Raw genomic sequence first — 62,818 nt, 5'->3', positions numbered from 1 at the left:
GCACAGCATACCATCCTCAGACGGATGGGCAAAGTGAGCGAACTATTCAGACCCTGGAGGATATGTTGCGTGCCTGCGTATTGGATTTCGGAAAAAGTTGGGAACCTCACTTACCTTTGGTAGAATTTTCGTATAATAACAGCTACCACGCAAGTATTAAAGCAGCGCCGTTTGAAGCGCTGTACGGACGGAAGTGTCGATCACCACTCTGCTGGGCAGAGGTGGGTGACAGCCAAATCACTGGTCCGGAACTGGTACTCGAAACTTCGGAAAAGATTGTTCAAATCCGAAATCGCATGGCAGCAGCACGAGATCGCCAAAAGAGTTACGCCGACAAGCGCCGAAAACCTCTCGAATTTCAAGTGAACGATCGAGTGTTACTCAAAGTCTCACCTTGGAAAGGTGTGGTTCGCTTTGGGAAGCGAAACAAACTCAACCCACGGTATGTTGGTCCGTACCGGATAACTGAGCGCATTGGTCTGGTGGCGTACCGACTGGACCTACCAACAGAACTCAGTGGCGTACACGATGTATTCCACGTGTCCAATTTGAAGAAATGCCTATCTGATAAAACCCAAGTAGTCCCTTTGGAGGAACTGCAAGTTGATGAACAGTTACGTTTCATTGAGGAACCAGTCGAGGTTTTGGATTGGGAAACCAAAACGCTCAGACACAGCAAAATTCCAATTGTTAAAGTTCGTTGGAACTCGAGACGTGGACCGGAGTTCACGTGGGAACGCGAGGATCAAATGATGAAAAAGTATCCCACCTTTTTGAAGGGCTAACCAAACACAGAAAACCGCGAAACTCGGCAAACCGTCAGACATCACCGGAGGTATGAATTAAATTTCGGGACGAAATTTCTTTCTACTAGGGGATGATATGACAAACTGAAATTTTTTTCTTACTCTTTCAGACACTCATCACGACTTGACTCAAATTTTCGGGACGAAAATTCTTTAACATGGGAATGATGTGACAATCGTCAATTTCAGGTTAACTCCGTTAACTCAACTCCGTCAATTCAAACTTAAGATCACTAAATCTATAACGCACACTTCATTACATTTAAACTAGGGTTTAAATGACGCTTAACACTTACTACATGTGTAGTCTTTCGGGAATTGCACCGAAACGCAAACGAGTTGACGCAAACGATTGATAAATAAACGAAAAACGTCAAAACAGTAATTATGTGATAATTATGTGTTAGACTTATGTGTTATGTGATAACATGGTTATAAACGTTAACTCAAGATGTAAACTAGTTAGTTAAGTTAGAAAAACAACAATTGAAAGTGGAGGGACTTGAGTGTAACTTGTATGTCTATAAATATAACCTTAATCACTTAACCCTAACTTATTATTCTCTTTCTCTCCAAAACCGATCGGAAACCCCACCCTTTGCTCCCTTGGCTGCCGTCCATCAATACACACACATACAACATCAATTCAAACCCTTGATTGAAGAACTAGGTGCTAGGAAGGTATATTTGATTATCCTATACATTCTTGTTGTTTGATTTTGATGTTTGTTGGGTTAATAACAAACCCTAGCAGCCGATTTTGTGAGTGTGTATAACTAATATGATTGTGGTTGATTGAATGATGATTTGATAACTAGATTGAATCTTGTTGCATGTTGATTGTTGTGTCTTTGATTTGAGTTCAAACACAAACCCTAATCAAGTATGTAATATGTAATTGATGTGCATGGATGGTGTTTATGGAGTTTAGAGGATCATATGAATGCATGATAGTTCATAGGTTGTGAATATATTGAGTTTGGATGCAAACAGTTTCTGGACAGAATGTGTATTTGATGTTTAAGTGACTGTAACGAAGTGTAAACATGAAAATTGGTTGAGATTATTGGTACTACAGTAAACTAGGTTGAGTATAGTTTCTATAAAGTATAAATTTGTAATTTTTGGACAAGTAGAAGTTAACTCTTATGAATTTACAAAAACATTGTGCAAAGCTGAGCTGTTAGACCTGCTGTTAGGTTATGTTGTAAATGTTATATCTCATGAACTACGAGACCAATTGGGTTGGTTCCACTTCTGGAAGTTGACTCATTGAGTTAGGAACCTAACTCAAGTGGTCTTGCATTTATTGGATTTTTCGTTTAACGGGAATTTCAAATAACATTCTGTTGCGCATGAATTTGACTGTTATGAGTTTGCTGTAATGATTTGATGATTGTGAGAAAACTATGAGGAATAAAAATGTAATAAAATGTGTTCTCGAAACCTAAGACATATGTGCTTTTGTGATGATTTTTGGTAAATTAATTGAGATGCTATGATCGGTGAAATAGTACAATCTTTCTAGTAGGATTTCTGTCTCGGTGAAACTAGCTGCTGAGTTGTGTAAAAATGCATGAAACATGATACTTGTTATATAATTGTTATGTTTTTGACCAAAATACCCTTGCGGGGAATAATTGCTAATTGATTGCCATGATTTGACCAAATTGCCCTCATGGGGAATAATGGCTAGTTAATTGTTATTGTTGACCAAAATGCCCTTACGGGGAATAATTGCTAGTAACGTACGTTATGAATACATGACACGTATATGATTGCTTACACATGTAATGTGTCACAAAAACACTTGTTTAAGTCACCCACGATTCACAAACGAAACACGAAACATGTTATGTGCATAGGTATTATGTGCCGGGTCTAGAGACTCGATAATATTCCGACACTTAGAAAAATCTCTTTATTGTTTTAGAACGTTAGAGAGAGTTTTTCGGTGACGCGCATCTTGGTGATTTATTTGGGAAATTCTTCGCAAACAGTGAGTTTCACTTTCCCCTCTTTAAACTGTTTTCAAACGTTTTTCACTTGGGGGAGATAACATACTCTACAACGCACTTAAGATTTTGTTATAAATTATATATCACTTGTAAAGGCTAAGTGGCAAACGAAATATTTGAAGTCCTACACATCGAACCGGTTAATATTTAGAATAGCGAGTCACTGTTGAGTAGTACTACTGGGTTTGACAAACCCCACCCAATGCTAAACTCGACTGGAGGTCGAGCGGGTGTAATTTTGGCTAACACGTACCATGGTCTGGAGGACCTGGTGACAAGGCACTTATTAAACGAGTCAGCTTCGGTGTCGAACACTTAGTAATACTTGTTGTATAGACTAGCTACCTATCGATATATAATTTGACATAACAGTATCTGGTAACGCAAAACGCTGTAACGCTGTAACGCAAAACGCTGTAACGCTGTAACGCAAAACGCTTAACGCAAAACGCTGAACGCAAACGCTAAACGATTTATCTTTATATAACTTGTGAACTCACCAACCTTGTGTTGACACTTTTAGTATGTTATTCTCAGGTAGCCGAGGCGGGCGCGCGGTTTAGGAACATGCATTGATTGAAAACGCTTTTGTTATGCAAACTTATTTTAACGGTTACCATTGGTTTTAAGTCGTCCTGCGTGACGCAACTTTTGATTAAAGGTTTTTACGCTTCCGCATTTAATTACGCGTAAACGTTTTCATGGTTTTGAAACTTTATTTTATGGTTTGATTATAACTGATGATTCCGATCCTGTTAGTTCACACCCTTTGACGGTAAAACTCCGTTCGTGGATTTTGAGGGTGTGACATCTTATGTGTGCGCCGCACAGACCACGCGTAGACATGAACTTTTGCAAATGTTTCATTAAAAAAATATGTGCGAACTCTTCTTTGTCTAAATCTGACCCAACATATTTTTTTTACCTATTCTAACATCTTTCTAATCTCATAAACCATCGTTCTCTATCACAGACTCTCCCTAGCCACCACCGGTCATCGCCCCTCCACAGCCCCTACTCCACCGATCGAAATCCAATACTCGAGGCATAAACCTACTGTACCCTGCTACGCTATCTCTCGTCCCCGCTGCTCTCCGCCACCATTATCGCCACCACATGCCGTTACTTCTGAACTTCGACGGTGACTCAGTGAAATTAACAACGTTCAAATTTTTTATTTGCTAAAATTTTCTCGTGATGAGATTGAAATTAGTAATTAGGGTTTATTTCAACGGTCCGCAACAGTTATAAAAAATAAACAATCTTTTTATTAAAGACTGCATACCTTTGGTCCACATCTTCTTCTTCTACAAGGATCTGCAAATATAGTCCACACACTACAAACATTTACCTCTTAAAAAACAAACTCCAACTAACAAAATTTGGTCAATATTATGCAAACTTTTTGAGACTTTCTTGTTTAAATAAACTGTTGTATTGGATTAATAAATTGAATATTTTAGATTTCTTTGTCCAACCGTTACTTTGTTAGTTACAAACTATGACTTTGTTCATACATTACATAACAGTGACATGTATGTCTTATATATTATTTAACTTGGGGTGTTACATTATCTATTGTGACACGCATGACTACATTTTTTTCCGTCACGATGGAGCCAGAAAGATTAAAAATAGAGAATTTTTAAAGCAAAAATTAGTCTTCGTCGCCCTCTAACTTCCTAGTCATTAAGGTTAATATAAGTTTATAAACTTCCAACACTTTTACCAAAATGGTGACTTTCTTGGGTGTTTTGATAAGCCTACTATGTTATATACTCTTCTTATATCTATTCAAGTTCTTTCACAAGTTTTGGTGGGTTCCAATGCGCATAACACATGTAATGAGTTCACAAGGAATACAAGGACCTCCTTACAGTTTCATCTATGGGAACGCCAAGGAGATTTCCAACATGATGAAGAAATCAACAAGCTCTCCCATGGACATGTCTCACTACATATTCCCGCGAGTTCAACCTCACTTAGATTCATGGTTGCACGTATATGGTTAGTATTATTCATAGTTCATTCGATGTGCACTTGAGAATATGTGTCATAGGTGTTTTAAATGTTTATTTTGATGCAGGGAAAAATATTCTATATTGGCAAGGTCCTCAGGCTGAGCTAGTTGTTACAGAACCATGGCTCCTTAAAGAAATAATGAGTATCCGAGAGATTTCAATGGGGAGACAAGACATGGGTCCTATTTCCAACAAGGTATTCGGTGGCGGTCTAGTTTTTTCTCAAGGAGATAAATGGGCAAAACAACGGAAATTAGCAACTCACGCTTTCAATGGTGAACGGCTGAAAGTAAGTTCATAAAAATCATATATATATCATGGATCTATTATAGAGTTATTACCAAGTCAAGTCACCGGGTTGTAAATCAAAGGGAGTTGATGAGTCAAGAAAGGAAAAATCTCCAAAATAGCTAGTCAAATGGGTTAAAATATCTCCTATTCATTCAAAATCAATTTTTTTTTATTTTTGGAAAATACGCATATGAACATAGAAAGTGTGCGTCAATTAAGCCTAATACTTAATGCCATAAAAATGACTTGCCACCACCACAATTTGAAATATGTTGGCACAAACGGATCAAACAATCAGATCAAACAAACAAACATGAGATGTTGGGGTGACAAATCGCGACTCTTTTCATATAATCAAACGAACTTAACAAACGGACATACAAGGAGAAAATACTCTCTTGACCCTCTCTAATAAAATTAATAATCTAGACCCTATTTGTAGATCTACTTAAGTTTCTTTCCAAGACAATTGTTAAACTTCCTCTCCAATGCAAACATTTCCTAAACCTACTACAATTCAATTAAATAAAACATAACAAATAAAACTCTTAACTATATTACTAATTCAAGATTAATCCTTCATTCATCTCCTTAATCTTAACTTGTTCATCTCTTTTGTACCACCAAGGTCTTGAATTCCCAATAACGCTCTCAACTCTTCAATTTTATTCATTGGTTCATCTTTACCCTTTCTTTTCAGTTGTTTGTAACAAACATGTTTAACAGGTTCTTCACATTCATTGTTCAAACCTCTCGTTGATTTCACATACAACTTCATTCTTCACGTTCTTGTTTCTCACTTTTATATTCTTTCTTTGCTCATCAAAACTTGTAGATGAGTCATTCTTACTTCCTGTATCAATCCCTATTGTGTCTTTCATTCTAAAAATTCTTTTGAACCTTTCATACGGTTTTGACTTTTCATCAACAAATGCTTGATTGTTGACTTTCTCACACGCTTTAAAATTTGCAGACTTGTTAGTTGCATCATTTCTTTCATTCAATATTATATCTTTTCTCTCATCATCATGATCAGTAGCAAGATTTCTTACTTCGTTTCTGCTCACTTATCTTAATAGTTTTCTCATCTTCAAGGTTGTTTACATACGAAGAACATACCTGAAGATTCACCATCTTTTCTTCTTCTTTTGTAGAAGAAATTGTTTCCTTTTCTTCATTCAATCTTTCTTTTTCTTCACTCTCTAAAACAGCTTGCAAAGATTCTTCTTTCCCTGCAGCTTCTCGAACTTTTCTCTTATGTGATTGTTATTTTTGAACAATCACATCTAATCTTTCTTTCTCAGCGTCTTCTTGAGCTGCTTTTTTCCTCTTCTATCTTTCGTACATAATCAATTCCGAGAAACCTAATCTTCAAAGCACGCCATACTTCCTTAGCATTCATGAGTATGCCAACTCGTACCAAGATGTTTTCCGGTAGGGTTTGACATATCTATAGCTATGCCGACTGTAGGTTAAATAACATCCCAAAAGCCATAGCCTTTCAAGAATCCCTCCATCTTGATCGACCATACTTTGTAGTTTGATTTCGTTAATATTGGAAGTCCTCCAATCACCATCGTCTCCATCCTATCACTTTTTATATGCTATATTAGTTGGAATTCGATCATTCCCAATGCCGAAATCAATCTCCAATAAATTAGCAAACACCATAATTTTTCTTTATATTCTTAATTCCTATTTTCCTTTTTTCTTCTTCTGGTTGCAACGATGAATAAAATAAATATGTTAAGTTGCGATGACTTCCAAGGTTTCCAAGGAACAAACCAAATCGCTAAAACCAAAGAAACGCAAAATATATGGCGGCTATATGGATTATCCAAAGTCAAACCATCAAGGTTTAATCTCCATAGTCCATCAGCCCAAGTTCAAATGAAGAAGCCCACGTTATCTTTTAAGTTCAGTGTTATAAACCTCAAAACTGATGCTTTTGTTTTCTTTTTATTAAACAACACTTTACACATGGATCTGCCAGTTTAAAAATAAAATAACAAATCATAGTATCATACAATAATTAAATCATTTGAACTCAATTATCTTTAGCCAAGTTATCCTTTAATCATATTCACATTTAAGTCATACGAATTCCTCAGTTTTATAGCAGTTTAAACTTTAAAGCATTGTGTATGAAAATAAACGAAATATATAAATAACTTAACAAAATATATAATATACGTTATAACATTATTGATGCATTTACTCAAAATTTACTGATCAATGCACACGGTACGTGACATGCAACCTTATATATTAACCCTAACCGAATTGATGGATTAGGTTTAGGTCATGTAGGTTTCAAAGTAATTTTCTTAAATCTGAGAAAGAACACATGTTTGAGGACAATCAAAGTAGTTTTTCTTGTTTGTTTGGCTGTAGAATATTGTGCCAGCAATGGTAGAAAGCGTTGACATGATGCTAAAACGGTGGAAAGATGCTGGAACCAAAGAGAAAGATGTCTACGAAGAGTTTAGAATAATGACATCTGAAGTCATTTCAAGGATCGTATTTGGAAGTAGCTATGAGGAGGGAAAGCAAATTTTCCAAAAGCAGGGGATGTTAATTCCCTTAGCTGCCAAACAGATGTCCAAAACTCGGATTCCTGGCTTTAAGTAAATCTATCTTATCTTATATATGAAGATAACACAACTTAAGAACATGATCATTTATGTTTCAATCTTCACAGGATGATATTCAAAGATAAAGAGGATTTAGAAATCGATAAACTTCTAGCTGGCATTCGAGACACAATTACAGATATGATCAGAATAAGAGAAAATACGATAGTTTCAGGAAATGACGCCGACTCCACGACTGATTACCTTGGGATACTTTTGAACTCGTATCATGATGTTGATGAAAATTACAAGCTGTCCATACAGGATATTGTTGATGAATGCAGAACATTTTACATTGCGGGACATGGAACCATCTCTCTTTTGCTCTCGTGGGCTACTCTTCTTCTAGGAATCCACACCGAATGGCAAGAGATAGCTCGCGAAGAGGTTCTAGAAGTATTTGGTAATCAAAACCCATCATCAGAAGGAATAGCAAGACTCAAGAAAGTAATATTGTTTATAAAAAAAGATGTCATTTCTTAGCTATTGTTTTCTTATCATGTTTCGTAATTGTGTGTTTTTATCATATAGATGGGCATGATAATCAACGAGACACTACGTCTATACCCTCCTACATTATCTACAATCCGAAAAGTTTTGAAGGAAACACGCATTGGAGATCTGGTTCTTCCAGCAAACATAAATATACATATATCGAGATTAGCACTCCATCAAGACCAGGGTATATGGGGAGAAGATGCTCATCTTTTCAAGCCAGATAGATTCTCAGATGGGATTGCCAATGTAGTTAGCAAGAATCCAGGAGCATTCCTCCCTTTTGGTTATGGACCACGAATCTGTGTAGGCTCCAATTTCGCAATAGATGAAGCTAAAATAGCATTGTCGATGTTCTTACAACGTTATAGATTCACCCTCTCCCCAAACTATATCCATGCACCGATTCAACTTATTACGCTTTGCCCAAAGTATGGTGTTCAGTTAATGTTTCAGCCTCTATAAAGCTCCACTTCTTGTGGCCGGCGTGCACTTAATAAGTTGTTTACATTTTGATTATTGATCCCATGCCAGATTTTAATTTACCTTAAGACATATTTCTTTTTATACTTGTGATTGTCAGAAAGTTATACCATATGTAGTAATAATACCCCTGTCAATCGTTACACAATTATTGTTATATTTAATTTCTTTTATATTTTTTAATATAAACAAAAAAAAATAATCGTTTTCAACCAATCATATATATTGAAGAATCAAGTAGTTGGTGGTGATACTGATGATAATATTTGTGATATAGATTGAAGAATGTAAATAACATAGTTAGAAGATTGAATGTTTGAAAATGGCTAGATGACCACTTCATACATTTCGAAGAATATATATGGTGAGTTAAATGTTAAAACTAAAGCTTCAAACAAACCAACTGGTGGAGTTATACTTTGATATTATTTTATATATACTTCTTAATCTTAATAACCTGTCCATTATATTACAAGTGATGCACACACATTATTAGTCATAAGCAAATTACTAACATATGTAAAATCTTTGAAATAGGCACAGATATTTTTTTTTTAAAAAAAAAGCCAGTATAAAGGTATCAAATATAATTTCAACACATATAATAACAAGTGTCTTAACCGTGCTACACAAGTGCCTAAACGTCAATGAAAGGCTACAAAGGTGCCTTGATTGCCAGAACGCCGACCAAAGGTGTCTAGTAGGACCTGCCACCGTGCGACAGTTAGGCTAGGAAGGCAGTTAGCAGGCCTGTTGGGCAACTTTGAAGCCTTGACGGACAAGACACTATTTTAGCATGTTTATTAACGCTTGGGCACGTATGTAGCTCAAATGAGACACATATCATGATAAAGGAGGTGTGAAGTCATTTTGAATGGAAAGCATAGCCTCCTTGGTGCCTAGCCCAAAGAGGTTATGAGTTTAAATCCTATTTTTTTCGAACGGTGACTTTCACAGTTAAGCTATCTCACTGCGCGAACACGTCGCGCCCCGCCACCCCACTTAGGCCAACTATGTTGACATGATCGGGATCCACGCTGACATCCGAGTTTTGCTTGACGTTCCCGGTAAAACCCTGGCTCACCCCGCCCGAAGGCACGACATGTTTTAATGCTCTGGTAAAATCCGATCGGAATCAGGATTCGAACCCGGGACATCCGGGTCATCCATCATGTTCCTGGCCATTGGGGCAAGCCCCGCTGGTTTTAAATCCTATTAGTTACTCTCTCTTTTTTTGTTTTTTCTCTTTTGCCTATTTTTTAAAGTTTTGTGTCAACATTCCTACTTGATAGTTTGCTCATAAATTATACCAGAGGAATAGAAATTATGTATTTTTTTTATTAATTTTCTCATTTAATATCTGGAATATATAAATATGATTTCTTGTTTTTCATTTACTATTTTAGAACTAGTGTTTGTTTTCTTTTTTTACTTTAGAGCCTGATGAATGATTCGGAGAAGGATAAATCAAAAATGAAGCGTCGCTAGATTTACAAATCTATATTATATGTAACGGAGGAGTGATGGGCACAAAAGTAATTTCATAATTGCATGGCAAGGGTAAAACGGACATTTCATAATAGGGCAAGAAAAGTAATTTGTCAACGTATCCGTCAATTCTTAAAGCTTTTGGTACAACATCATAAAGCTTCACTTTTTATGAGATTACTCTTCAATCCTTTAGAAAACAAAAAGCTATGGTTTAAATATGTTATTATTATTATTATGGTGGCTATCCATATTATTAACTCTCATGTGTCATTATGTTTCTATTAACTTTGTTAGCCTATATATAGTGGCTTCTTGTGTATACATGCATACATACCAATGAATAACAAACTCCCTTTTCTCTACTTATTATGCTCTCTATACATTATTCAAAACGACAACGACAACTAACGTAAAGCAAGGCCCGACTTTGGATTCAAAAGGATGGACTGATTATTGCTGGTTCTCATTTGGGGAGCAAATGTTGTGTAAAATTAGAATGTTTTGATGTTTTTGTACAAAAAAATAATGTTTCTGTTTATGTAGTTAAATTTAAAAAGGTGTGTTTGTGAAAAGCATATTGATATTGGGCGTCAACAACTAAAAAATATAACTAATAAATTTTTGGTCGGTTCTCCTACGGTTTACAATGTGGCGTACATGATTTGCACCGTAAAAACCTGTGAAGAACATTAATGTTAGATGACTAAGATTGAAGGGTATAAATTAGTACATTACTATAAGCTTATAATTTGGTAATTAGAAAAAGAAGGAAGAAAAGGTTTTTACTGTAAGGTTATTTAATTTATCATTAACACATGGTATATTTTAATCAACTTTAAGAATGAGGTTAAATGAAAGCAACAATGAGAGTAAGGTATTGGTTCATAAGGTGAATAATGTAAGTTGAATTTAAGAAAATAAAAACGATGACGAAATTCGTATCTATTTTGAAAATGAAAAGACCTTTCATGAATTAATTCACGAGCTTGTTATTATCTTGGGGAACAAAAGGATATTGTTTAAATATGTTGTTGTTATTATTATTATAGTGACTATCCACATTCTTAACTCTTATTTTACATTATATTTCTATTAACTTTATGAGTCTATTTATAGTGGCTTCTTGTTCTTATATATATATTTTTTACCAAAGTTGGTTACCTATACATTATCCCAACAACCATATATACACGTGTAGGTTCCCCGAAAATGAAATGTGTACCGCCAATAATTCCAAGGTGTGCAAGGGCACAACCCTGTCATCGTGATCGGCTGTCAACACTAAGATAGGAGGATATTGACGAGAGCGATCGTTAGATTGCTCCCATGGTCTCCTAACATTATGCGGTGATGAGTACCTGATTACACAATAACAATTAAAAGGTTCCAAAATTTTAAGTTGTATTAAATATATATTAATCATAAGTTGCATGAGGATTAATGGTTTATATTGCTCACTTGATTAACCATTGAAAATCTTCTTCTATATTTGAACAACCATAGTCAGATGTCCATGCATGACCTGTGACAAAAGTGTAAATAACTAGGGCAGCGTTTAGATGTGAGTTTAGAAAGAAGCTACGTGAAAAGTATCCATCAATTCTTAAAGTTTTTTGTACAACATCATGAAGCTTCACTTTTTGTGAGATTACTCTTCAATCCTTTAAAAAACAAAAGGCTATGGCTTAAATATGTTATTATTATTATTATGGTGACTATTCACATTCTTAACTTTCATGTGTCATTATGTTTCTATTAACTTTGTTAGTCTATATGTAGTGGCTTATTGTGCTTGTATTAGATATACATGCATACATACAATGAATAACAACCACCATTTTCTCTACTTATTATGCTCTCTATACACTATTCAAAACGACAACGAGAAACTCTAGCAACTCTATAATTGTCCTTATTTGTTTTTAGTTCTTTTTGGTTTTATATGTTTTACTTGGTTTAATGAAGCATGCAATTGGATTGCCATTTCTTGATCCTATTGTTGACCCTTTTGGTCAAACTAACTATTTGGATAACCCATGGTCGTTGCCTTTGACTTTTGTTAGGTGTGTTAAAGATGGCGTTAAAGTCATTGATTATTATGATTTTGATGGAAAATATGTTGAGCAACATGTGAATGATAAAGGAGTTAACTTTAAAGAATTTTGCATGAACCCGCAACAACTACCTCATAGGGGTACAAAATATTCGTTGACTCTTCTATTTAAAAACTAAAACTACTTTAGATAATTATAAATATGCATGTGCTTTAGTTGGAAGGTAATCAACAAAAAACCAACCCGACAAATTTATTATAATATTAAAAATATGTATGTTTATAAGTTTATTATTGGATATCATACTCCACTATCCATTTATTATCATAAAAGCCTACAATTAATTTAATGTTATTAAAAACCCATTAAAGCTTATTAATTGCCATGACGAACACGATCTAACGCTATTTGATTGTACTTACAACATTTAAATGAATATACCCTCCTACATGTGAAACACGACCATGAGAAAATAAAATTATACAAGTACTTATCAAAACCATGGGTCTGGAAAATAGTTGGAACCGGAAACGAATATCAACAGGGAACAAAGGACCATCAATGCAAAAGTGAAATTTTCAATAACGGAGTTATGTACTTTGTTATGAAATCCACATGGGCAATCCAACATGAAATTGCCGAGAAAAAAGATGTCCGGCAAAGCTTCATTTTATAACATATCTAAATTTAGTTTGTTGAAATCGTTTTTAGACATCGAAGCGAAAGTCAAGATTCATTTCTTTGTTGCAAATTATTTGGTGTTATCGATATTAATTTTTTGGTGTGAATACTGCACGTTTGATCATCCAACCTCTTTTTATTTAGTATTTCTTTATTGCATGACCTTTCTTTACCCAATTTCATTCATATAACTTGTAGCAGACCACTCCAAAAATGATAAATTGGTTTCTTATCCTACTTAGATATGCTGGTTCAAGGCTCCATGAAAGCCTCCCACCTCGTGTTTACGATGTCTCTAAACGCAGTTGTTCTTGAGATACTCACAAGACTACCGGCAAAAGTTGTTGGCCGGTTTAAGGTTGTATGCAAGGAATGGCACGACTTACTATTAACCCGAAATTTTGAAAAGTTCCATTCGTATCGATCACTTATTCCGAGTACCCAAAAACACTTGTGATCCATTGCCTCATTGGAACTGTTCATCCAATTGACTTCACAACCAGTGAATACGGCCAGGTAAACCCATTACATGCCCATTCTACCCGGATATTACATGCATTTCCGTCCTCTCACACATGGATGACCTCTTATGTGCTTGGGTACATGATACACATGAATTGTTCTTGTGGAATCCAACCACTACTACTTACAAGACATTATCAAACTCTACTGGCAGAGGCATATTTGTAGACTTCACAGATACAGTTGCTTTGTTCAAGGACCATTTGAACGACTACAAAGTCATGCACGTGATCCGAAAATCAAATGCCTTCGAAGCCCATGTATACTCCTGTTTACTAGCATCTTGGACGGAAATACCATTCCCAGCAAAAGTATAGTACCTAGACCGCAAATTCTGTTGGTCCATCGGGACTCAATGTGGTACAACCATGTACTACACAATTACCCAACCCATGATACAAGGTAAAAATACCGTCATTGCATTCGATGTCTTTGTCTTCTCTGTATGACAGAGCTACAGTTTCCACCAGTCCAAACAATTGGTGTTCTCGAAACCAACGTGCTTACTATTCAAGATGATCTTTACATGATTGTTACAAATGGCCTACGGAATCGGACGTTCCAGCTATGGATCCTAAGACAAGACCATTAGATCAATCTCTTCACCCCTCCTCCCCTCCCTCCTATTCCAGAGCGTTTATGGTGCTCAATCACACACTACAAGACAAATAGGAAGTGGTTTGTCATGAGTAACTCACGGGCACTTTATGAAATCGATACTGATATGAGACCCTTCGTTATTTCCACAGCGTCAACTCACTTGATGGTGGTGTAGGTGCCATGTACTTGGAAACCGTTGTTGCACCGGCTATATGATGTCACTTTCTTCCCATGTTTAATGTACGCCGGGTGGTTTATGTTAAGATTGAAAATAAAACATGCATGAATTGTGAGGTTAGTTATGTTGCATTATTTGCACGTTATATATTATTTTTCTATCATTGGACTTCTCACATCATGTATATTGCTTTGGATGGATTTTTAACCTCATATTAGTTCTAACATTGTTAAACATGATTTGATTAATGGCACACCAACACTATATGAGATTGCGGCCATCACCAACCCGTTAGCACGCATTCAATCATGTATGTTGCTTAATAATCACTAAACCCATAAACCTACTTCTTTAACAAATATTTCACAAAACACGATACATCCAATATATATGCATAGGTCACTATTTTAGTGCGCACCCCCACATAAAAAAATCCAACAAACCATATACACAAGCGACAACACGTTCTCATTGATAACCTTTTACGCAACATACCAGACACTGCAAACCAATACGAGAGGATAATTTGCGCGAACCTGCAGCAACGCGTGGGCACTTTTACTAGTAAATTATTAATCCGTCACAAACACATCACTGAAAAATAAAAATAAAAAAGAATTCCGTTCATTCAACCATTTGGCAGAAATAAATGAAACAGTTAAATAAAAAAAATAATATCATTGCAAGTTTATCACAAAGTCAGAAACTTATGTGTACATTATGTTGTAATTGTGGTGTTGGTGTTTGGGCCGTTTGGGCGTTTTTAATAAATTAAGTTCTCCTTTGGAAAAAATACAATTATAAAAAAAATACAAAAATTAAGATACTATCGCAAAATGTCAATTTCTCAAGTATTGTAGCAAAGATTGAGGCATCATTCACAAAATGACATAAAGAGGAAGACATAGCATCCCTCCAAAATCCCTTTCGCTCTTCCCTCTTACTCATATTTAGTTATTCACACAAAAAAAAAAGAATAAAAAATTTTGATGCTTACAACAAAGGACATTCGGCTTATTGAGATTTGGGTGTCTTATAGGTACTCACTTCCTTGAAGGGTCAATTGTTTGATTACCAATCTTATCTTTCTTTCATAATAAAAAAAAATAATGATGTTTAGATGCCTTAATCACATTCAATCCTAGCCGATTTTTTTTTCTAATTTTCTAATCATTCATCTCATTCATTCTAGTTATCCATGGGTCTCGGGTCTAAACCATTATGAGAAAAATTAGGCTAGGAGTGTAAACATAAGGTAACGTTTGATATGCATGAATGATAGAGGGAATTGAATGATTCATTGCATGAGAATGAAAAAAGTAGTGTTTGGTTGCTCAATGGAATGAAATTATCCATTACAAATGAAATCTCATTCTATCAAAACTATTCATTCTCATCCTCTTTTTTTTCCATTACATTCCTCCTTCACCATATTTTCTCAACAACACCAGCACCTACCAACAACCACCAACACTACCATTGCCACCACCACCAACACTGTTGCTGCCTGACTACCACCACATGATCGCCACCACCGTCGTCGCCACCCAACCATCGCATCACTACCACTACTTGATCACTGTCACCCCCACCACAACCACCGCCTCTGTCGCCTGACCACTACCGTCGCCACCGCCCACCGCCTGACCACCACCGTCGCCACCGCCACCACCATTTTCGTCGCCAGAGCTACCACCACCGTCTTCATTGCAGTATTTTTTTTTTATTTTGCTAAAAATATATTTTGAAATAAAAATGTTTTTATTATTTCTATTTCATTCTTATAATTTGTTTGGACACCAAACAAAATAAAGTAATATCATTTTATTCTCATAGGTTAACCAAACAAAAAAAAGAATGATAATGATCAATTTCATTCCTTGTCTATTCAATTCCTTCTCTCATTCTATTTCTCTTTCATTCCATTACCTCCAACCATAATTTATTATTATAGCTCTAGAACCCGTATAATATTCGAGATTTGTTAATGTTTAATTATTTATATTAATAAAATGAATCATTTAAAACAAAAAAAAAAAGTTACAAAATCAAAATATAAAATAAAAAGTGCATTACAAAATTACTCAAATACCTACTACAAACAATGAGAAGTCTAGAATTTAAAATTTACTATTAAAAAAATATCTTTTTATTAAATTGAGATTCTAGATTCCTTATTGTTTAAAATTGATATTCTAGATTTCTAAATTGCAAATTTAAAATTTACACAACTTATAAAGTTGAGATTGTGGATTTCTTATTGTTTGTATAATATATTTTATTTTTTTTTACTTTTATTTTTGTGTCTTTATTTTAAATAATGGATTTTATTAATTTTTATCATTTGATAAATCTCATGTAATACACGGTTCAACTAATATGTTAATAAATTTACAAAGATGGTGATTTTATTAATAGATTCTACCCCTTGATTTCTCATATAATGGCAAATAAGTTTTCTAAGGGTTTCAATAAAACCAATCAAAGGTTTAATTTTTCCTTTTTTGAAGTCACTTAACTTTCACTATGTGTCTAGATTTTTTTCCTTTTTTAGAAACTAGTTCTGGTTTTAAACTGATTTGATTTGATCAACTTTGGTCAAAACCGGTTTGAGGAGAAGTTTATTGGTTCGGGTCTTACAACCGAACCAGTTTGGGGTCAAACCGGTGGATTGGGTTGGAACTGGGTTGGCTCAAATTAGGCTTGTAAACCGGTTTGCCGACGAGACGGGAACCGATATACAAAGTATAGGATTAGGTCAGTTGGTTCGGGTTTTTCTCAAGCGGTGACGGATGTAAACCAGTTTGGGTGACAAGATGGAGAACGAATATGCAAAGTATCGCACTACAAAAAATTTGGTTTAGCACAACCTTTATTTTACAAAAAGACAATTGCATCGGACGAAGTTGGATTAGACTTAATGGAACGTTTTTGTTACTTAATGTAACTATTTCCAAAGAGTTACATATTGGAAAGCATGCATTTAAAAGAAAACAGTGCATCATGTAACAAAAATGTTGCATAAGATCTAATGCAACTGTCTTTGTAAAATAAATGTTCCATTAGTTGACTTTTTAGTAGTGTTGGTTTGGGCCATGTTGGAATCGAGATGGCTTAAATCGATTTTACAAGTAGCATTGGGTCTGATTACGATCCACAACGGTTTTTTTACACAACTCTAAAGTAACCAGCTTTTATAATATAACTAGGTTGCTGCGTTGCGGCGGTGCAGTGACTCTGATTCGGTTTGTAACGGTTAGGTTCGTAACAGTAACAAGAAAAAAATAAATACATAAAATACTATTGACACTCACACAACTTATGATAAAAAAATCATACTCAAATCAACTTGTAGCCTGTTGGTAAAAACCACACAGTGCGGCTACGAGTTGACGCAAATTTGGTTGGTATCGGGGTGACAGGCGACAGCACCAGAACTAAGAAAGAAAAATAAAATTCATCAACACCTATATATAAGAAATTAACATATCTAAATAAACAAATGTGTTTCCGCAACTAACTGACGCGAATTCGGTCGGTTACGGATTATGGCACAGAAACTACATTCCAGAGTGTCACGAATTGAAGCGAATTTGATCAGTGTTGATGGTGTTGACACAAAATGGTAAATATAAATTATTAAGCACACAAAAATCAACATTAACATGAAAGAGTGTTTTTTTAAGAAAGAACAAAACTGACGTTGAAGCAACTCATAAGAGAAAATTCAATAATTTATTTAAAGAAAGTTCTTTTAAAAATTATTTTTAAAGAAAATTCAGCTAAAAGAATTTTCTTTTGCAAAGGTGAATCGATCATTTGTAAAGGACATGGATAAAGCTTCTAGCAAAACTATCCTTAACCATCTCATCACATGAGAACAGTGTTATTTAGATGAAATAGTTTACCTAAAAGCTCAAAAAATCTTTCATAAACAGAATTAGTGACACAAAACTTTGATATTTATCTATTAGTTATAATTGTTTCCTTGAAGAGTTCAAGTGATATTGCAAAAAAATAAATTCACTAAATACTAACCAAGCTCTTCTAGATTTCATTTATCTTAATTTGAAAAAAAGCAAAAAAAGTTAACATTTATAATTATACAATATTAAAAACATGTATACGCCTGCTGAAAGTTGATTGATTTAAAAAAAAATAGAGAGAAAATTATGATTTGTACTCCTATGCTGGATTGGCGAGCACACTTTACACGTCCCAATCTCATTTTGTGTGTTGTGTGCCATTATTGTTTACCAGTCGGATCGCTCTGTCTTCGGTCATCAGTTGACCGTCTTTGAGCAAGACCATCTTTTTGCTAACAAAACCCTCTTAAAACATATATCCTCCTCGATTTGGGACATAACATAGGTCAAATCTGAGTCGTCGTGTCCCATATCTCTTTGTCTCCCCGTAATTTCTTGAACCATATAAAAAAATTGACCTAAGGCAACCTTTATTTCACAAAAAAAAACTGCATTGTGTGAAGTTGCATTAGATATAGTGCAACCATTTTTTTAGATAACGCAATTGTTTCTTTCAAATGCAACATTTTTAAAGGGTTGCATTTGAAAGAAACAGTTGCATTATCTAACAAAATGGTTGCATTAGGTCTAATGCAACTTCACATAATGCAGCTTTTTTGTGAAATAAAGGTTGTCATAGGCCATTTTTTTGTAGTCGCTTCAATCAATAATCAATTATCGGTCGATTACGGGTGTGAAAGTAGAAATGGAGGCTGGTTCATAAAGTATTAGGCCTGAAAGTGAGTATTACGAGCCTGATGGCTTGTATGGTAAGTGATTAGTGGTTAATTTCTTTTGTCCAACGCCAACCTGATGACATGCATGTATAAATTGAACTTGGAGTGTTACATTATCTATCATTGTATTGTATAAATTATTGAAGGAGGACCGAGCCAGAAAGATTAAAAAAAATAATATTTAAAGCAGAAATCTTCGTAGACTATTTCAATTCGTAGTCATTAAAGCTAATATATATACATATATGTAAACAATTCATTATATGCACATAAATCTCCACACTGCACACCTTCTGTTACCAAAATGGTGACTTTCTTGGGTGTCTTGATAGGCCTACTATGTTTTATACTCTTCTTAGCTCTATTCAACTTCTTTCACAAGTTTTGGTGGGTTCCAATGCACATAATGCGTGTAATGAATTCACAAGGAATACGAGGACCTCCTTATCGTTTCATGTATGGGAACGCCAAGAAAATTTCAAACATGATAAAGAAGTCAACAAGCTCTCCCATGGACATGTCACATTACATATTCCCGCAAGTTCAACCTCACTTAGATTCATGGTTGCACATATACGGTTAGTATTATTCATAGTACTTTCAGTTTGCATTTGTGAATAAAGCCACGTGTGATGTAAATGTTTGTTTTGATGCAGGGAAAAATATTCTCTATTGGCAAGGTCCTCAACCCGAGTTAATTGTTACAGAACCAGAGCTCCTCAAAGAAATAATGAGTATTCGAGAAATTTCAATGGGGAGACAAGACATGGGTGCTATATCCAACAAGGTATTCGGAGGCGGTCTAGTTTTTTCTCAAGGTGACAAATGGGCAAAACAACGAAAATTAGCAACCCATGCTTTCAATGGTGAACGGTTGAAAGTAAGTTCATACAAAACATATATATATCTATACTATATATAAAGCAAGTATAAAGTGTAGGTCCCGAAACCGGATCAAACAACAAAACAAACTAAGTACTAGTCGTTCTTGGATCAACCTCACAACTAGTTGACGGAAACAACTAGTTGGACCGAGATCTCGGATCTTGTATGTGTTAAAGAGAGCCGAAAATATAAAAGAAGGTTAGAGAGTTGAAAGCGTTAGTTGGATAAAAATGAAAGATGCAAGTGTTGTATTCACCAAGGTTGATTAGTGGAGAAATGGGTTAAGTAACCCTTTATATAGGGTCCCATTTCTCCAACAATTACATTTTGTCCTTACAAAATAAACGTACTGAGGTACGTAATACACCGACTCTAAGCAAATATAAAGACATACGCAATCCTAAAACTAATATAGAATATTGGCCCTACACAAAGACCTCTTAATATATAAAAGATACAAAACACTTTGGTTTAGATATAATATATAATGCATAAAATTATTATTTGTTAGGAGCAGTTTGGTGTTTTGGTCACTAACGTCTACATATTCTCAAAACATAAATACAAAATTGGTCTCTCATCTTTAATAACTTTTCATTAATTTAAGAAATAGTTACACGTATATTCCCTAATTCAAAACAAACTACTTTCACGAGTTTTTAACGGTCATATCATTTTCGCACATTAATGTTTTTACATGAAAATTACACCATAAAAATAAACATTTAATTCTCTTTAATTTGAGTATGAGATTGATATACTTTTTTCGTTTTCAAAATTAACATGTTATGTGATTACAAGTTAGATACGACAACGGGTCGAGTAGGGTGAGCTCAGGTCATGTATAAAACCAAATTAAGGTCGAGACGAATTGATACAAAAAATGGGTTAAATTGGTTCTGTTCGGGTGGGTACGAGATCGAGTCAAAAGGGTCATGTCAAAATAAGTTTAAGATTAAAACAGTGTTGGGTCGGAATGGGAATCTAAAATTACTGTACAATTCAGCCTTGCTTTTTATTTTCGCCATCGGGTACACGAATGTCATTGTTTACATGGACCGGTGACGATAAATGCGTGTTCAGCACCACGTAATGCACGTAAACCCGTTCTTGGTTATCACTCAACAAAAATTAGGCTAGAAGCCCTTTGGTTTTGTAGTTTGGCTTTTCATCATCAATATTATAATATGATACATAGTTTTTATATTTGATTTAATAAACAGTGGAAAGAATACAATTTTGTAATACAGTTGTACGCGGACAAATGGCCATTTCTTTTCATTGTTATAGAATTATGTGTATTAGGAGATGCAGAAATGTGATATGTAACTTTAACTAATAATCCTAGCAAAATCGATGGGTTAGGTCACGTGGGATTCAAAGTCATTTTCTTCAATGAAGGAAACAACACGCATTTGGGGACAATCAAATTGATTTTTTCTTGTTTGTTTGGCTGTAGAACATCGTTCCAGCAATGGTGGAAAGCGTTGACATGATGCTAAAGTTGGAAAGATGTTGGAACAAAAGAGAGAGACGTCTACGAAGAGTTCAACACAATGGCATCTGAAGTTATTTCACGAATCGTATTTGGCAGTAACTATGAGGAGGGCAATCGAGTTTTCCAAAATCAGAGGGCGTTAATTCCCTTAGCGGCCAAACAGTTATCCAAAACTAGGATTCCTGTCTTTAAGTAACTCTACCTAATCTACCTTATCCTATATAAGAAAATAACACAACTTAAGAAAATGATCATTTTTATTTCGACCTTCACAGGATGATATTCAAAGATAAAGAGGATGTACAGATTGACAAATTGCTAGCATGCATTAGAGATACAATTACAAATATGATAAGAAGAAGAGAAAATATGATAGTTTCAGGAGATGAAGCCGACTCCATGACCGATTACCTTGGGATACTTCTGAACTCGTGTCATGAGATTGATGAAAATTAAAAGCTGTCCATACAGGATATTATTGATGAATGCAGAACATTTTACCTTGCGGGGCATGAAACAATCTATCTTTTACTCTCGTGGGCTACTCTTCTTCTAGGAATCCACACTGAATGGCAAGAGAAAGCACGCGAAGAGGTTCAAGAAGTATTTGGTAATCAAAATCCATCTCAAGAAGGATTAGCAAGACTTAAGAAAGTAATATTATTTATAAAAAAAATCATTTCTAGTTATAGTTTTCTTGTCATGTTTGGTAACTGTGTGTTTATATCATACAGTTGGGCATGATAATCAACGAGACACTACGTTTGTACCCTCCTACTGTATTTACAATCCGAAAAGTTTTGAAGGAAACACACGTTGGAGATCTGGTTCTTCCAGAAAACATAGATCTCCATATACCAACATTAGCACTCCATCACGACCCGAGAATATGGGGAGAAGATGCTCATCTTTTCAAGCCAGAAAGATTCTCAGAAGGGATTGCCAATGTGGTTAACAAGAATCCAGGAGCATTCCTCCCTTTTGGTTATGGACCACGAATCTGCGTAGGCTCCAATTTCACAATAAATGAAGCTAAAATAGCCCTCTCGATGATCTTGCAACGTTATAGATTCACCCTCTCCCCAAAATATGTCCATGAACCAGTTCAGCTTGTCTCGCTTCGCCCAAAGTATGGTGTTCAGATAATGTTTCAACCTCTCTAAAGCTCCGTTAACTTCTTGTGGCTAGTGTATGCTTAATGAATTGTTTACATTTCCATTATTGATCCCAAGTGACATTTTCATTTACCTTAAAACATGTATCTTTTCTATTTGTGTTGTCTGGGTACACTATCCAAAATAGGGTTGTAATTGTTGATGGCCAACAAGCCTTAAAATGACAACAATGTTTTTGTTGTGTTATAAAAAGTTTAGCCGTTCAAAAATGGTACTATGCATATGTCACATTTGCTTGGCAGAAATGACACACTTTTAGTGGCATTTAGCATTTGTGCCTTTTTATTTTAGGATTTAATGACAGTTTATGCATGTCATATTTGCTTGGCACATACTTTTAGTGGCATTTAGTATTTGTGTCACAAAACTTTAAGTATTTAATAGCACATTGTGAATGCTTCAACCACTCTTTAAATGATTCCATCTCTTTATTAATCACAATCATAAAAAAGTTTTTTAAAAAAAACATTAAAGCTGTTACATATGTTTTTGAGAGTATTAGGCTTAAATAGGTTAATTGATGGCTAAAACATGGATTAAAACTTCACAAAAACATGCCAAATAAATAAGAGCTCTTTTAGTTAAATTCAGCCATTCATTTGTGGACATGTGGACATCTGGTAGGTCAAATTAGTAATTCTATGGTATGCCAAACCAGAAAAGACTGAAGCATCAGTATTGATGCGGGCTGCTATCACATAATATCTATGTGTCTAACTAGATATCAAATTTTGATCCAAACTAAAACATAAAAGTCACTGGCCGCTCGCTAGCGTTAAGAGTCAAGAAACATCTAGTTACTCTTCAGAATTATTCAAACTTGATGTATTTGGCAAGACTGTAAATGATAGGTTAATCAAAGTATGAACTTTAAGATAAATGTATGCATGCGTGAGTGGGTTCATTCCTTCCTCTTACACATACATACATATACACGGCTCACATACACATACGCCAACATCCATAATTTCAAACTTTCAAGCTCAATCTTAAATCAAGAACATCTAATCTAACATATTTAACCCTAGAAATCAACTCATGAACAAAACTTACTTGTGTTCTTGAAGATTTTGGGATGAGGATGAGAATGTGGTGTGAGTGTGATGATCATTCCTCCTAATCTTCTTCATAGTTGTTTAATCTTCAATGTTCTTGATCAAAGCTTGATTGTGAGTACTGTGTGTTTGATCAAAGAAGAGAGGGATAGGTTGGGTGAGTGTGATTATAGGGATTATGTGTATAATCCATGTTACTTACAACACACACACTATATTAGGGGTGCAATCATTGGGGCTTTGATGTGGAAGGTGATCATTGGAGGAAGAAGGAGTTCGATGGTGAGGTGTAAGGTGGGCCGGCCAGGGGGGTTAGGAGATGAAGGGTTGGGTCAATATAACTAATCTTGGTTAGTCGGTTTAACGTATTGCGAGATTTAGGTAATCAATCGGATCCCGTTTTTAATAATTTTTGTTAGACTTTGAACAAAATCAAATTACTGACAATATGGACTATAAAAACTATTTTTCTGAAAATAGTTCGTGTCGGGTCCTTTCCGGGCCTTGTACTAACTTTCGCTTACTAATTTCTCAGTTTTTTATATTTGAGCCTTCTAAAATTATGTTTATACATTGCCCCAACGTTTTAACATATATTTTAAATTTTTGGGATCATTTAATCATATTAATGATTTATTTACTTTCTGGCCCGCTGCCCGAGGTTATTTCGCGTTATGCTCGTTACGTGTCAAAACTTGGATTTTTTGTTGATTTTGCAAGATATTGAATCTTAATAAAGGAATATTTTATTCATAAAATGATATAATGATGCTAATCATAATTACATTAGTGATAAATTTTGCCGAGTGTTACATTGTAAGCCGTAAAAATGAGTTTTGTTCGTGTTTTGATGTTTCAGAGCAGTAATCGAAGGAATCAGAGCTTCAATTCATATTTGAGAGTAGTAACAAATGGAATTAGGGCTTGTTTTGCGTGCTTTGAACTCGTAACTGAGGGGATTTGTAATTAATTGGATCTAGTGTTCTTTGTTGATCGCATCTCTAGGGTTTTCGCTTTGAACTTGTATGTTTGTACTGTATGTCATTTTTATTAATTAGTGGCGCAAAACAATTATAAAATAACCCCTGAATATGACACACAAAAGCGTCTTCTGTGTTTTTTTTAACTTGTTATGACGTTAAAATAATGACATACGAAAATAAGTGTTACTATTCCTTCACATCTTTTAACAGATAGACATTATTTGAAAACATATATTTTTTGCATGTCATTTATTCATGGAGTGTCATTAAAGGTTCATGGAGTGTCATTAAAGGTTAATTTTATTGTGGTGACGCGATTTATTTTGTGTCCATCTTAACAAAAATTTCTTGATCCGTCTCTCTTTAGTGACTCTTTTTTAATTAAACTGAATCAATAGATAATAAATTAGAAGAAACGAAATTCACGAAAAAAAATAACCAACTTTTATAATGCTTCACTTTTGAGTCAAATATAAGAAAATTAATTACTAAGTAATAAGTTAATCTATGTTTCATTTTTCTTACATAATTAAAAATAAATCAACAATTTTATATATATACGAATTACACGAAGTACCTAAAACTTAGTGATTTTTGAAGAACATATTGAGTGATTTAAACGAGATTCTTAGAAAATGGCTATATTATTTGACAGAAAGATAAGACCACAACGTAAATCGTATTTCTTTTGTCGAACTTATACTAAATACGATTTGTTTTGATTTCTATAACGGTGATTTTTTGTCAGATTTTCTAAATTAGTGGGCGCATTCTTAGTCATCAATATGGGACCACAAAGAAAGAAGTAAGCTTTGCAGTCTCTTTCACTTACTAGTCATCAAACCTATAAACTTTGAATACATTAAAGTTACAAAAACCGTCATATGCACATAAATTTCCAAACTGCACACCTTCTGTTACCAAAATGGTGACTTTCTTGGGTGTTATGATAGGCCTACTATGTTCTATAGCCTTCTTAGCTCTATTCAAGTTCTTTCACAAGTTTTGGTGGGTTCCGATGCGCATAACGCATGTAATGAGTTCACAAGGAATACGAGGACCTCCTTATCGTTTCATCTATGGGAACGCCAAGGAGATTTCCAACATGATACAGAAATCAACAAGCTCTCCCATAGACGTGTCACACTACATATTCCCGCGAATTCAACCTCACTTAGATTCATGGTTGCACATATATGGTTAGTAATATTCGTAGTTCATTTGATGCGCTCTTTCGAATATGTGTCACACGTGTTTTAAATGTATGTTTTGATGCAGGAAAGAATATTATATATTGGCAAGGTCCTCAAGCTGAGTTAGTAGTCACAGAACCAGAGCTCCTTAGAGAAATAATGAGTGTCCGAGAGATTTCGATGGGAAACAAGACACGGTTCCTCTTTTGATCAAGATATTTGGAGGCGGTCTAGTTTTTTCTCAAGGTGATAAATGGGCAAAACAACTAAAATTAGCAACTCATGCTTTCAATGGTCAACGGTTGAAAGTAAGTTCATACAAACCATATACATTAGAGATTTAATACTGAGTCAACTCATCGACTTCTGAGTTGAATGAGTTGTTGATAAGTCAAGAAATTTAATGGAGAAAAAATATTGAGTGTGTGAAATTCATAATGAAACATTGAAACCACATGATCATTTGTCTTGACTTAGTATTTAAAATCACATGTAAAGTTATCAAAAGTCAAAAACATATAATGGGAGTGTTATAACATCTATGCATGGACGATGTTGTGCCACGTATACATGATCTTATCCTTGTGCACACATATGTTTTGAAATACAAAAAGGTATGATCCTTGAGTTGGAATATTATTGTTACGTATCTATGCTTAACTTTAATCAAACAATAATTTTGTTTATTAAAAAAATAGGTTGAGAGATAATCCGGTTTCATGATAAAATTACATGTTAATGCATAGCCTATTTCCTTCTTATAGTTAAAGAATCAGGTATAAACAGACGAGTTAGGTCGATCAGGTAACAATATCGGATTCGGGTTAGAACCAGCCAACTAAAGAAGAAGAAAAAAAGTAAATGACAATCAAAGTTACTTTACTTGCTCGTTTGGTTGTAGAACATCGTTCCAGCAATGGTTGAAAGCGTTAACTTGATGCTAGAACGATGACAAGATGCCGGAAACAAAGAGAAAGATGTCCATCAAGAGTATAGAACAATGGCATCTGAAGTCATATCAAGGATCGTGTTTGGAAATAGCTATGAGGCGGGGAAGCAAATCTTCAGGAAGCAAGAGGCGGTAGTGCCGTTTGCCACCAAACTGTTGTCCAAAACACAGATTCCTGGGTTTAGGTAAATCAATCTGATCTACCTATCGTGTATAGGAAAATCACACAACTCATAAAATTGATCCTTTTTGTTTCAATCTTAACAGGATGATATTCAAAGATAAAGATGATTTAGAAATCGACAAACTGCTTGCTGACATTCGAGATACCATTACTAAGATGATAAAAAACAGAGAAAATATGATAGCTTCAGGAGATGAAGACAAGTCCACAAATGATTATCTAGGGATACTTTTGAATGCGTATCATGAAGTCGATGACAATTACAAGCTTTCCATACAAGATGTTATTGATGAATGCAGAACATTTTACGTTGCGGGACATGGAACAATCTCTCTTTTGCTCTCGTGGGCTACTCTTCTTCTGCGTGTCCACACTGAATGGCAAGAGAAAGTGCGCGAGGAGGTTCTAGAAGTATTTGGTAATCGAAACCCATCATCAGAAGGAATAGCAAGACTCAAGAAAGTAAGATTATTTATAAAAGGGAAACCTAAATTTCTAATTTTATTTAGTAATTTTTTTACGTATCATACAGATGAGCATGATAATCAATGAAACATTACGATTATACACTCCATCAATATCTGCAAACCGAAAAGTTATGAAGGAAACACGCGTTGGAGATCTAGTTCTCCCAGCAAACTTAAATTTACGAATACCAACATTAGCACTTCATCAAGACCCTGGAATATGGGGAGAAGATGCTCATCTCTTTAAACCAGAAAGATTTTCAGAAGGGATTGCCAATGTCGTTAACAACAATCCAGGAGCATTCTTCCTTTTGGTTATGGACCACGAATCTGTGTAGGCTCCAATTTCGCAATAAATGAAGCTAAAATAACCCTCTCGATGATCTTACAACGTTATGATTCACCGTCTCACCAAACTATGTCCATGCACCCGTTCAGCTTATAACGCTTCGCCCAAAGTATGGTGTTCAGATAATGTTTCAACATCTCTGAAGCTTCACTTCTTGTGGCAACGGGCAGACCCTAGGTGATCTGAGGACCTCACCCAAAACCCTTAAAATTTCATTTTTCATGTATAATATATAGAATAAGTCGAGCGAAGCCCATTGTTTTTTTAACAATGACCCCCATAAAAATAAAAGAACATATTTAATTTATCAAGAACCCTGGGTTTGTACCTAAGCAATGTGTGTGTTCTTTTTTTCTTTTGTCTGTGTGTTTGGTCTAAAAAGACAATATCGCTGACACATTATATCATTTCTTAATGTATTTTTTTTTTTGAAAGCAAACATCATTCAATTAACTTAAAAAGAGTACATGAACCAAACACTCTGCCAAGCTGAGACAACCACCAAAACAAACATAACATTTGTTTACGCCTAAACTCCAAAAATTCCAATAGCGAGCTACAGAACTTTTGAACCCCTATTCTACATACACCAAGAGCACTTGGACCCCACACCTCCACTCCTCCATTTATTTAACACTCTTTAGCAAACTGCACCTATCTCCTCTAACTCTAACTCAAGTCCCATGCTATTTAAAGACAAATAATTCATCCTAAACCATTTACATTCCTTTCTCCAACAATAATATCTCTTAACTGATTTTAAAATCCAGCCATTTGAACCCCATTAACTCTCCTAAGAAGCACGTTTCTTGAACCTCCAGATCTAAATCTTAATCTGAACTGTGTGAATCTCCTGTTTCCGATCCCAGATTTGAGTTGGAAACCCCGTCTTCGATTTCATCTCCGCTGCTAGGAAAGTCCTCTAAACTGTCCTCGGCTAACGATGGAGAATAGACCCCAAGTCCAATCTATTTCGGCGCTTTCTTCTAAGTTTTTGTTAGTTCTAAACATTAACCAACTAAGACAGAGTGAAGCCAAATCATGAACATCGACATTGAGAACGGGGACGCGCGTCGATGCCTTTTTCTGTTACGGGCATTAGCATCGGACCCCTTATTTCTTCTGCCATTTTTTTCTTGCGTTTGGATTTAGAATTTTTGGCTCCAAGTTTTTCAATTAAATCATTCAAGCCAAAAGGGCCAGAACTTAAAAAGGTCTTCATTCAAAGCCTCATTTCCTCACCCATTCTAATATCCGCCATGTCTTCCTTTAAAGGCCCAACGGTTGAACCACCAACATGGGCCTCGACAATCACCTGTTGTTCAGTTGGCATGCAAAGGTCACGATTTCCTCCCGCATATGTATTTGTGTCTCCATGCTCCACAGCCCTAGGTAATTGTAATTCAGGCGATTGATTAGGATTAGACGAAAGCGAGTAGTCCCCATCAACTTCCTGACATCTGAGCGGACACGAGATGGTTGCCGATATTCCCCCTTCCTTTTCCATGTTCACCGTAGGGTAATCCGGATTTACCGGAGAAAGAACGAAATGGCCGGAGACCCAATTGAGCACCTGGCCTGCTTCTCCTGATGACCCGTCGAGCCGAAAGAGTTACTATCCATTGAGATACAAATTGGATTAAGAAATTCAGGAGTCCAAAATTTATGTTCTTCTTGCAACCAAACATTAACTATTTGACCATTCCAATAAATCTCCATACATTCGTCAATTGATTTTCCGGATTCAACCAATATGGCAATCTTGTGACAGTCCATATTAGAATCCGTTGATATTGCTTCAGAAGCGTGAATAACTGAACCAATTCCTTCCTCGATTTTGTTAAAAACCCTCTCGTCCCACAAATGTGGAGGAACTCCACAAATGTTTACCCATGTGTTTATATCATAGTGCAATGAGTCACCTGTCCACATACGAAGATTCAAGAACTAGCTTGACCACATAATAATAAGCACTCTCAAACCGCCAACATACCTAACCCCAATTTCCTTTTCTAATCCCACCTTAGAAATGTTTAGCTTTAATGCCAGCAGATTTGTAATTTTGATAAGGTTCCTAATAATGATTTATATATCTTTCCACCGGAAGGAAAATATTGCCTCGTTTAACTGTAAAACAATTTTTTTCTTACTCGAAGACGGGAAATCAGAATACAAGAGAACATCTTTGTAGGATCTCTGAGCATGGACCCCTTTCGGAGCTACCGTTTAAAAGTTTCTGGAAAAATGAGGATTAGGTCGGTGAGATGCAGTGCAGGAGCGCAATGCCTTGTTAGATTTTGGTACCCGAGCATACTTCGCCACATTTCCCCAGACTTCACCTGGTTGAGCTCCCAAATCACCTTTTCTGCATCTGAAACAAGTTTTAGCTTAATGAAGCCAAAGAAGTTCCCAAGTGAGTCCTTTCTGCCCGGAACTAACACATCTGTAAGATCACTACCAAAGAAATCCACCGCTTTTCCGAGCTCTGCAGCCGTGCGTCTGTGTGGTAGATTTGACACGTAAAAGGATGTAAATTCATTCTTCAAACCACTCCTTTCTTCCACATCTTGAGTATTTCTCCTATATTTCCTGTACCCTACCTAATTTTGCCGACCATGATTGTCTCCGTCTACGGCATCATAGTCGTCGTCGCTAACTTGCTGACCACTTCTTCCTCTTGATCTATCTCCGACACGAGACCTTCCTCGTTCTCCCGATCTTCCTAGCTCTCTCCCATAAAGATGGGTTCACTGTGATTAAATGTTGAGTGATTTTCCAGTGAAACAGTTACCTGAGACAGCGGTTTAGAGGGTAACGTTACTAGCAACGGTCACATTTTCTCTCGGGTAGAGAGAGAAAATGTTGAATTCCCTACTTTATTACTAGTCAACCTACTTGATTAAATTCTAATTAAGTTTTTTAATTGTATTTTGAGTTTCATTACTTTATTTGGGGTGTTTGGGATGGCTTATTTTAGCTTCCTTATAATTTATTGACTTTTTTAAAAGCTAAAAATTGTTTAGGATTTGCTTATATAATTGTGAGGTAAAAATTTGATTAAGTCACAAAATTGTACCTTATAACTTTTCCCAAAAGTTATAAGGAGGTGAAATAAGAAATTTCAAACACCCCTTGATTTAGTTTTAAAAAAAATATAATTTTATTATTGTACGCTCTATTATCTTTTAATTTTTTTACGTCAATATTTGCTACTTTTTATTGTCTTTTTTAGTAATATATATACATATATACATATATATATAGATATTATATATATATATATATATATATATATATATATATATATATAAATGGTTCAAATAAGAATAAGAAGTTTCATAGGAATAGTAAGAACCAACAAATTTTTGATATTTGGCATTACAAACTATGGTGAAAGAATAAATCTAGGAAACTATGTCGGTTATAATGGTGAAAGAGTAATTCTAGGAAACTATGTCGGTTTTTGGTAGTTTTTAATCTCAACCATTGATCAACATAATCCAATGGCTATGATTTATTCCTAGTCTTCCTAGGAAACTATATATATATATATATATATATATATATATATATATATATATATATATATATATATATACCTGGAATGACATTTATATTTAGGGAAAATTCCAAAAATAGTCAATTTTTACCAACTTTTTTCAATTCTAGCCGGAGACCAAAACAAATTCCCAAACTAGCCATAATTTATGGTCGGATCCGACCAAAGCACAAAATGATCCGATGGAATTTTTAACCAGTCATGACGACGTAGCCTCATGCTCGGTCGGATTTAACCTTCCTGCTAAACGATTATCGTGAAGAACCGTCTGAGTAGATGATAGTCGGCTCCGACGGAAACAAACTCTGAACAATCGGATCAGTCGGATCCAACTGTTCATTAGTCCGTCAGAATTTTTAAAAATGTCGTAAGTTTCTTTATTTGTTCTATATATTCACATGTCGTCACACATAATCAATATCCACACCCCAACCTAATGCGTAAATGTCGGGGCACGAACTGATTGCTCACAGCTCAAAGGTACTATTATACAATTTAAATATGACATTATCTAATTTATTTATTTAGATTCAATCAAGTACACATCGTCTCAACTTGTTACAAATAAATCCAAAAACAAATAAATCAAACTAGTTGTCTTTTTATATGTAACCTAAAGACAATTTATGTGATTTTCAACCTTCACTTCAAACCAAAGAATAACCTACAATATGCGTATATATATATATATTGTCAACACGAGGTTTAGTGAGAAAATCACCAGCTTCGACATTAAATATAATATGAGATAAAAACTGCAAATCAATATCATGAGTGACAACAATAAAATGAAAGCAAATAATGGGTGTCAGTTGGCCATGCCTTATAAAAGGGCTATGGATAAAACTTGCTAGAATCAATGATGGACCCCTCTGAATTGCTAGAATCAAACAATTAAGCAAATAAGCAATTAGCAAATAAATATTTAATTGATCAACAAAACAATAATCTTGATTTGCTAGTATGGATAGTATGCAGTATGAAAAATAAAATTTGATACTCATAAAGTCCTCAAAATTATTTGAAAACGTAAATAGAGAAGCGATTACTCACCTTGATGATTAAGCGAGTAAACAAAGAGATAAAATAAACGAGCAAGGTTATCGCGACAAGTATTCTGATCCAAACATACCTGAGACTTATACAAAATCAAATAGAGTAAAAATGAGAACATAGCCGTTAAAATCAATCCAAACGGATGTATTGAACTCTTGTTATGATATTTTTAATAAATAAGCGAGTTGGTGCTGACCATAATCCGACCAACGAGTTGGGAGCCGAATTTTTGTCAGTACACTCAAAATCTCAAAATAAACATTAAATTCTTCTGGTCCAAAAGCTAGTTCCGACTAGAAGTGTTAGAAATCTATTAGTCAATCTTGTTGACTATTTTGCCCTTAAACAGGTCGGAGTCCAATTGACATGGTAAATCCCCCAATCTCATAAAATTGATTGAGGGCTTTTTTAAATGAGATAAAAAAATATAATATTGAAAAATACAACTTACCCAAACAAGGATTGGAACTAAGAGAATTTGTGGTCAACGAGGTCTTGAACACCAAAGTCAACTAGTCATGAATGAAATCGATTAAATCTTGAAGAATTTGGTGATGATGAATGGAAATTTCATGGGATATGGGGAGGATGGATGGAAGTAAGTAGTTTTTAGGGTGTAGAGAAAGTTGGTTTAAATATTAAAGACTTAAATTCGTTTATTAGGCAATCAACTCGTTTAGGCAATAGAATATCCGCTTAATGACGAAATCAAGTTATTTAAAACATAAAATTCAATTGTATAAAACAAGGAATGAATATGGACATATTATAATATCATATGACATATCTTGGGGCTTAATTTTCGTTAATTAAGTCGGTTTCGCAACATTAATCCATGTACTTCCAAAGATGCATTTTAAAGTCATTTTAAGCAATTTTAAAGGATTCTAAGAATTGTTTATAAAGTTTAAAGTTATTAAAATATAAAATTATTTAAACCATTAAAATACTAATAAATACAAGTTTTTATTAATATGAAAGATTCGAAATATACTCCAGAATTCGTGTAAATGAATACTAATATAATTACAAAAAATCTGAGATGTTACAATCGACGAACATTGAAAATTCCGACGACATTTTAAAAAGTAGAGAAATAATGAAACCGGCTGACTAAACTTCCGACGACATTTTCAGAGTTTGTTTATATATAAAACAAATAAAGAAACCGACGACATTTTCCAAAATTCCGACGGACTAAAAAACAGTTGGATCCGACTGTTTAGAGTTTGTTTCCGCCGGAGCCGGCTGTCTTTTACACCGATGATTCTTCACTCTAATCGGTAGGCCGAAAGGTTAAAGCATCGGATCCGGCTAAACATTAGGCTATCATGTGGCGTGTCGTGATTAGTTAAAAATTTCGTTGGATCAGCTTGTGCTTTGGTCGTATCCGACCGGAAAATATGGCTAGTTTGGAAATTTGTTTTGGTCTTCTGCTAGAATTGAAAAAAGTAGGTCAAAATTGGCTATTTTTGGAACTTTCCCTTATATTTATCATGTTTTGAATAGTAGTCAAGTCATACTCTGGATGTGTGTGTGGGTATATAGGTGTGGAGTCTACACTATAACGAGAGTATATTTTTAAAAGTGTATAAAGGCTTTTATTAACAGAATGGTTACATGAAGATCTCATTTGCACACACATACACATAAGCTTGACAACTCTTTAAGAGCTCTTTCTAGGGAGGAGACTATCATGCCATACACAAACAATTATAAATGAACAAAGACATTCATTTTAATAATAGGAGCCTATAGTCTTCCATGCTAGCTTGCTAGCCAGCTCAAGTGAAGACTTCATTTAAGTGGGGTAGAATGACTTTTTCACCCTCAAGGATAGATTATTATTAATTAAACCTTTGCTTATATATATACGACCTTCATTCGTAGTTGCGCAACATTAGTAGTTGCTCGCATCATATGTACAAGACCATCATTCGAACATAGATAAGTACACATGTCACATGTACTAATTAATGACTATCTGCAACTACGAGTAGTCAAATACCTAATCAAATTCATCTACGATTGAGTATTTCCAGATGTAGTAAGTACGTACGAGTAAATTCGATTGCTTATATCTTTGACAATCCCAAAACACATATATAACCCTCAACTTTTGTTTTCACGTACACACACACACATGTTGGCTCCTAAACTTTATTTTCACATATTTACCTTTTAGCCACTCAACTCCGATAATGAACATTTTGTCATCATTTAACTTACATATTTATTTTTAGGCTCCTCAACTTTCGTAATAAAACTTTTGTGTACACACTTTTACCATAATAATTAAACCAGCTGACTTCGTGCTACAACACACGCAAGTTACCTTTGAACTAGTAATGAATTTAGCCTGATCCGTCGTAACGCACTGGTATATATACTTGTTATTATGAATAGAAAACATGATAAAGGTAGATGTGACTTGATCCTGAATGGTACGCATAATGGAAAGTAATAAGGTTTGTCGAACTCAAGAAATGATGTGTAAAACCTACATATTAAAGCTTAATAACTACTATTCGTAGTCTACTAATATCCCGAAACACAAGTTGTGGTAAACAATAATTCTAAGAAGCAATAAAATTGAAGGGGACAAAATATATTAATGTTGAATCCGTCCGTCCGGACTAGTGGCCGGCTCGGGCTACCTTTAGCCAATGAGGGCCGCGTACGGAGTACCTGGAGTTACTTAGTTGGCCGTTCAAAAAAAAAGATCGTACAAACTCGTAAGTTACTAATTAAAATGACCACCCGTGACGGGTATATTTTTTTATCTAATGAACCTTATCCGACCCGAACCATCAAAATGACCCTAAAATTTTTGTCTCTAAACGTATAAAATTAGAGCTTCTAAAATCAGTGAACCCACTCTGCAAAATTTCTAGATCTGTCACTACCTCATTTACTGGTCTCTTAACCAAACATATTAAGTAGATTGTGTGGAGATAATTAAATAACACCTAGATTTCTCTCACATGCAATTATTCATGTGTAGAGGATTAATTCCAAGCAAAAGTTCTTTTTTTCAAGGCACAACTATTATTAATATATTAGACAACTGATTGCAAGATACTATTAAACAGATCGTACGTCTATTCACCAACAATATAACAATTAACAACCAATTATTCTACAAAACAACATAGACATAAATATACAGTAATATATTTATACATATAGACAAACACGTGCAAAAACAAAGAACGCTACTTTGGATGCAATTTCGGTGATAAAGAACCTTCACTATAATTAAATAGGCTATCATTGCTATAAGGATAGCTGTGGTCTTTACCCGTTCCTTCGTAACTTACTGAAGTTGATGTTGATGATTCAGTTCCATGGTTAAGTCCCACCAAATCCGTAATGCTCTCCAGCTCTTTCACGACTTCACTCATCGTTGGTCTTTGTTGTCCCGTAACTTCGACACACATAAGAGCCAAATCAACGAATCTCTCCAAACCTTTGAGTTGGCTACTTAAACCAATAGTTGGATCAAGAACCTCTTGTAAGTCATACAGTTCTTTATTCTTGTCCATTGTAAGTTTCAGTTCCCTCACAATGTACCTGCCTTTTTCAATTGGATTTCTTGCGGTTATTAGTTCCAGCATCACAACTCCAAAGCTATATACGTCACTCTTTTCAGTCAGTTGTTGTGTCATGTAATACTCAGGATCCATGTAACCCTACATCGATCAATACAGTCACAAATCATTAGAGAATACAATTTGTACTAGTTTACATACATCTCTAACTTGTGCTAAAAGTCAACCACAACACATATTTAATTCCGAAATCTCATAGCCACATCCCACCTCCAAATTTCACGTGTATTGACTAGTAATCCAATATATTCATTCGTTCATATCCATTATCATAGTCTTTTGTTAACATATATGTTTAAACCATACATGTATTAGGTTTGGGGATACTATACTAGAAGGAGCATTCAGTGTACGAAAGAGTTACTAACCATGGTCCCTTTGACTTGAGTGGTTACGTAAGTCCGATCAGCATCACTCAATGGCTTAGATAGTCCAAAATCGGCAACTTTTGCAACTAGTCGTTCGTCTAGTAAGATATTATTTGTTTTAACGTCTCTATGTATGATCGGAGGATCAGCATGATCATGTAAATATTGCAAACCTCTTGCCGCTCCTAGGGCTATTTTAATCCTCCGCGTCCAATCCAACCTAATGCCTGATCTCCCTACACATATACAAGTTCTGAACCTATAAGACCAGAAAAATTATGTGGTCCTGTAGCCAATACAACTGTTGAATAGATAGAGTTTCTTTAACCATAAAAAAAATTACAAAAAGTAAAAGCTCAAAATACATTACTTATACCTAAATATTTTGCTTTTATAGTGACATATAAAGTCATCTGATTTTGAATTTCCAATTACACACACATGAGTAGATACTAGATAGAAGGACTTCAAATATGAGTACCTGAAAGACTATCCTTGAGTGTACCATTCACGATATATTCATAAACCAACATTCGTTCGCCTTGATCAAAACAGAACCCGATAAGACCCACCACATTCTTGTGATGAACTCTTGAAAGAAGCTCGATCTCAGTTTTAAACTCGAGCCCACCCTGTGAAGATCCTTCTTTAGCTCTTTTGATGGCAATCGGCTGCCCATTCGGAAGACTTCCTTTATATACCTACACAATATTGTTTGATCATTAATACGTCTAAATCATTTTATAAAGTGTACTAACACTAACCATCCCGTATCCGCCTCTTCCTATGTTGTTAGTCTCTGAAAAGTTGTTTGTGTATTTCTGAAGTTCTTCATAGGTAAAAGACCGTACTCCTTTTATCTGAGGAACAGATCCACTCCCACTGGTAGGATCCCAGAGTGCTGCAAGAGTTTTACAAATAATTGGTCATATGCCAAGAAAACCTTTGGAGTTAAATTATAAAAAAAAAAGATATTCGATTCATACAATTATAAGTGCAAAAGTTAATTTTTATGACTACGAATGTGGGCGAATTTTATTAAACATGAAATTATGTTTATGTTTAAAGTGTTAACAAGTTAACTACCATTTCTATGTGGCTAAGAGATATTAATTTGTAGTTTTGTTGAGTGTGTTTATGACAATATTTACCAAAGGGTTGGCTCTGTTGTGTCACTCTTTCAACTCCTTCTTTCCTACGAAAAGCATACATTCCTGCAAGAACTAATAATACCAAAAGCACACAACCACCAACGACCGAGCCAATGATAATTCCAGTGTTAGATGACTTGTGTTTGGTGTCTCCAGTTCCTAATATTATCCCTGCTAAATGGCATACAAGTACAAATTTAAACGCACTAAACGCACTTCAATTATATTGTGCAAGTTTAAAGTGATAACGTGAAGAAAGACATTGCCTGAACAGAAGTTACTATATTTTTCAAATATGAAAACGTAGGTATTGAAATCTTTTTTTGGCTTGAATGTTTGATTGCTAAATGCAAACCCGATCTCAAGAATCCCAGTCCTGTTGAAGCAACCTTGTGGGCCCGACGGGAAAACATCAAGACGGACCATAAGATAATCTTTCGAATTTCGGCTAATATTATTTAATGATATTGAATCTACGGGAAGACTAGCGTTTTTAAAGAACCCCATCAATGAATCATGAAGGGAGATGTAAATGGTGTAATTTACTGTTGAAGAAAAAGAAGGAGCTTTGAAGGTAAAGAAGCCCGTGTATGGAAATGCACATTGACAGTTTGGGCTCAAAACACGACCATCGATACACGAAGGACGGTCACAGTTGTTGTTCAATGGTGTCGAATACCATGAGGTAGTGTCAGTTATATTCGAACAAAAGCTCTCATTCACACCAGATTCCGTACATACTGGATTCGCCACCAATCTGTAGTCACATTTATATGTTTTAGTCAAATAAATTTTTTTTTCACTAAACGATTTCTTTCATTAAATAGAAACATATATATTACATCAACATAGCAGGTATGCGGGCAACAAGCTGCGCCGCCACCCCTTTTTGAATTGTGAGAAAAAATGGATTGGAAATCCATAGACACTAAATCACTTTCAAACCCCTCCTTGAAACAATATCATATTGCTATACTACCTCGAATTAAAAAAAGAATCAGAACGTAGTATGTAGTTACAATACTTACATTAAATCAATACTATTTGAATAATTGCGTCGTTGGGTAAAGTCCGTAATGTCATTTGTTCGAAGATCAACAAGTTCAAGTTGTGTGCTAGGATTGGAACTAATGTCCAAGGTTCCATTTATTTGGTTGTTACTTAAAACACTGTCAAATGAACGTTTTCGAGTTATTAAACATTAGCAAGTAGAAACAATTTTTACCAGTCTAATAGATGATGTACTAACACATGTTGTAACTGAGGAAGGCGGAACAAGGAAACAGGAATTCCCCCTCCAAGGTTAGTGTTGTGCATCTTACTGCGACAAAAACATATTGGGATTAGTCAGTTATATTCAATATATATATATATATATAGGTATTGGATCATTTCAGAAGTTTTATTACATCGAGAAGTGCGAGAAGTGAAGGTGTAACTCCATTAATCCCTAATTTCACTCCATTTCTTATTGTGTAGGTGCGTATGTACGTGTGTAGGTACGTATTTTTGTAACGTGTATGTATGTTTGTATGTGTGTAGGTATGTAGGTTTGAATATGGCTCGGTACGTTTGTATGTGTGTAGGTAGGTTTGAATGTATGTAGGTACGCATGTATATGTGTGTAGGTAGGTTTGAATGTGTGTAGCTAAGACATAAATACAACCAACCTACATACATGTAGGTAACATCATAAGAAAAGGAGTGAAATTAGGGATTAATGGAGTTACACCTTCTCTTCTCGCACTTCTCGCTGTAATATCACTTCTCGCAAGATCCATCATATATATATATATATATATATATATATATATAACTGTTCCAAGAACTATGCTTACATGGTTGTCAAAGCATGTAGAGTTGAAAACCATGGAGGAACACTAGATGGAGCAAAATTGTTAATGCTTAAATCACTGCAGATGGTTTTTAGAAGATGATTCTATTAAGAATTTTCTATTGAAAAACAGATGCTAAAATATCCTGAGACTTACATATAGTTCAGGACACTCATGCCTGTGAGATCGGGTATAGGGCCGGTCAATTGATTGTTTGACAAGTACCTATGAAACATAATTTATCAAACCCCATATTTGAGAGAACCAAATTAAACTTAGTGTTTGAGGTTCCTGAAAGTTACATCTCGGTTGTATTGGTAAGATTGTTGATGTTTGAGGGGACACTGCCTCTCAAAAAGTTCTTATCAAGTCGTCTGATTACAAACAAGACATTCAGTTAGCAGTTATATTCCAAATCTAATATCGAATACGATGTTCAAATCTAGTTAAAAGTGATACTCACACAACTGTAAGAGACGTGACAAGTCCGAGGGTAGAAGGGATAATGCCTGTAAGCTTGTTGTTTTCTAGTAACCTGATAGATCAAGCTAAAGTTCATTTCCTAGTAATCACTACATGTTATTTTCTTGTACTAATTATATCAACTTTCTTTTTTGATAATTCTATCTTTTATTCTTTTCATGTTTCCGCGCTCTACGCCAATTAATTATTTAAAGGATAAAGAAACGTACAGATGAACTAGTTTCATGTTGGAGTTGAAGAGCCTAAGTGGAATATCACCTGAAAGCTGGTTGTCTCCCAAGTGACTGAAAAGGGTAAAACATTAGTGGCCATTTGTTTTACGACCTGCGGAAAGAAGAAGCTTAAACATACAAGTGTTTCGCGAGAGTTAGGTTATCAAGACCAGGCGTTGTCTGGCTTGAAACTGGTAAGCTCCCAATGAGATTGTTCGTTGATAGATCTAACCAAACAAGATTCTGTAGATTGCCAACTGAAGATGGAATGCGTCCAGTAAAGCTGTTTGAATTCAGAGATCTATGCAACACGTACCGATCCTCGAGTCAAGACTTATATATGAGCAGATAGTACTTACATAATTAACAGGTTGGATCAACTAGTTTCATTTTATACAAGTTTGTTTGAAATTTCAAATTTTGAATTCATCCAAAATATTATTTGTCTAGTTCGTGTATTAATTAATTCGTACATATTATTAGTATGCATATGTGGTGACTGACCTTTGGCAATGCCCGCTGGTTGAAGTAACTACTTTTGATTTTTCTTTAACATATTACTTAAAATTATTGTACTTTTTAAATAAAATCTGAATTCATAAATTATTTTAATTTTTTTTTGTCAATATTCTTATATAATTTTTATTCAAAATCCAAATTCATATATTATGACGCGAAAATTATTTTATTTTGAAATAAATTGGTTTTAATATGTTCTAAGACCATGAGTAGTCATAAAGCCTCACCCCTGGGCGTTATGTGTCACGTGGCGCCCAGTCAGAGTTATGACTTTTTACAAAAAACAAGTGTAGTCATAAAGCCTTCATAACTTTGTTTATTTATTTTCTTTTTAATTCTTAAAGGTAAAATTAACAGCTCTTTTTTGATTTTGGTGCCATTATCGGGCGTTTTGTGTATAACTTGCAAAAAAACCCATAACTTGGAGGGGGGCGGTGTTTTCCCAGGATTATGGGCCATAAAGTCGCCCCATAACTCTCCACTACGGATGTTCTAACAAACTATATATTCAGATTTTAATTTAGAAAGAAGTTCAATGCTGTAAGTTAATTATTTTGTTAAATAAATTATTGAATGAAAAAATAAATATTGAATTTTCAAATATTCTTACTTCAATCTAAATTTATTTCCCCTAAAACAACAAAATTCATTTATTTTGTGTATTTTATCCATTTTCTTTTTCTTTCCTTCTTTTTTTTTTTTTTGTTTTGCTGTTTGAAATAAAACTCAGCCCCACCCCTCAATTCAATTAATTGATTTATTTTAACGGTTAGTAATGCATAGAGGAAATTTCTTACAAATAGACAAGACTTTCAAGGTTACCAATGGTTTCTGGAATTGGACCAGTGAAGCTGCAACCAACTAGGATTCTGAAAGAAGATTAAATGTTAAACTTTATTATTAACAAACACTGTTTATTTATTTTTTAAAAAATTACTTACAAGTTTTTTAACTTCTTCAGATTTCCAATTTTGGAAGTGAGCAATCCACCCAAATCTTTATTGTAAGATAGATCTCTATATACCAAAACAATAAAAAAAATTGCTGACATAAGGACAATCGAAGAAGTACCCGATCGAAACTACCATAAAGATTTAGACTCACAGAATCTCTAACTCGGTAAACTGGTCGATGTCTCCTGGAAGCTCGCCGCTCAATTGCATGCTTGACAAGGTACTGCAAAGTTATATGAAACAACGAATGAATTAACATAATCACACTTTTGTCACTAAATTAATTATAGGTGAATGTTAAATTTGGCATCTTTGAACTATTTTGAAGATAGTTCAAATGTCTAAAATAAAAAATTTGGGCTATAAGTTCTACTAAAATTATTACAGTTTTGATATTTACACGTTAACTATAATATTTGCCAACTCTAGTAAAAAAAAAGGCTTCACATTTTAGTCACACGACTGTTTGTGCAAGTGATGCCATCCCAACTGCCAGCAGTACACGGATCCGAACCATCATCCCAGGTGGGTGGTGTGTTCTGCCAAGCATTCTTCAGAGTCTGAAGATTGCCAACTAAACAATACGAGTATAACAATATTGTCATTCATCTAACTGATACTTGATAAACACAAAATCAGTAAAAGAAATGAACTTACGGTCGCTATCCTGAGCTGATAGTATTGGAATGATTATGCATATGATTAGAAGTAACTGCCCAACTTTTGTACCCATCTTTTGAAGTAAATGCATATTTTAGTTGCAAGAAAACCTGAACCAAATAGAGCAAATAATGCGGATTCCAAATGACAAGTTTCTGTTACTAGCACTGGCTTAGTCCACAGAAGATACAAAATGTGAAAGACTTGGGTAGTCAGCTGTGTTGGCTTGTTGTAGGAATTTGGAACAGCCATTTGTGTGTTGACATGTGGTGAAAACTTCTAAACTTATCCCATGTGCTCTGGAATGTGTGGAACTTTGCTGTTTAGGAGTCATTTATCAATTAGGAATAATAAATTTCGGATTTGTAATAAGTGGTCATATTGATTTTTGAAATTTTATATATCCCTTTGAAGGATATAAATGAGTTAAATGGGAGGTTTAGGAATTAGGATACAAGTCTAAAATAAAAAGGGTATAATTCCATATTATATAACGCGATATAACCAAAGCTACTTGAAGAGGTATGTACCCGCCTCAACACCGAGTGAGGCGGGTCAACCCACAAGATATAGACAACAGGCTTGGAATCAAGACATTACGAAGTCACAAAGCCAAAACCTATGCGCATGGCGCATACCACACATGCTCAGGCATCATATGCCCAGGCACCACACATGCTCAGGCATCATATGCCCACGCACACATATGCTCGCGCATCACATATGCTCACGCATATCACATATGCGCGTGGCGCATCAGCGCGCGGCGCATATCACATGCTCGTGCATATCACATCTGCGCATGAAACATCTGCGCGTGAGAATAAAGAGAAGACCTCGCGCATCCTCAGGATTGGCGCATATCACACATGCACATAATCAACCTCGTCCTTATCCAAATCAGGATTAGGGCAACCTTGATTGTGCACGTCAGACAACCTTCCAGAAGGTATCTTTTTAAGGAATAAGAATATGCTGATGTTGACAGCTGCCAAATGAAAGGTGGACAACTCAGCATAACTCATGTGCTACCACGTGATTATAACCAATGAGAAAGCACCAGGTGTCCCAGAGGACACGTGGCGCAGAGCAATTGGAGGAGGCCAACAAGGCTGAGCCCAATCAGTGGAAACCCTAGCACTATAAATACAGCATCAACTCCACAAGGAGAGACACTGAATCATCCAACAACACACAGTTACAGCCAGTAACATTCACAATCACATCCAATCACAGAGTATTCAGCTATTAAGCAATACTCTCCAGATTTACTTACTCTGATATTATTATCTTCTCCACAAATACTTATTCTCACACCGGAGGGTTACCCCAAAGAGGACCCCTCTGTCCCTTTCTGAGGGGTAAGTTAACGGTGCTGTTCATTTTGTAGGTGGAAGAACCCAGATCCAAGAAAACCATCGGTGAAATAGTATAATCACACCCGAGGAAAGTAGATCGTCTTCCAGTGAGTCGATCCACGCTTCTTCATTGGCGCCATCCACTGTTACAACGGCAATCAGATCTCATCAGATCTATATATAAAAAAAAATCACCATGGTTTCTGGCGTTCATAACGTTGATCAAGTTCTGGAGGATATTGAACGTGAGGATGTTAATGAGGGACAACAGTTTCTGAGGGGGCCGCGTGATTCTACGCGCACCACCAGTAACCGTCCCTTCATCACAGCTCCTCACGGCCAGACTGAAACTCCTCCAGACGATCTCACGTTACAAAATCTTGCCGGCGCGAAACAAAAAAGACCAATGGGTCCAGAAGATGAAACAAATGATACTAAACAATGGCTCATAAACGAGCAGCGGCGTCTAATGGACAAGTATAATGAGATGGTCAAACAGAAAAAGCTAGCCGACTTAACACAAAGGCAAGCGCTTGATAAGCAAACTGTTCATGGAACAAAAAGGCCGCGCGCGCCGGAAGAAGGACATTCTGTTCACACTGCACATACTGAGTTCAGTGATGAAGAAGTGCACAGCATGAGGAAGACGCGAGATACTCATGCAGGAGGCTTACAGCTCCGCGCGCCTGTGAACATGGCGCCTGGAGCCAGAGCCGATCTGGATCTGCACATGCCGTACAGCCCACCAGTTAGAGGGCAAGTGGACGTAACCACACCGTATAGACCGGCCATCTTGGTGAAACATTCAAAGTTCACTGAGCGCATCGCTAAGGCTCCCATCCAACACAAAACCAAGATGCCAAGTGGTTTGGGCAAATATGACGGCACAACAGATCCAGACGATTTCTTGCAAGGTTTTTACAACACGGGAAACCTAGAGAGCTGGACGATGCCAACATGGTGTCACATGTTTGCTCGCTGCCTCACGGGCGCGGCGCGTGTCTGGTTCGAGAGCTTGCCAACTGGGCAAATTGATGGGTTCGAGGAACTATTGGAAAAGTTCCAAGCCCACTTCGTACAGCAGCGCAGACACACGCGCGATCCTGATGACATCATGCACTGCGTGCGCAGGAATGATGAAACGATTGAAGACTACATCACTCGTTTCAATCAGGAGTCTCTGGCAATCGGAGGTATAACTGAGCAACTCCTGCGCGTGGCCTTTATACAAGGCGCGCGCAGTGATCAACTCCGCCGAGCTCTCGTAAGCAGAGATGGCATGCCCACCACGTGGGCCAAGTTAATGGAAGCATCGCGAGTTTTCGAGAGGAATGAAAAACAAATTGCCCAAGATAGGGCAAGAGAAAGAGCGCATCAAGCTGAATCACCGCGCAGCAAAGAAAAGAGGGGCAAGCAGAACTCTGTATGGTCCAGGTTGCAACCAACCAGTTTTTCTTCCGCAGAAAAGCAGGCGCAACCAAGCTCACCCCAGCCCCAAAAAGATGTTCGTAATCGCGGGGAGGGTGACAAGAGGGAGGGGGCAGAGATCCTAACAGACCTCTGCCAAGAATATGGACTCCCCTCACTAAAACGCCTTCACAGGTGTTAAACACTGAGAATGTCCAATTCAAAAGCCCCAAGCCACTACACTACAAGGGACCATCAGACAGTGGCAAGTACTGTGAGTTTCACAAATCCACGGGACACAACACTGATGCATGCCACCACTTGAAGGATGCAATTGAGAAGGATGTGAAATCAGGCAAGCTGGCTCACCTGGTAAAAAACTCAGGACCAGAAGATGAACAATCAGGAGCCTCAGCCAGCAAAAAGTACAAAAGAATCTGTGTAGCCGAGGGAGGAAGGCAAGGGCAAATGTCAAGAAAGAGAAGCGCGCAAATCCAAGGAGATTGGCGCGAGCAACAAGTCATCTTCCCAAGAATCAGGGGAGGCCCTTTCATCAGCAGTCCTCTTGTTATCACTACACATATTGCTCATTACGAAGTGTCAAAAGTCCTGGTGGACACTGGCAGTGAATCAGACATCATGTATGAGCAATGTTTCAGAAAACTGGATCCGGCAGACCAAGCAAGGCTTGAAATTGTGAATGCGCCGATCTCTTGTGTTTCCAATGAAATCATTCATCCCCTAGGTCAAATACAATTTGAGCTAACTATGGGGGATGAGAAACACAAGCGAGCCGAAGTTGTTAACTTCTTGGTCTTGCCCACCACTTCTTGCCACAATATGATCTTGGGTAGGGGAACGATTGCCCAATTCAACGCCATACCGTCGCCAGCGCACGGCGCGTTGGGGTTCCCAACACCAACAGGTGTAACTTTTGTATACCGAGATCATTTGTGCGCAGTGACAAGTACTCCGCGGGAGGGGAGAATGAAAATTCCAATGGCAGAAAAAGCGCCAGAGGAATGGATTCTCAACCCGAAATTCCCGGAGCAAAAAATCACAATTGGCGCTACGATATCAGACGACACGAGGGTAAGAATGAAAAGATTGCTCACAGCATATATGTCGGTTTTCGCGTGGCAACACTCTGATATGACTGGGGTTCCGCGAGACCTGGCACAACATTCTCTCAACACCTTCAAGTCTGTAGAGCCAATTGCTCAAAAGAAGAGAGTCATGAAGGATGAAAAGGCGAGGGCCATGAATGAGCAGGTTGAGGATTTACTGCGCGCAAATATCATCCGCCCGATACGATACCAGACGTAGGTAGCCAATCCTGTGATGGTAAAGAAAAGTAACGGGTCGTGGAGGATGTGCATTGACTTCAAGGATCTCAACAAAGCGTGCCCAAAGGATTGTTACCCCCTCCCAAACATCGACGCAAAGGTGGACTCCGTGGCGCCATTCAACCTAAAATGTTTCCTGGATGCCTACAAAGGCTATCACCAGATTCAAATGGCACCACAAGATGAGGACAAGACCGCATTTAGAACCGACAAGGGTGTTTTTTGCTACACAAAAATGCCCTTTGGTTTGAAGAATGCGGGCGCCACCTACCAAAGACTTATGGATGCCGTTTTCAGCGAGCAAATCGGAAGAAACCTAGAAGTCTATGTGGATGATTTGGTGATCAAGAGCAGGGAGGAAAAGCAAATGCTCAAAGACATCGAAGAAACCCTTGGGCGCCTAAAGGAAGTTAACATGAAGCTCAATCCGAGCAAATGTACTTTCGGCGTACTAGAGGGAAAATTTCTAGGTGTAATGGTCACCAAGGATGGTTTCAAGGTGAACCCTGAGAAGGTGGAGGCCATCCTTGACATGCCCTCGCCATCCACCATGAAAGAAGTTCAGAAGCTGAATGGTAGATTGGTATCAATCAACAGGTTCCTAGCGAACCATGCAACCAAATCTACCCCATTTGTCAATACATTGAGAAACTGCTTAAAGAAAAGTTAGTTCAAATGGACTCCTGAGGCCGAGCAGGCTTTCAGTGAGATTAAAGAATGTTTGATAAATCTGCCCGCGCTCACAGCTCCTCTTCCTGGTGAAACTTTGACATTATACCTATCAGCAGGAGAGCGCGCCATCAGCGCAGTATTATTGGTGGATCGCAAGGGAATCCAAACGCCAATATACTATGTGAGTCGGGTGCTGACAGATCCTGAGACACGCTACTCCATCATGGAAAAGTTAGTTTTATCACTAACACACGCGTCGCGCAAGCTTCATAGATATTTCAATGGTCATCCCATTGAAGTTCTGACTGGTTACAACATCCAGCAAGTCTTGCGGTGCCCCGCGCTCTCAGGAAGGCTGACAAAGTGGGCGCTGGAATTAGGAGAGCACACGATCTCCTATAAGCCCCGTCCAGCAATAATGGGACAAGTCTTGGCTGATTTCATTGCAGAAGTCCCAGAAGCAAGAATTGAAGAGGCTCAGCGCGAGGTAGACCCTCCGCGAGCCAATGATGAAGAAAATGTTTGGAGATTGTTCACTGACGGAGCTTCAAACAATGAAGGTTCCGGCGCAGGTCTCAAACTGGTGGATCCAGAGAATCATGAATATACTTACGCCATCAGGTTGGACTTCAAGAGCACCAACAATGAGGCTGAGTATGAAGCCCTGCTGGCTGGCCTGCGCATCGCGCACAAATTCGGGGTTAAAAAGCTAGAGGCCCATGTTGATTCATACTTGGTAGCAGCACAGGTCAATGGCCTTTATGATGCCAAGGAGAACACCATGCCTCTATATCTAGAGCAGGCGAAAAAGCTCATCGAGCAATTTGACTGCTTCAGAATCATTCATATTCCGCGCAGTGAAAACAAATCTGCAGACGCGCTGAGTAAGATGGCATCAACCAGTTTTGATCACTTTGGCAAAGATGTCAGGGTAGAAGTAATGAGCAACCCGTCGGTGGTAGCGAAGTCTGTCCTGGTAACTCATACAACCCCTTCATCATGGATAACTCCAATAATGGAATTCTTGAAGGAGGGAAAGGTACCAGATGATCGCGCGCAAGCGAGGAAGATAAGACACAAGGCGCAGAACTATGAACTGCTTGACGGTACATTATATCGACATTCTTATCTTGGGCCGCTCATGAAATGCCTAGATGCTGAGGAAGCAAGCTATGTGATCAGAGAGATACACGAAGGAATCTGTGGAATTCATGCTGGCCCGCGCATGGTGGTTGCCAAGGCAATGAGCGCAGGCTACTATTGGCCAGGCATGTACTTGGACGCTTTAAAAGAGATCCAAAAATGCAAAGCATGTCAGAGCTATGCGCCAAACACCATGCGGCCAAAGAACAATTTATTTCCAGTGACCTCCGCATGGCCTTTCCACAAATGGGCAATCGACATTGTGGGTCCCCTACCGCAAGCGCCTGGGCGAGTAAAATTTTTGGTAGTGGCAGTAGACTATTTCACAAAATAGGTTGAAGCCAAGCCACTAGCAAAAATCACAGCCGAAGTGATGAATCAGTTTATCTGGAGCCACATCATATGCCGTTTTGGCTTGCCCATGGAAATTGTGAGCGATAATGGCAAGCAATTCACTGACAAGAAGATATCCAGCTGGCTCAAGGAATTGCGCATCAACCAAATTTTCACTTCAGTTTATCACCCTCAGGGGAATGGACAAGTGGAACGCGCGAACCAAAGCTTGTTAAATGGGCTGAAGAAAAGGTTGGAGGGAGAATCCCATTCTTGGGTCGAAGAGCTACCTAATGTCCTGTGGGCACACAGGACATTAAGCAAAACAAGCAATGGCGAATCCCCGTTCAGCCTAACCTATGGAACAGAGGCAATGATTCCAGCAGAAGTTGGATGCCCATCCCATAGAGTGCTCATGATGAGCAAGATTGATAACGAGCGCGAAAGAAGGTTGGATCTCAACTTACTTGAAGGGCGCAGAGAGGCGGCTATCATCAGTGAAGCCAAGTACAAGAAAAAGCTGGAAAAATATTACAACCAGCGCGTGAAAGAATGCCACTTCAAGAAAAATGATTTTGTCCTTCGAAACAATGAAGCTAGTCGCGCGATACCCCCGGGAAAAATGTCCCCCAATTGGGAGGGACCTTATCAAGTCTTGGAAGAATTGGGAAAAGGCGCATACACCTTAAAAGATTTGAATGGAAAGAAGATCCCGCGCGCATGGAACGCAGCACAGCTTAGAAAATGTTTCATGTAAAAATATCAAGTTTGTAATCAAGGCTTTTTTAGCCATTATGAATAATGATACGCGCTATCTTCTCTTAATGTGGATTCTATTTTGCATACATGTTTCACACTTTCCTTTATTAGTTTTGAGCAATATGACAACATTGTATTGACATCAAAACGAAATAAAAACGAAGTAAAACATACATGCGCGAGCTTCAAGCTCAAACGCGTTAACGAGTCTTAACTCTAAAACGTCAGGGCCTTAGCCCAATTCTATCACCTTTTGCATACATGTTTCACACTTCCCTTTATTGATTTTGAGCAATATGATAACATTGTATTGACATCAAAACGAAATAAAACGAAGTAAAACATACATGCGCGAGCTTCAAGCTCAAACGCGTTAAAGAGTCTTAACTCTAAAACGTCAGGGCCTTAGCCCAATAATATGAGCCTTAGCTCAGGGCCTTAGCCCAATAATGTGAGCCTTAGCTCAAATCACTCACAACATCCATCCTACATGCTGCGCAGACTGACCATAAATACCTAAGCACAACTAAGGCAAAGCGAATGCCAAAACATTGTTGTTAAGGTCTCAGGTCGAGGTCGCGCATAAAATTGTAATGGATATCTGAGTAACACATTGACGCGTAAGGCTAAAAAACTCATAATTCCATACACGCGCGATATCGTCGCGCAAAAGAGGAATAATGAAAACGCCAACACACGTGTCAACATAATCAAGATATGGCAAAATCACTTACAATATGACAAGGGTTAAGTATAATAAATTCCTTACAACCTTGTTCTTATTCCAACGTGCAAGCATATCTTATATTCAACAAGCAAACATGCGATATAAAGAGATCAATGGGGAATGCGCAAGATGCGAAGAAGGGAAAAACAAAATTTCATTCCAAAGCGTTGAAATTTACAAGTTTACAAGATGAGATACAAACTACAAATAAAAAAAAAAAAAAAAAAAAAAAAAACATGAAGGGCTTCTCAAGTCTCCACGTTGACGTCAGCCTCTTCGTCATCCTCATCATCGCCCTCAGCATCTGGCGCAGCCTGCTCCTCATCATCTCCAAACTGACCATAGTCAAGTTGTTCATCTTGAATGGAGTCTTCGAGCACGACAGTGTCAGGAGCGGATCCTTTGGCCACACCAGAGCCGCTAGCAACGCCAGCATTCGCCGCGCCATCATCGCCGCCGCCAGCCCCTTCGCACTCGTCAAGTAATTTCTTTAGCGCGAGGAGATCGGGCTGGTCAGCAAGCGCGGATATCTGCAAATCATAAGCAAAAATATGAGTACAAAAAGACTTAGAAAATAAGTCAAGGTAATCTCATTAAGGATAAAATACCTGCGCAAGGATGGGAATGGGAGTATTCATATATTTCTCCCCCATCGCGGCCATTTCCGCGCAGGCCGCGTCGTCTGATAAGGGTACTCGGATGGGTTCTTCTTCAACATGCCATATTCGTAACCATCCGTAAACCCTTCAGCTCGGCCCACCAAGCGCGCGGCAGCGTTGCAATCCATCACCAGGGCCTGAAACTCGCCTGAGTATTTCATCGCGTAAGCGCAACGAGTCATGCCCTGTGAGATCAGCCATTGGCGATCCTGCGCGAGGCCAGCAACAGACGTCTCGAGGGCAGGAACCTGAGAGTTTAATAACTCAACAGTTTCTTTACTCTTTTTTAGCTCCTCTTTGTCGGACGCTGCTGCCGCCAAGATTTCTTCTTTTTCCGCCCGCGCAGCATCAAGTGCTTTCTGGCTAGACGCTGCCGTCGCCAGGGCTTCATCTTTATCGGCCAGCGCGGCCGCCAACTCCCTCTTCAGGCGCGCAACCTCACTCTCCAGTGATGATTTTTCAGTGATAGACTGGACAAGAGCTTGGTCACGCGCCTCCGCCTCCAGCTCCAAGTCACGCGCTCTGCGCGCGTACTTGGCCGCGTCCGCCTTCGCCGCCTGCAGCTTCTCCCGCGCCGCCTGAAGCTCATGCCCGCGCTTCATGAAGGCGCTGTTGGCACTGGCTCGGTTCTCACTGAGCTCTGCTTGGAGCTTCTCAGCTCTTTCGCGAGCATCAGAAAGATGCCAAGCAGACACCTTAGCCTCTTGCTTGGCTTCCGCAAGAGCATCACGTACTTTAACGTAATCAGAGCGAAGCTCTTGGGAGGCAGCAATGAAGGCCGACCCAGCAAACATATGATCGTTGAGCAGGTCGTCGCGAGCGCGGTCCTCCTGGAACCTCCTTTCAGATGGAGGCACAGCATGAGCCCAGAATTCCGCACACACACCCATGGACTGAAAGGTACTGTCTTCAGTAATATTCCATCTCGGGCGGTAAGTGTGATCGGATTCCTGCAAAAAACAAAGAAATTATCTAAGTCATCAAAACATTAAGATGGAAGTCCGCGCAGCGGAGCAAAAAAGAACCTATACCTGCGGGGATGAAGCAGAAAAGTCAGCGCCAGCCCCACGAGAAGGCTCCGCCGTGAAACCTCGTGGCGCTGCAGGGCTGGCGCGGGCGCCTGCAGAGTCTTCAACTTCAAACTCCTCACCCTCCTCTGAAATAGGCCTCTTCTCCTGAGACCTAGAATCAAAATCGGTCTCGCAGGGAGGGCTGTGCGCAGGAGGAGGTGAGGGAGGTCTCGACGCCGCCAAGTCGGCGCGCAAAACGGCCTCCTGCTCCTTAGTAATCCCAATAAGGGGAGAATCATCGCTTGCAGGAGCAGGAGCAGAGCCAGCGGCGCTGGCGCCGGCGCCAGGAGTGCCGCCAGAAGCTTGTACGCCAGCTACGGCTTCTATGAAAAAATCAACAATAAGAAATGGTTAATGACTTGATCTAAAAGAAAGTCAGAAAATAAGAGCGCAATACGTACCTTGGCGCAACTCCGTTCGCGCAGCAAACATCGCCATGAAGTCCATTCTACCCTTCTTTGAGGGTAAAACGGGGGACTTCGAAGCGACCTCCGGCGCAGCCTCGGCATCTTGTTGCGCTGTCGCCGGCTCTACAAACATTTGAGTGAGCAAAGATTCATTAGTAATTCTATCAGAATCGCGCACACAGAATCATAAAAGATAAGCAAAGGATAAGCAAAATATACCTGTTGAAGGCGCAACACCACTTCCCTTTTCCGCCGCGAGAAGGGAGGAGGTAGCGCCACCATATCTCAAGTGGACAGGAGGTCTGCCCACTTTGTGAGGCAGGGAAGCCAAGGAAACCCTGGTGGTAAACTCCTGGGTTTTCCCAAATCTCCCCGCCTTAGTAGGAGGATCCTGAACAACAGGGGCATCATCCTTCTTCTGCTTCTTACCGGCCCCTGCGCCAGTTTTCCCTTTAGCTTTACGCTTTAGTTGGGGCGGCTCCTCCTCCTCCTCCTCTTCCGCGAGCTCCAGCTCGTAGTTTTCGAGCGCATCTACAATACATGCAACAAAAGTGTTAGCAAAATTTGGTATTATAAAGGAAAAAGCATACGTACAAAGGCTTACCAGGCGCATCGCTATCGAAGACAAATCCCAGATCAACAGGGATGAACATGTCATCAAAGCGATCAGGGAAACCAACCTCCCCAGCGCCAAGCGCGACGGATCCACGCTCCATGTGCTCATCATAGGCGGCATGGATATACTCCTTGGTGACTGCACAAAACAAGTCAAATGATATCAGCAAAAAGAATTATATTCGCGCAGAAGTAAAGCGATGAGAATAACTTACACAACCCGTCGACTTGGATAACGGGCTCGAGCGCGCTGTCCGCCCACCTCTTGCTCATACCAACCCCTACCAGCGCCTCCTCACAAATGTTCTTGGCGGGGGATGGTTCGGCGGTCAGCTTATTAACCCAGGCGCCAGTTGGGTTCTTGAGGACACCCACATCCGCAGGCGCAGAAGAAATCGAGCGCATGGTCATACGGATGGGGATCACACCAGCCCTTATATAGAAAAACCTCTCAGACCAGTCATGAAGGCTCTTGAATTAAACAGTGGAGCACTTCACCTTCTGACTGCGAGGAATAAAAGAGAACCAAGAGTCTTGGATCTTGGGCTTGTAAAAAAACTGAAAGCGCCGAGGGGTGGGCTCCTCGCGCTGGGATTTGCACATGAACTCAAAGTGAGTCATGCGCACAAGTCCAAATGGATGGACTTGGGATATATGAATCCCATAAAACTGAAGCAGTGCACCCACAAACCTTGTCATCGGGAGACGAAGGTTGCAGTGGGTGAAAAAATGGCTATACAAGGATATATAGCCGGCAGGCGGGTCCGCCGCCGTTTGCCCGGCCACAGGCAACATGCAGCCAAACAGGGGGAAAACCCTGAGAGGCAATAAGGCTGTCAAGATCAGCCTGCCTCAATTTGCAGGGGATTTCATTCCACCTCTTCACGGCCTTGGCCCTCCCTACCTCCTCCGATGAGACCTCAGCAGCCTTCTTCCCCTTGCCGGTCTTCTTCAATGTAGACATTACTAACTATTTTCTACGGCAATGTATGGGGGAGATTGTGTTGTCTGAGCTATCAGACATACAACGGTGACAAAGAACAAACGATGCTTCTAAACAACAGATATTTGGGAAGCAGAACAAAGATAATCAGAAGACAAAGAAAGAAAAGCTCAGAAGAATAAACAAGAAGATGAAGGATAAAAAAAAAACTCTAAGGGCTGGCTTTTATAGGCCCAGGAGAGAGAAATTTTGGTGCTGAACGGACATCACGCGCCCCCACTCGCAGGTCTAAGCCAATGCGAGCGCGACACGTGTCCCTGACACTGTGTGAGGGGACATGAAAGGAAACTATACGGCTGCTGCAGAGTTCACGCGCCACCACTCGCAGGAACGGACCAACGCGAGCGCGACACGTGTCCCTGACAGCATGTGAGGGGACACGAAAGGCAACTGTAACACCTCGAGCACACGAAAGGCCTGACACGTCCCCATCACTGGCCCACGTCAGCAACAACCAACCACGTACATAGACGATTCGTTTGCAGCCAAAAGGATAGAATTTCGCGCAACGATGAATAATAAGAAGAAAAAGACAAACCCCTACCAAAAGAGCAAACTATAGTCTAATATCTATCTTACCTCACTCGCGCGAGACAAGACACACATTAGACTGGGGGCTTGAAGAGGTATGTACCCGCCTCAACACCGAGTGAGGCGGGTCAACCCACAAGATATAGACAACAGGCTTGGAATCAAGACATTACGAAGTCACAAAGCCAAAACCTATGCGCATGGCGCATACCACACATGCTCAGGCATCATATGCCCAGGCACCACACATGCTCAGGCATCATATGCCCAGGCACACATATGCTCGCGCATCACATATGCTCACGCATATCACATATGCGCGTGGCGCATCAGCGCGCGGCGCATATCACATGCTCGGCATATCACATCTGCGCATGAAACATCTGCGCGTGAGAATAAAGAGAAGACCTCGCGCATCCTCAGGATTGGCGCATATCACACATGCACATAATCAACCTCGTCCTTATCCAAATCAGGATTAGGGCAACCTTGATTGTGCACGTCAGACAACCTTCCAGAAGGTATCTTTTTAAGGAATAAGAATATGCTGATGTTGACAGCTGCCAAATGAAAGGTGGACAACTCAGCATAACTCATGTGCTACCACGTGATTATAACCAATGAGAAAGCACCAGGTGTCCCAGAGGACACGTGGCGCAGAGCAATTGGAGGAGGCCAACAAGGCTGAGCCCAATCAGTGGAAACCCTAGCACTATAAATACAACATCAACTCCACAAGGAGAGACACTGAATCATCCAACAACACACAGTTACAGCCAGTAACATTCACAATCACATCCAATCACAGAGTATTCAGCTATTAAGCAATACTCTCCAGATTTACTTACTCTGATATTATTATCTTCTCCACAAATACTTATTCTCACACCGGAGGGTTACCCCAAAGAGGACCCCTCTGTCCCTTTCTGAGGGGTAAGTTAACGGTGCTGTTCATTTTGTAGGTGGAAGAACCCAGATCCAAGAAAACCATCGGTGAAATAGTATAATCACACCCGAGGAAAGTAGATCGTTCACCAGTGAGTCGATCCACGCTTCTTCACTACTCGTACACCCCACACTTCCTAAATACTTAAAGTATTGGATTACTTAACTAATTTCTAAAAATTGTTCAGAGTGTCACAAAATATCATATTACTTAGCAGATTTCTAAATACTTGCGCAAGTTTGTTATGAGTTTTTTTTATCAAAATGGGGATTGTCGGTAACGTATTTATCAAAATGGGTTATTTCAAAACTATTTACCAAAATGGGTTGATTCTTAGTTATTTATTAAAAAAAACTTAATATTCCTACTCTTCTACCATCGTGACCACCGCCGATCCTCCCATCCTCCGCCCTGAACTCCGCCGAGTTTTCCGACCGCCACGGAAAGGCTCGTTGAACCTGATTTAAGCACTTATCCAAGCGTTGCCGTTAGAAGATGAAGAGTGTGGTCGTCTACTAATGTTTTAACGGTTGAATTTAACCCCACCCGAATCTTGGTACTGTCACGCTTGCTTTCCTTACACTTGGAAGAAAGAATCTACATCGGTGCATAATCCAAAATCATTTTGAAAATTATTTTCAAATTTCATTATTATACTTCACGTTTAAGCCCATTTAGAATTAGGTGGTCTTCAATCTGCTGTTAATGAAATTCAAACAAAAAACTATGTGGAAATGTGAAAAATTAGCACATATTTGAAGAATTAAACATAGTTCACAAAGGGGTTTTGATGACTATGCAAATCAATGGAGGTGGAGTGATATTCAAATCGAAAAAAGAGCAGAGCAACCCCCCCCCCCCCCCCTCTTTCATATTTTCTACAGGTGATTCTCCGATAAGTTCTTAATTCAGGTCACGGGATTCTTGCGTGAAAACTGATAGGGCTTCTATATTGATGGCTGGAAAACTGGCCGGAGTTCATTGTGGGAGTGGAGGGTGGTGGATTCCATTTTGTAGCAGCCATGATTAAGGAAATTAATATTTTATATTAAACAAGGAAAAACCTCATTTTGGTAAATAAGTTTGAAATAATCTATTTTGGTAAATAATTTTCCCACAATCCCCATTTTGGTTAAAAACTCACTAATCAAAAATATTGAATCCAAAATACGAATTAAATATAATATTGCATTCAATAAATAGTTACAAAGGAGAAACGTACTTGAATTGCAGAAAATATTTATAAAAGAAAAAACAGATTGAGGCCTGCGAGCAGTGTCCTAAAACAGAAATTTCCGATGCACGGATCTGTTTTGAGGATACAACAATCAACCAAGATGACGACCTTGATTCTGACGAAAATCTCTATGTTTCCTTCTTCAATGAATACTTAAGATATTTTAATTGGTAGTGTATGAATGTGTTGTGTGTTTTTGATCTTCATATCAAGAACCCTTATATAGGCACCTGAATAACATAAACGGTTATATAACTGTCAAACAGTTATTTCAGTTATGGAACTGATTTCTTAATTAAAAAAATTAAAAATGAATTTTAATTAGTCAAGAAGAGCCCAAGGCCCAATCTTTGACCCATTAAATATTCATATATACAAAGCTCATCCATCTTAGTCCAATAGTTCTCAACTTGATAATTTACTTGAACTAATGGTTATAAACACACACTTTTTCTTTGTTACTTCTGATGTGGGACAAAGCTTATGTCAACAAAGTTCCAACAATACCCCACACTTTCTTATTCAAACACCAATAATACCCCACATTTGAATAGAAAATAAGAGAACTTTGATATTCAAATTAGGAAAGTAAGATAGGACATGCATCTGAATAGGTGTTGTTAAACTTGAACCTTTCATAGTGAACACTACTTGGATCTACTTTGTGGGTAGTGAACTATAAGTCTTGAACTAACCACGTTGTATAGTAGAATGCAACAACAAGTAACACACATGTCATATCTAAGCATAGATCATTTCTTACCGTTGTGTTCATTTCGATCGTGAACAATCCTTTCTTCATGAGACTTTTAGGAACTTAGCCATATTAGCTCTCAAAGATGCGACCTCACATCCATCTCACATAGGTAATGCTAATCTAGAACAATCCGTATTTGTCCCACTATAAAAGCTATCAGCATTATTAAGATTAAGTATTCAACCCTAAAATCGTCAACGGAAAACACAATATAAATATTATAAGAATGAGTGTACCTTTGTGTTTGTGCTGTTGTGAGTCTTCCCCAACTAGTATTCCTATTGAACCTAGACTATGGGATCTCCAATTTTGCTAGGTTAGGTTTCCGCTAGGTGGTGACTCATTGTGTTGGCTTTAAGCCCATTCCCCTCGATGTGAAGAGAACTTGCTCTCTACTAAGGCCTTTGTCAAAGGATCAGCTATGTTTTCTTTTGACTTTATATAACTTATGGAAATAATTCCATTTTTAAGCAAGTCTCTAATGGTTATGTGTCTGCGCCTATAATATGTCTTGACTTGCCATTGTATATTTGATTTTGAGCTCTTGTGAGAGCAGCCATGTTGTCACAGTGTATACCAATGTCAGGAACTGGTTTAGGCCATAGAGGAATACCTTCTAGGAAGCTTTTGATCCACTCTGCTTCTTCAACAGCTTTATCTAAGGCAACAAATTCTGCTTCCATAGTAGAACAAGTATTCACAGTTTGCTTTGATGATTTCCATGATATCGTAGCTCCACCTAGGGTAAATACATAACCACTTGTAGATTTACACTCGAATGTGTTGGAAATCCAATTTGCATCACCATATCCTTCAAGACAGCAGGATATTTGGTGTAATGCAACTCATAATTCATTGTATGCTTTAGGTATCGGAGCACTCTGACCAATGCATACCAATGATCTATCCAGGGTTATGAGAGTATCTACTAAGTCTACTTACACTGTATGTCAAGTATGGTTTAGTACAGTTCATAACATACATTAGACGTCCTAGGACTTGAGTGTATTCTAGTTGTGCTACACTGTCACCTTGATTCTTCTTAAGATGACTAGAGGGGTCAAATGGGGTAACAACCGGCTTGTCATTATAATGTCGAGTACACTTTCAATATAATGTGACTGTGTAAGGGTATATCCATTTGGATTTCTTTTAGCTTTTATCCCAAGGATTATATCTGCTACTCCCATGTCCTTCGTGTCAAAAGAGGAGTGCAACATTTTCTTTGTTTGATTTATGATATCTAAACTAGTGCCCAATATAAGCATATCATCCACATATAAGAATATGATGATATATGCATTCTTGTATTGTTTGACATAAACGCATTTATCACACTCGTTTATTCTAAATCCGTTTGATAGTAGTGTATTGTCAAACTTCTCATGCCATTGTTTTGGAGCCTGTTTTAATCCATAGAGTGACCTGATCAATTTATAGACTTTATTTTCTTGACCTTTTATCACAAACCCTTCGGGTTGTTCCATATAGATTTCCTCATCTAGTTCACCATTTAAGAAAGCAGTTTTCACATCTATTTGGTGTATTTCCAGATTGTGGATGGCCGCTATTGCTATCAATGTTTTTATAGATGTTATGCTTGTGACAGGTGAATAGGTGTCAAAGAAATCTTGACCTTATTTTTGACGGTACCCTTAGCTACTAAACGAGTTTTATATTTTGCAATAGTACCATCATGTCTAGGTTTCTTAAAAGTTGGATTTACACATTCATCATAGTTCTTAAACTTTGAATTATACATTAACACAATGGAAAATATAACATAATTGTCATTAACTTGTCTAAAAGTTAACTAACAAAGCTAAACACAATACGACACATTAACATAAGAGAAAAAATAAAATGAAATGGCAAAAATTGATCAAAAATATATGTAGACACCGATAATTTAAAAGAACCATGCTATGTTTATACTTTTGTGTTATTTGTTTTTCTGAAAAAGGTCTTTACAGCCTCTTTTGTCTGTGCCATGCAGACCATGCTTAGGCATTACGATTTGCAGACTGTTTGTTTTCTCGAAAATGTTTCATTAAAAAACTTCTGCGCAATCTCTTTTTGGTGAAGACTTGGCCATACACTTCTTAGATCTCCTAAGATACGCAGAGGGTAAAATACTACACCCTATCAACACATAATGTCCGCCACCACCCACCGTTCGCCAGCACCACCATCCACCACCACCCACCCACCGTCCGCCACCACCACCGTCCACCACCACTACCACTGTTCGCCACCACCCACCATTCGCCACCACTACCCCACACCGTCCACCACCCACCACCACTGTCCGTCACCACCCACCGTCCGCCACCACACTGTCCACCACCACCGCCTTCTACCACCACTCAATACAACAATGCGTACACCACCACCAGTTATTTTAGCAATCTATAAATGTTAAAAACAAACAGTCTTCTACTTGCAGACTGCAGAGATTTGGTCCACCTCTTTTTCTATAAATGTCTGCAGATTTGATTCTTAAACTGCATATATTTTACCTCTTAGACAAAAACAACACATTAGTCTTAGTCTTAACCAATTATAATTAGTTAATTAATATTACGTGCCAATGATGTCCAGCTCGTCTAGTCGGAGGTGGGAGGGTTTACTCGCTTCGCGAGGTTCCCGCTCGGGTGGTGTCCCTGGTTCGAGTCTCCCCAGAGGCAAAATACGCCCATTTTAGGTTGAAAGGTGCGCGCCCGCCCTCTTGACAGATTCGAACTCGGGGCCTTTGGGGTCGTGTGGTACGCATTGCCACATGCGCTAGCTATTCAAAAAAAAATTAATATTACGTCTTTATCTCTCATATTAAAGTCGTAACTTTTAATGTTTGCAATTTCTTACAGCCGAAAGTCTACGGCCTACTACCTAAAGACAAAATTTCATGAAGTATGTTTTTAGAAATTGCTTAATATGTGGTCTTAATTGACAGTATAATAAAAAAATATATACATTTCGTTATTTCATATATACATAGCAATGGTTCTTTCAATTTTAGCTATGTCTAAAATGTGAAAAATACATTTAATTAATGAAACACTTATATTTCATTTTTATACAATTTTTTCCAACATTTTCTTAGACTTGCGAAAACAAAAGAAACTTCAGGTTTGCTGCAAAGTCAATCATTTGTATCTGCAAGTGGTATCAATTGAACGGAGCCACCCCAAACTACAATACAAGCTTTGCCATCCTGGTTGTCTTGATTGAATAAATAATTCGTGTATGATTGGATAGATAATGTATTTTCTTTTACTTTGAATTGTTTTAAAGAATAAATTTGTTTCCGCCAACTAACTGCCTTGTACTAGCAATCAATATTTTTAACATTTTTTTACGTGTTAGGAAGGATTTGTTATATGACATGTCACTACCTATTTTAATTGGCAAATTGTGCTTAAAATAGTAAATTTTATGAGATTTTCTCATGTGAGGTATGTATTTTTTATTAACCAAATATATCAAACCTTTTTATTATTGTTATATGCCACGAAAGAGTGTTTCTCTCATGTACCCTAAATTTTACCAATCATACACTATCATGTCATTTATATTCTAAGTTATTATAAAACCTTTTAAACACATGTAGCACTGCTTTCAACTACTCTGACATCGTTTTTTTTAGCATAAAAATAAATATATAAAATAAAAAATAAACCACTACTTTATTAATACTTAAACATTACATTCATTAGGTTTTTGAATATTGTGAGTTTTATATGAAGAATGTTAGTTGTTTAATTTTTTTGTTGCTTGAATTTTTTTATTTTGTCATGGAGAATGTTGGTTGTGCATGTGTATTTTGGTTTGTGTATCGAAAGAGGTAAAAATGTTAATTGGTTTTAAACAGGATTTTTTATTTATTTATAATAACTAGAATTTCTAATCCGCGCATTGTGCGGGTTTACGTCTACGTTTTGTTATGCGCGGGTTTGCGTCTAGGTTTTGTAGCCCATATGTTGCGCGGGTTTGCGTCTAGATTTTGTAGCCCATATGTTGCGCGGGTTTGTGATTATGATGTAAATTAGCCATCTTCAAGCTAGGGCCATGGTAAAGATACTTGACTCTTACTAACCATCAAATATTGAGGCATAAAACACAAATGCAAAAGTAGTATTGAATTGCCAATTAATGGAATTCCAAATTTCAATTGATATAATCATATAAACATCCCAAGAGAAAAATATTGCAGTTTCCATAATTTCATAATCATGAGCACATCAAAATTCCCTAGAGGATTCCATCAGTAAAAGCTTTGATGTTAAATAAAATTCATAATAAGTAACTTAATTTTGATAAATTTACAACACAATTTTGAAAAAGATAATGGTTGTTTCAAGAAGGAAGCATAATTTTTTAAAATCAGTTGTGGGAAATGGGAATAAGCAAAATTGCAAAAGCTTTAAGCACAATGTGTTGGGCCATTAGCAAAGACTCCAAACCTGCACTGAAAATATATAAATTCCAAATCTTTCTTCCAGTTTGATTATAACTCGGAGTCAGACAACCTGATCTTAGACTCCAAATTTGCTGCAATAACAGCTTGATAAATATTTAGTATAAACAATTTGCATATACCAAAGTTGCTCTTTCTATTGTTTAGCTAACTAATGCTAAAGTTGGTTGTATGTTAAAAATGAAAGTTTCACCTTTTCAGTCATTTCCTTAAAAAAATGTGAAAACTCAACAAATACTTTTTCGTGTTAAAGGTGACACGAAACATAATCACTAACCAGACCCTCAATATGTAAATCGGTGTCAGATGAGTTTATGGTCATCATTATCGACACAAACCCATAAACATCTAAAAATGTAAACACTGATCAAAATACAAATACAATGAAAAAAATATAACCAAACTATAAAAAAACTTGAAATGTAAATTATATCACTTGAGATCAGATCTCCGCTATGGCTGCAGTATAGGCTGCCACGCCATATAGCGAGCATCATCATAGCCTAAAAACCACATAAAGCACCAGCCTAAAAGAGAAAAAGAATGAGGTTGCCACGCCAAGTTAGCTCACCACCATCATCGCCAACTAAAAGGGAGAAAGAAACCGAATCTTGCCACGCATGATTATAGTTCACAATTCCCAATATTTTTTCAATGAAGCTCAAAACTGAACCGTTGACTTATAAAAGTCAACCTTTCACAATAATTTCCAACAGTCCATAACACATTGCGGCAACATGGGTGAAATTTCAATCTATAGTTTCCTATCTTTTGAACACTTCTAGAACTTTAACAATCAAAGAACAATGTATGTACAATGATGTTGAAAGTAAACATTTTCACATTAATCATAAATTAGAATATAAGATGTTCATGGCTAAACAAATAACAGACCGGGTGGACCGCGACTGCCACACCACCTCTGCCTAGGGTTTTGTAACAGGATCCGGCAGCAGTAGTGTAATATCGTGAAAGTTTCGAGTTAAAAAGAGCCAAGTTCAAAAGTTAAAGGATCAAAAATGTCAAAATTCTAAACCTTAGGGTTTAAAACGAAACTCTGCCTTTCTGTCCCAGAGCGATACGCGACGGGACAAGGGACAAGCCCATCTCGTATCGCGGAGGGCTTGGTCATAAATTCAAAAAGAGAGGTCAATGGCGAAACGCGATCGCCAAAGAACCAACGTCATCACG

General features: G+C 37.6%; 2 protein-coding genes and 2 pseudogenes across 4 annotated transcripts; 3 read left to right on the top strand and 1 right to left on the bottom strand.

Annotated features, from left to right (window-relative positions):
* Nucleotides 1-4,552: 4,552 nt before the first annotated feature.
* On the top strand, nucleotides 4,553-8,742 carry LOC143567265 (cytochrome P450 CYP749A22-like). Its single transcript, XM_077053728.1, has 5 exons — nucleotides 4,553-4,831; nucleotides 4,911-5,134; nucleotides 7,531-7,763; nucleotides 7,838-8,216; nucleotides 8,301-8,742. Exons 1-5 carry the CDS (start codon nucleotides 4,558-4,560, stop codon nucleotides 8,727-8,729), a joined length of 1,539 nt encoding a protein of 512 aa, XP_076909843.1. The 5' UTR covers nucleotides 4,553-4,557; the 3' UTR covers nucleotides 8,730-8,742.
* Nucleotides 8,743-21,416: 12,674 nt separating this feature from the next.
* On the top strand, nucleotides 21,417-23,170 carry LOC143567264 (cytochrome P450 CYP749A22-like; annotated as a pseudogene). Its single transcript, XR_013141381.1, has 2 exons — nucleotides 21,417-22,072; nucleotides 22,153-23,170. The product of XR_013141381.1 is annotated as a cytochrome P450 CYP749A22-like (transcript).
* Nucleotides 23,171-25,229: 2,059 nt separating this feature from the next.
* On the top strand, nucleotides 25,230-27,916 carry LOC143567263 (cytochrome P450 CYP749A22-like; annotated as a pseudogene). Its single transcript, XR_013141380.1, has 5 exons — nucleotides 25,230-25,830; nucleotides 25,910-26,132; nucleotides 26,726-26,958; nucleotides 27,041-27,419; nucleotides 27,490-27,916. The product of XR_013141380.1 is annotated as a cytochrome P450 CYP749A22-like (transcript).
* A 7,668-nt stretch (nucleotides 27,917-35,584) lies between these two features.
* Nucleotides 35,585-42,350, bottom strand: LOC143567262 (leucine-rich repeat receptor protein kinase HPCA1-like). Its single transcript, XM_077053726.1, has 20 exons — nucleotides 42,178-42,350; nucleotides 41,968-42,094; nucleotides 41,672-41,743; nucleotides 41,509-41,583; nucleotides 41,365-41,436; nucleotides 40,188-40,349; nucleotides 40,046-40,120; nucleotides 39,817-39,888; nucleotides 39,656-39,727; nucleotides 39,510-39,578; nucleotides 39,357-39,431; nucleotides 38,768-38,839; nucleotides 38,547-38,687; nucleotides 37,791-38,275; nucleotides 37,731-37,733; nucleotides 37,519-37,692; nucleotides 37,132-37,268; nucleotides 36,849-37,068; nucleotides 36,368-36,603; nucleotides 35,585-36,080 (listed from the first exon to the last, which is right to left on the bottom strand). The coding sequence occupies exons 1-20, from the start codon at nucleotides 42,269-42,271 to the stop codon at nucleotides 35,604-35,606; spliced, it is 2,910 nt and encodes a 969-aa protein (XP_076909841.1). The 5' UTR covers nucleotides 42,272-42,350; the 3' UTR covers nucleotides 35,585-35,603.
* Nucleotides 42,351-62,818: the final 20,468 nt, after the last annotated feature.

Source organism: Bidens hawaiensis, unplaced genomic scaffold, assembly GCF_021521415.1.
Source record: "Bidens hawaiensis isolate Kalapana, Puna unplaced genomic scaffold, B.hawaiensis_p1.1 tig00023286_1, whole genome shotgun sequence".
In the NCBI taxonomy this organism is placed as follows: Eukaryota; Viridiplantae; Streptophyta; class Magnoliopsida; order Asterales; family Asteraceae; genus Bidens; species Bidens hawaiensis.
The sequence above is the reverse complement of the archived record's forward strand: the minus strand, read 5'-3'. Positions and strand labels throughout refer to the sequence as shown.

What these genes read in the sequence shown, in the direction of transcription:
- LOC143567262 (XM_077053726.1), bottom strand. Translation starts at nt 42,271, where the DNA reads ATGCATTTACTTCAAAAGATGGGTACAAAAGTTGGGCAGTTACTTCTA. An exon ending in ATGAGTGTCCTGAACTATAT is followed by an intron (nt 39,432 to 39,509) that starts GTAAGTCTCAGG and finishes AACCATCTGCAG; the next exon opens with TGATTTAAGCATTAACAATT. An exon ending in CTCAAGTCAAAGGGACCATG is followed by an intron (nt 36,081 to 36,367) that starts GTTAGTAACTCT and finishes TGATCGATGTAG; the next exon opens with GGTTACATGGATCCTGAGTA.
- LOC143567265 (XM_077053728.1), top strand. Translation starts at nt 4,558, where the DNA reads ATGGTGACTTTCTTGGGTGTTTTGATAAGCCTACTATGTTATATACTC. An exon ending in TCAATGGTGAACGGCTGAAA is followed by an intron (nt 5,135 to 7,530) that starts GTAAGTTCATAA and finishes GTTTGGCTGTAG; the next exon opens with AATATTGTGCCAGCAATGGT. An exon ending in GAATAGCAAGACTCAAGAAA is followed by an intron (nt 8,217 to 8,300) that starts GTAATATTGTTT and finishes TTTATCATATAG; the next exon opens with ATGGGCATGATAATCAACGA.